This window comes from Myotis nattereri, assembly GCF_964212035.1.
Source record: "Myotis nattereri genome assembly, chromosome: 8".
In the NCBI taxonomy this organism is placed as follows: Eukaryota; Metazoa; Chordata; class Mammalia; order Chiroptera; family Vespertilionidae; genus Myotis; species Myotis nattereri.
In genome coordinates, this window is record NC_138083.1 from 18,790,869 (window position 1) to 18,862,241 (window position 71,373).

Below are 71,373 nucleotides of genomic sequence, written 5' to 3' on the forward strand. Positions count from 1 at the left end.
TGTGTCCCAATGACTGGGGAGATGATATACACATCTGAAATGGTTAAGTGACAGAAAAGGCAGAATACAAACAAGAATCAATGCAAGTGGTAAAAATAATGGCCCTTAGGAGTTCAGTGAAGGGTGCAGTCATCACGTGCTGTTTGGAGTCAGTTCCAAGGAGGAAGGAACAAGTATTTGCCCAGTGCCTGCTCCGACAACACTGGGGTCAGTGCTATCTCCAAATTACTGATGAGGAAGTAGGTAAAGTGATTCACCTAACGCCGCAGGGCTGGGATTTGAACCCTTGTCTGCCTGATTCTGAGGCTCCTACTTTCTGCACATACACCAGCTTCTTTCCTACAGAGTTAGGAAGACTTATGCTGGACCTCAGGTAGGACTGGGGTTCAGGTCCAAACACTAAGAAAATTAAGATTTGGCTGAACAAAGGGATGAAGGGAAATTATTTTAGGCAAAAGTATCATCACAAACAAGAGCTTAGAAATGGGCGTGAACCTGGGGCTCTGGGACAGTCGGGATCTGTCTGAATGGATATTTCTAATCACAGCTGACCTTTGCTTGTTGTTTGGATGCTGTTTCCTTTTCTTAACTTTTCATATCCCGTTAATTTAGTGATTGTACTTATTTAAAGACATCTAAGATAACAGTTCAGCAATTTTTAAAAAAACTTTTAAAAATATATTTTTTATTATTGATTTCAGAGAGGAAGGGAGAGGGAGAGATAGAAACATCAATGATGAGAGCAAATCATTGATTGGCTGCCTCCTGCACACTCCACTCTGGGGATTGAGTCCACAATCCGGGCATGTGCCCTGACTGGGAATCGAACCATGACCTCCTGGTTCATAGGTCGACGCTCAATCACTGAGCCACACCAGCCAGGCTCTGCAACTTTTTTTTTACACCCTTGCTTTCATGGAACATTTTTGTATAGATCTTTTAAAATGTATTTTATCTCTTTGATAATTAATAGCTAACATTTTCATGCACCCTGAAATCTTTTTAGATTATGGCTTTAGGAGTCTTTGCAGTAGACAGGACCAGCCCCTGATTTGGGAAGAAGTTAATGGAAACTCTCAGCTCGGCCCTCTGAGGCGGTTTGAGGGAGCAGCCCCGATGCCTGCATTTGGCCATCTCTCCATGAATCCTGCCCTGCTTAGAGCCACAGTCTCCTGCCAGTTTGTAAATAACCTTGTTTCTAATTTATCTCACTTCTCTTTTCGGAGCCAGTGACCCAGATTCATTCAGCTGTAGGAAGCCTCTCAGGGCTGTGCAGACAGGTCTCCATGTCGCCATACTAGGAAAAGTGAGAAGGAAATCATGAAGCTGCCTAAAAACGGAGAGAAAACCTCTCACACAGTTACTTTAAACCAAACCTGACCTGTGTTAGGAACTGAGATGCCCCAGTTCCTCCAGATAGGTCCACCCCTACTGCATTTGGCTTCTGCCCGCTAAGTGCAGTCTACTTCTCCCACCACTAGGTGGCAATCCCCCAAAATCATGCAGATTTCATTCAAGCGATAATGCCGTTCAAAACAAAAAGTAAAAACGAACTGTTTTCACTCCATCATGTTGGCAAACAAAAGTCTTAAACTTCTTGTTAATGAATGTGTGGGAAAGCAGGAAATTTCAGACATCACTGGTGGGAACATAAAGATGATTTGGGAGGGGAACCGGGCAGCAACGTTTAAGCTGTGCACATACTGGGGCCAGCATAGATGCGTCCAGGTGTGTTCATTTGATGATGATGGCGGTTAACATTTATTTTGTTCCCATGATGTGCCAGGCGCTTACATCACTGTACTGCTGTGTTATAATAGTAGGTACCGGTATTTCTCCCCAATTTACAAATGAGGAAATCAGGCACAGAACTGTCGGATAACTTGCCATAAGGTCACAGAGCTATTAACTGGCAGAGCCACAATCGACATCCTGCTTCCACCACATTGCACCTGCCTCCTGTGTGCCAGGAAACACGCACAGGAGGGTGCTGTTCACTGCACCACTGTTTATAGTAACAAAACGTTGTTAGTTAGCCTTCCAGCCCAGTGGTGAGACAATGAAGCATGAGGAAATATAGATCTGGAAGTGGTCACCTGGAGAGATCTCAAAAATAAGTGGAGACAAACCAAGTGAAACCAAAAACACAGAAAATACAACCATGTATTTTTCATGGAGACCAGCACAGGTCGTAAAACTGTAAAAGGATATACTGGAAAGATACCTTCCAAATTTATGATGGTGTTTATCTCAGAGGAGAGAAATGGGATTAGGGAAACAAAGGCAAGGACTTGTTTATCTGTGATGATCTATTAAAAACTCCCCTCCCCCACTCTTTTTGTTTTAATTTTTTAAATTGATTTCAGACAGGGAGGAGAAGGATAGAAACTTTTTTTTTTCTTTCATTTTTCCCACAGCAGTATATTTATTGTGCTGAAATCAGGTAGCAGGGAACGAATAGCTCTGGGGAACCAGTACAGAATGTTCACAAAGATTTACAAATCTCTAGTCATTACACACTGAGCAGCAAACACACAGGTGCTGAATCCTCTTAGACCAAACAACTATATTTGTTGCAAATTTTCTATAATTTTCATGACTGCATACCTTTTGGGGGAAAAGTATGTAATTTTAATGCACAATAAATATTTTATAGTTTACAAATATCCTGAAATAGTTGGTCTGCACAAACAGCATACATCTGCACATGCAGTTTTGACATCTTGAGATGCTTAGAAAGATTCATGCTTTCGTTTTTTTTTGTTTTTTTTGATTTGGGGGGGAGGTTACATTTTCTCTTCCCATAATGATTCCTGTGCAACACCCCTAACAATTTGACCTATGCAATAAGACACTGTACAACTTCTCTTTCTTAGTGGATTTCCAGTTGTTCATTTACATTACATGAAATACTTCATTTGTAAACAGCAAATTTAACTTTCTGGTTCTGACTACTCTCATTTTTATTCATTTTGTGTCTTAACAACACCTTGTAACAATCAAGCACTGAATTTAATGATTTTTTTAGCACCAAGGAGTCAGGAATATTGCACCAAAATGGGTTTACACTTCATATCTAGTTAATAAATAAGACCTTGCAACTCTGTCACAAGAAAAATATCACTCCAAAATTAAACACATTGAAAGAGAAGAATAGGCCGAAACCGGTTTGGCTCAGTGGATAGAGCTTCTGCCTGCGGACTGAAAGGTCCCAGGTTTGATTCCGGTCAAGGGCATGTACCTGGGTTGCGGGCACATCCCCAGTAGGAGATGTGCAGGAGGCAGCTGATCGATGTTTCTCTCTCATCGATGTTTCTAACTCTCTATCTCTCTCCCTTCCTCTCTGTAAAAACTCAATAAAATATATATTAAAAAAAAAAAAGAAAGAGAAGAATAGTTTCACAGAAAAATGATGAGAATCCTTGATCGGCTGCCTCCTGCATGCCTTCCACTGGGCATGGAACCAGCAACCCTGGCATGTGCCCTTGATCAGACTCGAACCTGGGACCCTTCCATCGGCAGGCACTGAGCCAAACCGGCTAGGGCCGAGCCCCACCTCCCAATCTTGATCATAAAGGAACCCCTAACCCAGAACATCATTTTATGATTGGATTCACACGTGTATTACTCAAACCTGACCACTGTTATTGTCAAGGCAATAATCAGGGAGATCTCCCTAAAGAGATTCTCTCAAGCTCCCTTATATAGTATAACTTTAAAGGTTCACAGGTTCCGCTTCCAGCAACAGCACATCTCTTTGCTTAACCTGCAGGCCTCAGAGGCTGGAAGGAAGGGAGGGAGGCAAGGAGAATCAGTTCTGCTCTGTACTTAGTAATTGATTGGTTTAAGACAGTGTTTCTCTTTAGGATACAAGCTCCAAATAATTGAAGTATTTATTTTAAAAAAATAGTTTCAACTATTTCCTTGCTTCACTTTTGTGTGTGTCTGGGAGACAAAAGGTAGGGTAGGTTATAATAAAATGTTTAATTTGTCAGGTGGAAAGACACAGCGATTAAAACAAATTACCCCTCTCCAACCCTTTTAAAGCTGGTAGGCAAATTGGTTACCTGGAAACACATTGAACTATGACTAAACCCTCTTCCTCAACAAATATAAAACCATAGGTCATATGTTCACTCATTTTCCTAGAACTATAATGGGTTTATAGAAAGAATATTCTCAGATTAACAGGTATTAATAGCTCTGAGCAAGAGGCCAGGTCTGAGGGGAAAATTAAAAAAAAAAAAAGTATTTTTATTGATTTCTGAGAGGTATAGAAATATCAATAAGATAGAATCATGGGTCGACTGCCTCCTCTACATCCCATATAGGAGATTGAGCCTGTAACCTGGGCATGTGCCCTGACTAGGAATTGAAATGTGACCTCCTGGTTCATAGTCAATGCTCAACCACTGAGCCACACTGGCTAGACTGGAAAAAAGTTTGTTTTTGAAAAAAATTGGCTCTTAGTACCAGCTTGGAACTTTGGCAGCTTCATTAAATGCAGTCTTATTAAATGCATTAAGCAAGTGTAGAATTGCAGAATGAAATGCAGCTTTAAATCTAATGGACTATCTCAAAGCTCAAATCTATAAGGTTACCTTTTGTACTTCTGTGAGGTAACCCCTTCAGAAAAGAATCTTTAAAAATTTTTTAATTACCTCAATTTGGAGACTCATTACAAATCTTGTTTCATTTCACAATTTCTTAGGGCCGTGGTCGGCAAACCGTGACTCGCGAGCCACATGTGGCTCTTTGGCCCCTTGAGTGAGGCTCTTCCACAAAATACCACATGTGGGCGCGCACGTGAGATTGAAACTTTGTGGCCCATGCACAGAAGTCGGTATTTCGTGGAAGAGCTGGTATTTTGTGGAAGAGCCACACTCAAGGGGCCAAAGAGCCGCATGTGGCTCGCGAGCCGCGGTTTGTTGACCACTGTTAAGACTTAGGGGAACAGGTAGCAACCAAAAACTAGTAATATACATGTTAATTTTTTTTAAATATATTTTATTGATTTTTTACAGAGAAGAGGGAGAGGGATAGAGAGTTAGAAACATCAATGAGAGAGATCGACCAGCTGCCTCCTGCACGCCCCCCAGTGGGGATGTGCCCGCAACCAAGGTACATGCCCTTTACCGGAATCGAACCTGGGACCCTTGAGTCCACAGGCTGACGCTCTATCAACTGAGCCAAACCGGTTCAGCTACATGTTAATTCTTAAAAAGTTATGACTCGTTTAGAAACTCAGATTTGGCTTTCTCCTCTTATACCTTAGTAGTGAAAATAACTTTTTTTCCTTATCAACATTTCCTTCTCAAAGGATTGAGATTTCTTTAATTGGTGAGATGTGAAATTTACCGGGATTGTAGTGAGAAATTGGGGTTCAGGGAAACCTACCTAGGGATTTACCTTCACTGTTCTACCAACCATGTCTTCTTGATTAGACTCTAAGGATTTTTATGGAACTTTTCATACCACCATTAGCTTGGGTCAAAGTGAATTTATGTTAACTCAACAGAACCGTATTAAAATGAAGGCTTGTTGGCTCTGGTTTCCTAAATCCCAGGGTGAAACTTATTAGAGCAGCGTGGAAAGATAATCTGCTGGTACAATTTTTAATTTTCTCACTTGATTCCTGATGTTGGATATTACAGGTTATAGAATACTAGAGGCCCGGTGCACAAAAATTTGTGCACTCAGGGGGTAGGGGGTCCCTCAGCCCAGCCTGTGCCCTCTTGTAGTCTGGGACCCCTCGGGAGATAACGACCTGCTGGCTTAGGCCTGTTCCCGGGTGGCAGAGGGCAGGCCCAATCCCTAGGTGCAGCCCCTGGTCGGGCTCAGAGCAGGGCTGATTGGGGAGTTGGGGCGCCGCTCCCTGTCATGCACAGAGCAGGGCGATCAGGAGGTTGTGATGCCACCCTCAGTCACGCTCAGGGTAGGGCCCATTGGGGGGTTGGGGCACCGCCCCGTCACACTCAAGGCAGGGTTGATGGGGAGGTTGCGGCACCACCCTGTCACACACAGAGCAGGGCCCATCAGGGGGTTGGGGCACTGCCCCGTCACTCACAGAGCAGGGCCGATCAGGGGGTTGGACGCCGCACCGTCACACACAGAGCCGCAGGGCGATCAGGGGGTTGGGGAGCTCCCCCCTATCAGGCACAGAGCAGGGCCGCTCAGGGGGTTGGGGTGCCTTCCCCTGTCACGAACAGAGCAGGGTGGATAGGGAGGTTGTGCCCCACTCTCCCCCCCCCCCCCCCCCCCCCGTCACACACAGAGCCGCAGGGCGATCAGGGGGTTTGGGCGCTGCCCCGTCACGCTGATCAGGATGCCAGGAGGCCTCGTGGCTCCGCTGATCCTGGTGCTGGGAGGCATATTACCCTTTTACTATATAGGGTAGGGGCCTGGTGCACAGGTGGGTGCCGGCTGGTTTGACCTGAAGAGTGTCCTGGATCAGGGTGGGGGTCCCCACTGGGATGCCTGACCAGCCTGGGTGAGGGGCTGATGGCTGTTTGCAGCTGGTCACACATCCTTCAGGGTGGGGGTCCCCACTGGGGTGCCTGGCCAGTCTGGGTGAGGGGATGATGGCTGTTTGCAGCTGGTCACACACCCTTCAGGGTGGGTGGGGGGTCCCCACTGGGGTGCCTGGCCAGTCTGGGTGAGGGGCTGAGGGTTGTTTTCAGGCTGGGGGTGACTGAAGCTCCCAACCGCTCTTTTTCTTTCTTTTTTTTTATTCTGGGCCAGCTTTAGCTTTGAGGCTTGGCTCCAGCTCTTAGGCCTCCACTGCTGAAAGTAGGTTTCTGGCCTTTGCTTACAATGTTGCGATCCTGCTGGCTGAAGCCCTGTGGACTTTGTTTAGATGGGGTTTTGTTTAGCTTCTATATTTGTTACATAGTTGCTTAGAGTTGCAGCTTAGAGGCCTGCAGCGGCAGGCGGGGAACGTTGGAGTCCTCCGTCACTGAAGCAAGCAAGTCTCATGTTAGTTTCAAGCTGCCTGGCTGCCAGCCGCCATCTTGGCTGGCAGTTAATTTGCATATTGCCCTGATTAGCCAATGGGAAGGGTAGTGGTCATACGCCAATTACCATGTTTCTCTTTTATTAGATAGGATATGCTATTTTAAAAAATGTAGATGTGTATAGAGTCAATAAATGGTCACCCACAAGCCTCCTCTCTCCCAGCTGAACCTTACTTTCCTTGACAGGTGACTGATTCAGGTCACCTCCTTGTATTCATTTACATAAAACACATACCAAAGCTACTGGGCCGGTGGTATAATTCTGAATATAAAAACAAAGTCTAAACATTTTCCAGGTTTGTGAAATTAATCTATAAACACAGAAATTAAAAAACCAAAAACCTCATTATTTTACTCACATCTTGTATTTTATTTTATAATTATGGCTACTGAAAGAAACAAATTAATTGTAGCACCCTATGATTTTAAAATAGTAACTGTAACTTAAATGCTAACCCATTCCATAAAATAGGGACCCATCCCCCAAGGCTATAGTGGGGATTTACTTATTTCCCAAACCCAGTGACAACTAATAGTTTTATTATTTATCAAACACCCCCCAAAAATGTATTGTTTCCCATAGCTGATAAATTCCACAAATGATACATTTTCTCTATGGACATGATTCAATTACTCAAAGCAGAATATAACTACTAAAATGCCTACAATTACTTCTCGGGGTTATTTGGTGGTATGCCAAGGGGCAATGCCAATGATATGGTGAATATGCTCTATCTTTCTCCAGAGCAATTATTTATTCGAGGCTAAGGAGTCACATATTTCTTTTTCAAAAATGTTAAATGGAAATTTTCATTCCCAAAGAAATCTATAGAGAACCCCAATATATAAAACAAGTTCTAGGAAACTGTGTTGGCAGTAGTAGTTGGCTGATGTGAGTTCCCCCTCCACACACCCTGGGACTACCATGCCCCTTCCCTTGTGGTGTAACCCTGGGGAAATGCTTGGCACACCAAGCCTCATTGCCCTCCAATTTTAGTTCAAAGACTGGGCAGGCTGCCCAGGACACAGAGAGGTTCCATGGGGTCCAAGAGCCACCAACACTGCCAATCCTGCTTGACCTTTTTTCAAGTAAATCATAGTCAGAGGTAGCATGGCTGATCTTTTGTATGCTTAAGTCCAGTTTTTTATATCTAAACTTTTCTGGCTTTTTAGTCTTTTTCTTTTTTATTGTAATAAATTTTAACAAATTAATATTTCTGCTTTGTGTTAAAGCAGCTCTCAGATCCAGTGGGACCTCCATCTTAGGTCACAGTAAACAGCAATATATTTTCCCAAACTGTGAGAAAGTGCTGAATGCTTCCAAATAACATCCTGCCCCTAATCTGGTTTCTGAATATTCTGGTTCTTTTCCTTTTTTGTATATTCTTCTAGTCGAAGAAGCCACTTTGCCCAGTACTGGGAACACAGCTCTGTGTCCATGAAATGTGGGTGGGCAGGGGATCCATCTTTGTAGGCCACCACAATTAAACCACACCGAACCTAGAAGAAACACAGTAGGCTGAGTGAGTTTAGGTTAATTTCCTTCTTACTCCAGGGCAAACTCAGAACAAAACAATCTACAGTCACATCTGCTAACTCAATTTCTAAGATGGGCTGATGAAAGACTGCTCCAGGATACACAAGAACACAAAGATGACAGATAATACTTTGAAGAATGGACTGTCATCATTAAAGAACTATTAGCAACAATAGCAAAAAGGCGCAGAAGGGGAAAAGTGCTTTTTAAAGTGGCAGATAGACAAGGAACAAAGTAAGCAGTGGGCTACACACAGAATAAGAACCATAATGAGTTAAATAGCTTTAAACAAGTGTTGAGCAAAGCTTTGAGCAGAGGCTCAGTGTCCTGACCTGAAAGCTATAGTTGGCATCATGGTTTATGGCACCCATGTATGCCACAACCTGCAGCGGATTGTCAAATGTATTTCGGATAAGAGGTTTTGGTTTTTCCGATGTTTTCCAATCAATCACACACAGGTTGCCTCTAAAGAGAAACCAAAGGAAAATTTTTGTAGGTAATAGTTAAAACCAAAAAGCTCTATTAGGTTAACCCTCTTACGTGTAATTTACTACTTGTCACTCAATGACTGTTGTTTCTATTCTCCACTTGCCAAAAAGACAGCTCCTCTGAGCTTTACCTCTTAGGATAGAAAGATCTGACCTTCTCTTTGCTTTGAGCCCTTTATTCAGTAAATGAGCCTGTCAAGAGTTTGATGAAAATGATTCCTAAATTGCACCGGTGAGATCCACAGGTGCAGACCCATGGTGGGAGTGCTGGGAAATAACATTTCCACAGTTCAAGTTTCTATACATTCTCGAAATGCCTCGGAACCTCCAAGGCCTCCTTTCCTTTAACAAGTGACAGGGGAATTGAAGCTACACCTATTATTACCTTAGTTGATTTTGCTTCAAATGTCTATCAGATCAGAATGAACCACCACAGACCAGCAGCAAAGTCCTCAACATAAAAGACTAAACATCCTGGAGCTTTAGAAATTCTCTTGCTCATAAACCAAGGCTGGGGTTCAAATCCATCAACACTTAAAAAAAAAAAAAAAAAATCCTGGCCCTAGCCTGTTTGGCTCACTGGATAGAGCGTTGGCCTGTGGACTAAAGGGTCTCAGGTTTGATTCTGGCCAAGGGCATGTGCCTGGGTTTCGGGCTCAAATACCCCCAGTAAGGGGCATGCAGGAGGCAGCCCATCAATGATCCTCTCATCAATGATGTTTCTCTCTCCCTTCCTCTCTGAGAAAAAATAAAAAATCCTGCCCTAGCCAGTTTGGCTCAGTGGATAGAGCGTCAGCCTGCGGATTGAAGGATCCTGGGTTCCATTCGTCAAGGGCACATGCCTGGGTTTCGAGCTCCATCCCTAGTAGGGGGCGTGCAGGAGGCAGTCGATGAATGATTCTCTCTCATCATTTATGTTTTTATCTCTTTTTCCCACTCCCTTCCTCTCTGAAATCAATAAGAATATATTTTAAAAAAATCCTGCCACTTTTTTTTTTTTTTTTGGCCCAGCAGGTGTGGCTAACAGATCAAGATGCTATTTTTAGGGAACAGGAAATAAAATCCAGGAATCAAATTTGATCTCATGGCTGGTACCTGGCTTGGGGGGAGGGGAGGAGAACATGCTGGAAAACAGGCCATCCTAGGGATATTGAAAAGTTATCTTCAAAAAAAATAAAGAGGGAAAAAAAGTTATCTTTTCTCCACCAAACATTTTGATTTTGGAAAACAGATTTACAAGGATTATGTCGCTCTTCCCTCTGTATCCATCCTTATCCAATTCTTTTACCTATCACACAGGTTTTGACTTAACAGAGGCTGTACCTTGAAGTAGGAGTTCAGAGGAAAAAGTAGGCACCATCGGTCCCACCCTGCATTAATGTATAATTTTTACATACTTTCATAAAAACAATCTAATACTTACTGATACTCAGCCACACAGTCCAGCAGACCTACATACTTTAAGGTCTCATGGTGAACAGCACTTTCAAGAGCTTGAACTCCACCGACATCTTTCAGAATATGCTGGATGCTTTCGATGTAGCCAGACTCAAGATTTTCATCTCCCTCTTTTAAGTTCCCCTGGGGTGAAAGTATGCTTTCCAAGGCTTCATGGAACTGTTTCCCTTGTAAAAATAAGTCTAAAAAAAAAAAAAATCAAGGGAAAAGGAAAAACAAAACAAAAAACAGATCAAACTAGTACTAAAAAACAAATACTCTAAAAAACTCTGAATAGCAGAAACTCGTTTGGCTCAGTGGATGGAGCGTCGGCCTGCGGACTGAAAGGTCCCAGGTTCGATTCCGGTCAAGGGCATGTACCTGGGTTTCGGGCACATCCCCAGTAGGAGATGTGCAGGAGGCAGCTGATCGATGTTTCTCTCTCATCGATGTTTCTAACTCTCTATCTCTCTCCCTTCCTCTCTGTAAAAAATCAATAAAATATATATAAAAAAAAAACTCTAAATAATTAAAAATTACACGATTTACTTTTCTTTAAAACACATGTAACTACTTGTTTAACATGTATGCACACATGCACTTTTTTTCTAAGATGCTTCAAAATAACTGCATTACTCTTAAAAAAGTGCTTGTGTACAACCACTTGGGGGAGATATACTGCTCTCTGGGAAGCATAGTTTAAGGCACAGGTCCGCAACCAGTGGTCTGCGGACCACTGGTGGTCAGTGAGGTCTGAAAGGTTGGCGACCACTGGTCTAAGGAATGATCAATGTAAAACTTAGCTTTAAGAAAAGACAACTACATAGTCCTGATGAGGATCAGTTAATTCACCTGTGCAATGGTCTTTCTTTTTATCTTGCTTTTGAATGGAATCTGTTTAAAGGAAGTTAGTCTCTTCACTTGTCTAGTAAGTTAGGAGTTGAAGGCTAAAGTTTATTTATTCTCAGTTCCTAATCAAGAGCATCTGATTATCTCAATTTACCAAGAACTAAATACAGATGATATGTTCAGGCTTATTGTTTTAATTCCGTTAGTCTGGCTTGTCAGTCTATGTTGATAAGTAGAACGAGGGTTATGTACATTCTGAACAGAATGCCTAGCAAACAACTATAATTCCATTATCAGGTGATTGACTCCTTTCCATAATCAAAGAAAACAGGCAATTCTAATACTTAAGTTTGTAGCTTATAAAATAAATAAATTTTACACATCATTTAGTCAAAATACTTGATCTCTATGCTTGTTTCATTTGTGAAATGGGGATAATAGTATCTATGCTTTATAAAGTTGTCATGAGGACTGAGTTAAACACTCAGTGCAATTTAAAGCTAATATTATCTGAAAGTAATTCCTCACTAGTTAAGGTTTAAAAAAAAACTTAAAAGAATGACACTAGTGCTGTACATTCTAGAAAACATAGTAACAACATAGAACCAGGATTAAGAAAATTACTTGAAGTATATTCTGCAAAGCCATCCTCTCCCAGTTCCAGAATCATCCGCTGCTTCCACCTCTCCAAATAGAAAATCTGTTCTGATGTCATGGTCTGCTGAAGGACCCGGGTCACACTTGGTATCTTATTCCTTTGCAAAGGGATTTTCAAAGGAACTGTCGCAGCACTTGTTGCATTTGGTTTGCAGCTTCTCTCTGGATTGAAGAGAGGAAACCAGTTTCCTGGAACTCTTGCTTCCTCATCTTGCTTTGGGGGTTTACACTTACTCACAGGTCCATAGAGTAAAGAATCTTCCTCGAACAACGATTCTGGAGTCTGAGCAGGGCCTCTGAATGACAAGACAGACTGTACTAAGTCAGAGTACTTTTCTTGGTTCACCTCTTCATAAGGGTTCACTTTTTTCTTCCGGCCACATGAATAAGAGGACGTGGAGAAACCCCGATGTGGGGATAGTTCTACAGAAAATCGCTTTGAACTTTTAAGCTGCCTGCAGATGGTCTGAAAAGCCTTCATCTTTAGACTTTTCACTTCCCTCTAGTCCCCTTGCAATGCGGAGGGTCTTTTTAGTTTTTGCATTCCTATTAAAGAGAAAAGTGGTGTTAGGTGCCAAATGTGTTACATTATTTTAACTATCAATGGGAAAGCTGCATCAGTATGATATTGCACATTTAAAAGCCTATTCAATAAGCTTTTGCAACATGCTCGGACACAGTTATTTCCAAAGAAAGGCCCTGGTCAATACCAGAAGGACCAGCACCTACTAAATTCGAAATAGCAGCTTGGGCAAGACATCCCCCAATATTCTCTCTGAAGAAATGTGATGCCTAGGAACAGAGGGAGGAGTGTGAGACTAGAGGAAAAAACAACTCTAGAAGCCATCCTGTAATAGCCAGGAGTCACAGTTAACAATTGCCCACGGATCCTCAAATACCAGGTTGTTTGCTAAGTATTCTGTGTGGAGATTTCTCATTCTACCCTCACTCCCTGTAAGGTGAGTACTACTTCCATCGTTTTACAGATGTGGACATCAAGCTTCTGAAGGACATGTCAGGTCCCAGCAGGTAAGCACAGCCCTCAGCAGGAAGCACCACTGTGACCCCGGAAGTCAGCCTCTTTAGTAGGCAGTTAAAACAGACATGAGCAGAGCAAGAAGGGCCAGGCACAGAAAGTCACCAGGGTGGGAAGCCCTGGGTACCTACAGTAAGGGATAGTCAATTGTAGGTACCTCGCCCCCAGGGTGACTTTCCTTCCCCTAGCAAAAAGCTGGTCCAGCGTTTTGACCCTCTGACCTTTCCTCCTGAGAGATAACATCTGTGCCTCAATTGTATTTCAGCTCCAGGTCCAGAAAAGCAGCAAAACCAGGCCAGCGACCTCCCCGCCCCCCTTGCCCTCAGGACCAGCTGCATTGCAGAATGACCCCTGCCCTGAGACTGGCCAATCGACCAGTGAAGACCACATCCCTGAAAGGCCACACCTAGAAAACTGATGAATATCTATTGAGATCTCCCCTTAAAATCTCCACCTTAAAACCATGAGCAGACTTGGCTCAGTGGATAGAGTGTTGGCCTGCGGACTCCAGGGTCCCAGGTTTGATTCTGGTCAAGGGCAGGTACCTTGGTTGCGGGCACATCCCCAGTAGGGAGTGTGCAGGAGGCAGCTGATCAGTGTTTCCAACTCTCTATCCCTCTCCCTTCCTCTCTGTAAAAACTCAATAAAATATTTTAGAAAAACAACAAAAAACCAGGAACAGGAGGACCCAGTGTGCTATCCCTCCCAGAAGCTCCCCTTCCCGCCAGGAACCTTGCCATTAGTTCCCTCACTCCCAAGCGCCAAGGGCCTTTCCTTTTTTATTTTTTTGTTTTGTTAATCCTCACCCGAGGATATTTTTCCACTGATTTTTTGGGAGAGTGGAAGAGGGAGGGAAAGCCCATGTGAGATTGGTTGCCTCCTGCCTGAGGCCCGGTCAGGGCTCCGTGGGGGAGGAGCCTGCAGTGGAGGAACTGCCCTTGACGGGAATCGAACCCGTCGACCGCAGGCCAATGCTCTATCCACTGAGCAAAACCCGCTAGGGCCAAAGGCCCTTCCTTTACCTCCACAACAAATTCCCTCAGACCATCTCTTCTACCAATTACTTTTCCGACCGCTGTGATTCACCAAGTAAAAATCCTCTTACAGTTTGGGTCTTGGCCCCGAATTCTTTCTAGCCAGAATCCAAGTACCCAGGTTGCTGAAGGAGGGTCGGCCTGGGTCAGACTCCGGGTGCCGTAACAGCCGCCAACAACAGAACCATGTTGGGGTCAGAATGCAGGGGCCCTTACGGTGAGAGTCAGGACTGGGAAGGAGACGGCTTAAGGAGCAGGGGTAGGTACCTCAGCGGCCACCACCCCGCGCTTAGCTCCCGCGTAGCTAACAACCTCTTCGGGCGCGTAAGCTCAGCGTTCCCGCGCTTTGGTCTCGAATTAGGCTTCCGCCGAGGCAAGGCGGCCCCAGCATGCACTGCGCCCTGCGGCGCGCACGCCCCGCCCCTAGGCCTTGGTTCACCTCCATAGACACTCACGCAATCCTCGGAGAGTCCCGCCCCGCCAGCAGAAGCGCGGGCGCCTGCAAATCGCGCCCTTCCGCTCTCACGAGATCTCGTGACGTCACAGCTCGTGGCCATCTTGGACCCTGGCTAGGTAATAAATTTCGCCGCGCGACCGCACGCTCTTCCTTGAGACGCGCCTAGCGGGGATTGTTTCTGCCTTCGCGTCCCTCTCGCTGCCTTGTGGTCTGCGGCTCCCTCGTGGCCCGGAGCGAGGGTAGGCCCCGCGTAGCTTCTTTGCCCGGCTCCAAGATGGACGGGGGAGGCAGCTCTGGGGGAGCACGTGGCGTGCCGCTCGCCTTTCCTGGGGCTTCTGGGATGGTGGCGGAGTCCCGTGGCCTCCTGCCGCCGTGGGGCAGGGAGGCTAGCGGAGGCGGGGCCGCGGCCGCCCCTCTAGGCGCCCCGGCGGCGGCGGCCCAGCCTCTTCTTTCCTCGCACAGCCCGGCAGCCCGCGCTCGAGACCCGCGTCGCCATGGCCGCGGTTCCCGAGGTGCTGCAGCAGCAGGACGAGGACCGAAGCAAGGTGAGGCCTTACACTTGCAGGCGCCCGGCGGGAGGCCCGCCGGCCTCTCGGGGCCCCACACTTCTTCCCTCGTCGCAAGGGGGCTGTGGGGCCGCTCGCGTGCCCACGCGGGACGCACCTGCCGGGCCCCGAGCGCCCTTTGTTCTTCCTGAGGCTGAGAACAGACGCGGCACCGTGCCCAGCGGCCCGGTGTCCGGGGCCGAGCGGGCGCGGCGAGCCTCTGGAGCCCCGACAATGGGTTTTTACGTAAAGTTTTTTAAAACTGATCTTGGCTTCACGAAGACTGCACGGGGGACGTGAAATCCACTTACTATGCAACGAAATGCTTCCAAACTGCTCCCCCCCTCCACCTTGGTAAAACTCTTTTTTTGGCCTAAAATTTAGGCCTTAAATACGGAGGAAATTTCATCAAGTCAGAAATCTGAAACCTGTATCTTACAACTTTTATAAACGCTGAAGGCGTCGCTGCGGGAGTTGTGTGATTTTTTTAGTAGGTGCTCTAATAGTTGTTGAACTCGGTTTTTATTTTTAAAATTTGGGTGTTTATGTAAATTACCCCCATGCCACTTAAAGCTTGTGGTCTGGTAGGTAACGTGCAGTAAAATTAGTTTGCCGTAGCCAATTAAAGATTTAGAAACAAGCCCTGCTCTTTTTATTGACCCTTTACATTTGAATTAGCGTCGCACAATTCGCATCAGTTGGTATGAACCACAACGTTATGTGCAGAATCGTTAACACAGTTTTTCTGACAGAAGGGGGGGGGGGGACTTTAAAGCTACAAAGCACTGTTGGATTTAACCTGGAAGACGTCTTAAAAGGCCCGGCTGTGTTGGCCATCTTTGGGGAGAGACTCATCCAGTCTAAGTCCCAAGGAGGGCCTCCTGCTGTGTTAGTTACTCAAGTGCAACTTGGTGATGGGGGTAGTCAAGTCTTCCTGGGAGTATTTTTACTTGAAAGTTGAAAGAAGGAACTTGTTCTTTTTACTAAAACTGAAAGTGGGAACTTGAGACTACGATTCTTACCAGAACATTCCAAAGGTAGATTTCTTCCTACAAGTTTAGATGCTGAATAGGAATTTTGATAGCAATTTGATACACACACACACACACACACACACACACACTTCTTCCTTGACCCACAGTGTTTGAGTCTAAAACATCAGCTGTTTGAAAGTGCTCCACTGCTTCAGCGGGCCTTCCTGCTTGTTAGTATGGTTTATGGTAGCTGGAATTTAAAGTGCCCATCATTCTAACCCTCCAGCAAAATTGGAGGATTATGAAGGCTATTTCCTGCCCTCCTCCACGCCCCCAAACCTTGTAGTGGCTACAGGAAAAGGATTTATGTAGAATCATTTTCCTTCTATTTTTTTTTTAATGAAGAAATAAGGAAATAATAAACTTACTATAATATTGCCCTAACACGTGGCTTCATTTTGCTTTCTGATCTAATTTTTGTCCTGTGCTGTGTATCTTTAGATGGTTTTTACTGTTAACTTACAGGACGTTTTTTATAGAGAGGAAGGGAGAGAAACTTGATCAGCTGCCTCCTGCATGCCCCCTATGGTGAATGGAACCAGCGACCTTTTGGTCCATGGGAGACTGCTCAACCCACAGCCAGGGCCCGGGCAAGCCTCATAGATATGCCCTGACTGGGAATCGAATTAGAACCTGGTTCAACTCGTTCTCTACTGATGGAAAAGATTGTATTTTGATCTTTAAATTTGGAAAAATGGGATTTTTACCATGTGTCATCCCTGAAAAAGCGAAGGCATTAACAACAGTGGCTCCATCGTTATAGTTACCTAGTATTGTGCCACCGTCCGTGGGACATTCTCAGGTGTCTGGAGTTTTTAATGGGTAGTGGGGGAATGAGATCATGCAGAACCTCGTTCCCATAAAATAAGTTACCCTGGTCTCTAGTCATTTTGCACCTTCCAGGTTCTCAAGGCCTTCTGTTTGCCAAAAAGCCACTTAAATAGCTGGCATCATGGTTAGGTTCCCACTCCCAGATTCAGTGTATCCATCTGTTGTGATGAATCTCTTCAGTATTCCAGCAAACCCACCGCAAGTAGAGTATGGGTCCTGCTTGCCTACCAAGACTTTTTTTTTTTTAATGATTCTTAAATTGCTAATATACTGGAGTAAGTTTAGCATGTAGGAAAAGTTTTGCAAGGAGATGGTAGCCCTTCCCAGCCTGGTGGATGATGTCTCCTTGGAGCCTCATTAATGTTTATGCTGCTGCTCTGGTTTGCAGTTTTTTGTTAACTGGTGTGGAAATTGTCTCTAGGGACACTTGACTCCCAGTTTGAGTGGGAAGATGTCCTAAAGTTTGTTAGTGTAGGAACAGTACTAAACTTTGACAACTACTATGACAATTTCAAAATTATTAATTTTTGTGGACTTTCTTAATTTAATGGCTTGATATCGTTTTTCTTTTCTAAACTCTGAAAGTATAGGACTTATCAAAACTGCCCAAGTCTTAGTTCTGGATCAGTAACTTGTACACAGTGTCTTAAGATGCCCACGATCTCGCATTTTTTGGGCTGTAGGAAGAAATGGCCAAGGGAGACTTACAGAATTTTCTAGGTCCTGAGATCTAAATTCTCATTTGGTGTGAGACCTGGTAAATAACCAACATCTGATGTAGAGCTTGAGTTTAAACCAGGGTTTTACAGCCTGAGCATTACTGACATTTTGGGCTTGATAATCTGTCGTGGGGAATTGTCTTGTGCATTGTAGGGGTTTAGCAGTATACCAGGCTTCTGGGTGACAGTAGCTCTCTTTCCTCCAGTAGTGATAGTCAAAAATATATGCAGCCATTGTTAAATGTTCCTTGGGTGGGAATCACTGGTTTAAACTTTCCTTTTAAAAATGATGTGTATGAGTGGGTGAAGGTTGTGTTACAGAGGCTGATTTCAGTGTGCCAGTTTTTACATTTTTTGCAAATCTATGATTGATAAATTATAAGAAAATACATGCTGGCTCTAACCAGTTTGGCTCAATGGATAGAGCGTCGGCCTGCGGACTGAAGGGTCCCAGGTTTGATTCTGGTCAAGGGATGTGCCTTGGTTGCGGGCACATCCCGGGTAGGGAGTGTGCAGGGGGCAGCTTGTTGATGTTTCTCTCTCATCGATGTTTCTAGCTCTCTATCCCTCTCCCTTCCGCTCTGTAAAAAAATCAGTAAGATATATTAAAGAAAAAAGAAAATACATGCTGTACTGTTGACTTTGGGGGAATTAGCTCCCCCACCCCAATATTGAGGAACCTTATCAAAAGATGGTAAAAGTGTTTCTTCAGTGGGTCTGGGGGCAATTTAGGATTGCAGAGAGGCAGCTGTGTGTTAACTGTTGAAATGTAGTGCCTGCTTTGTATTGTGGAAACCTGAAGCTCTGATGTTACAGCACTCAAAACGTTGTGGACTAGAATTGAAGTTCACTAACAAACGTGCTGCAGAGTAGAACTTAGTTTAAAATCTTAAAAACATTTTGCTCTATTTATTGTCAGGGCCTGGTTGTTCGAGGAGATAAGGCAAAAATATTTCTGTAGCTTAGTACCCTTGAGATAGCGATAGCCATTGATGAAAGGGCATGAGTGAAGTGAGGTGGTAGGGAAACAACCCTTTAATGAACCCAATTTGAGGACAGTTGTAAGTTCTGCCTTTTAGAAGCAGTGAAGGAAGATGGCTGTGGAGGACATCTTGTCTCATGCATGTGGCAAACTTTACAAGTATAAATGGAAAGTTTCTCTGCCTGATCTCGCTTTCTAAAAAGCCTCACCTCCAACATCTGTTTATTTTCTGATTGGCCACTGAGTTAACTCTTAGGAGATAGCCCTTCTAAAAGAGGGACATGAAATTCATCAACTGTTTCATAACCCAAAGGCAAAAGCCAAGAGGGAGGAGAGTGTAAGTGCAGTTAGAGGCACAGAGGAAGGACTGCACTTCCTCAGTTCAGATACGGGATTGTTGGCTTAACTCTCCCCTCCTTCCTTCCCTTTTACAAATTTGGTGTAACTTTTTCAGGCACTGCTATGTGGTCTGTAGAGAAAAGTGTAATGTTCTCAGAATAGCTGCTTGTGGTATGCATTTTCTGCTTGAAGAGTATAGTTTGCTTGTTTTTGAGGGGCAGGCCTTTAACCATTCTAGTCACTGTTAATCGTGAGTACAAATGCAGAAGCCAACTTCTTGGGCTTTCACTTTCTTTTCTTTTTTTTAATATATTTTTATTGATTTTTTTTTTTTACAGAGAGGAAGGGAGAGGGATAGTTAGAAACATCGATGAGAGAGAAACATTGATCACCTGCCTCCTGCACACCTCCCCACTGGGGATGTGCCTGCAACCAAGGTACATGCCCTTGACCGGAACCGAACCTGGGACCCTTGAGTCCACAGGCCAACGCCCTATCCGCTGAGCCAAACCGGTTAGGGCTCACTTTATATTTCTTGAAGAGCAGTACAAAGCTACTGGTGAGTGATGAAATGAGGTAATGGAATATTTACATCTAAATGACTTGGGAAATGTGTGGTACCTTTGACTCAAAGCAGAGGGAATCTCATCAGGAAGCAGGCAGCCTTCTCTTTTCTCCATGCTTCCATTTGTGTCTCAAACTTATATAAGCTTAAGCTCAGATAGCTCTCTGGTGTTGCTGAATAATCTGGTGGTGGTGAAGGTAAATTTGTGTATTAAACCTATTTCCATTCATCTTGGTTTGATCATAAAGGTCAGGCAATGAATGTTCTTAAATATCCTCATCGACATGTGTACTAGTAGTGTGTAACATGTCAGGCTTGTAGCAGAGGGCTGTGGACTTGATATATCAAGGAACTTTGGGGAGGGAGCCTTCATAGAATTGGGTGGTAGTAGATAAAGGGCTTTGGCTTTGAATGGAAGAAAATTAATTTTTTATTTGTTCAACTCCTTCCTCCATAGCACCGCTGTGTTGATTCCAGTATAATTTCTGTGCTAGGAGTTCCTTAGATCATACAGTGTAACCCTTTCATTTTGTGAGCTCATTTGAAAATAATCCAGGTATCTAGTAATTAGTTAGATTTCTTGTAATGAATGTTAGTTAAGCCAATAATTCAACTTAATCTTTCTGGTTCCATGTTGGGATTTGACTAGTTCATGGGCTTTTGCAGCCTTGTGAAATGATGATTGAGTTTATCCATTCGCTGAGTACGCTGCACTGACCTTCTTCCAAGCCTTGGTTCCTGTTCTAGGAACTCAGGGTTCAGTAGCCTCCAAATGCCCTGCAGTCTGTGGTGTTCTACCATGGACAGCTTGTGTGTTGGTGGACTACCCGTAAGAATGGTTGGTGTCAGCAGGGATGGGTCCCTCTCGGGCCCATCTCACCAAGATGAGTGGTGGAAATCTGATCACTTGCTGTGGCCCTTTATCTAGTTTTGTTTTTTTTAAAGCTTCTGGCTAACTTCCGTAACTTTTATCTATATTAGTATACTGAGATCTAGAAGACTGGTTCTGTTATGATTGATACTGGTAGACCAAAGTTATATGAAGAAGGGAAGAATCTATTGTAGGTTGGGGAGAGGGGCAGGAAATGAGAAACAACTAGGTTTAAAAGCAGAGCTCATTGCTTATAGTCAGTTCAGTTATTTTCATGCACAGTGCTATAAGGAAAAGCTGGGATAGAACAGATAAGCAGGTTTTGGAAGAAAATGGTAACAAAAAATTTGAGTACCAGTACTTGGAACCATAAAGGAGGGATTTGGAGAAGGATAAAGGCATTAGAATTTCTTATAGAGCACTTCTTTCCTGTGAGTTGAAACAGTAACAAAGTAATATATATATCTGCTGAATGTACCTTCTCTGTTCTCCCTTGTAGGTTCTGAATTTCAGAATCTAGCTTTCCATGTTGTCCAATCACATATCTGCCCTTTGCCATCTGTGAACCATTAAATCTTTTAAAGAGTGAGCTTTGTAGATGGTGGTAAGCCTTGCACCAAAGTGAGTCAAAGTGAGATTTGGATCACAAGTGGTCTTTAGCTCAAAAGTCTGCAGAGTTGTCCTGCAGCCAGTATCATGTTCCCCAGCTGGGTTGGCTGATGAATGGGTGAGGAAGTGCATAGGGATTCTGTATCAGGTTTTCTCCTTTTCAGGCTCTTACCAAGTATTTAGAGTTTTTAAAACAGTTAAAATTTTGCTTTCTAAATAAAGCAGTGCTGTTTATCTTCCCCTCCCTTTCCGCCCCTCCCCCCCCCCTTTTTTTTCTTGTCACAAGATCATTGTAATCCTTACTATAAGGATTAATCGGGAAGGAAAGTATGTTGGGGGCTGAAACTCCATCTAAAACTTTTGGGTATATCATGCAATGGTTTCTATAGAAATATACAAAAGAAAGTCAGTTTTAAAACTTACATTTTATTGTTTGAGGATAGATGTTTTAAATTTGATTCTCAAATGACCTAAGGGAACTGGGAAATTGAAAAAGTGACATGACTTGGTTCTGAAGCCTGCTTTTCTCCACTGATTTAAACAGCCATTCTTGGCATTTTGACATCAGTAGCCCAACTTGGTATTGGCCACCAGGGCTAAGTAGTACTCTGGATGCTTATTTAGGGTAGGGGATAGAGCTGGGTGAATGGGGTACAACCCAGTTCTTATACTCTACATCCTGCTGATTTATTTAGCAAGTACTGTGGCGGAAGGCTGTGGGGTTTGGGTTTTGTTGACTAAGCATCATACTTGATGCTTCCGGAGTAAGGATTCTGTGCTGACTTAGAAGTTTTAAGCATTTCACAACTTTCTATTGATTTATTTGCTTCATTTTCTGGAGGGTTATATGCTAACTGTAGGTTATGTGTGTCTTCATTGCACTCATACCAAAAACAAACCAAAAACCATATTCCTATGGTAACAAGAAAGGAAGATAAGTAATATAGTAAATAATCTAGGCTATTAATTATATGGTTAGAGTTATGGGCAAAGAGATGAAGCCAGAAGATAATTGTTTGGTGGGATAAAAGCAGCTGGTAAAGTTCATTTTAGCTTTGATGCTTAAATAAACTATTTCTCTATTACATTCACCTTGGTCCTTCAATACCTAATTCTAAAGCTAGCCCATGTGGAGATCACAGGCTCATTAAGTTTGTCTGTCTTATAGTGAGCTAAAATAGAATTGTCAGCCTGTTTAGAAATTGAGAGATGGCTAGAAACCAGGATTTGAGACTTCTTTAGGAAATGGAATCTCAGGAAGCATCACAGTTGTTGCTGAGCTCAGGGAAATGTACCTTAAACCTGCCCCGTCTTTCTACCAAGGTCTGTTGGCCCTTTTACACCTGCCCGCTTTGTTCCTGTTCTGATTGACAGATACAAATATAAAATAGTATTCTCTGCAGTCAAATTTTAGTGTATATTTTGAGGTCTTTTGAATTTTGTATTTGCCCAGTGGTAAGTTATCGGAAGGAAGGAAGCTTTTATCAGAAATACGTCAGGAGAGTCACAGTTATGACAATATGAAGTACCCCTGACCTTGAGTCTTATCTTTGTTTGTAGAGATCTCATAAATGGACATAGGAAAATTAAGTCAAAATAAGCAAGTATTTCATAGGAGTCATCAGGAATTAATTTGGGAGAAGTATTTAGGTTGAAATGTCAGGGACTTAAATATATTGTGATCTTACTAATATACCTGATGTTAAAATCAAGTTCTGGCAGAACTTGAAGCTTGTTTCTGATTCGAAAGCCATTGTTACAGGACTAACTCTGATTTTTGCAATTTAAATTTTTTCTTAGTGCTTAAGGGAAAACGGGAGGTAACTGACAGTTTCTAAGATGTAGAAATAGAAGTTATGCATTTTTTTAGTGGATATATTTAATCTTTTTGATTAAACCTGATTGAACCCATTTTTCTAGTTTCAAAAGTTAAGTGTATCAGTCTTAGGTTGAACTTTTTATTTTGAAGAAAAGAATTCAAAATGAAATTTGGGAAATATCTCAGTATTCCTTGTTCCCTCATTCTCTTAACTCCAGTCTTCACTTGGCATTCTTCCTGTGTGCAATAATCGAGTGTTACGACATCTTTACTTTAGCTCTGGGGGGTGGAGGTGGTAAGACATGAGACGCTTATTTCATGCAGTTTAATGCCTTGTCTGTGTCATACCTTCACATTGACCATTACTCAGCGTGTCTGCTTTAAGAATTAGGGAATTTATCATACTTTAAATTCAGGACAAACACCATTTTAACCACTTTTTTTCCTTAACAGTCCATTTCTCCCCAAAATTCTTTTTAAACGGACAAACATGGAGTTGGGTGTTATTTTCCTCTGAATTCCTCTCACAAAATCTGTTGCTCTTGCTTCCAGGGCAGTGCTCACACTTGTCCCCTATGTGTAGCTAACGATGAGATTCTGCTAAGTAGGGCCTTTGTTAGTTTTTCAGTTCATTTCTCGGTGTCTAGATGAAACAATCCCTGGTAAATAGCTCTACTCTTGAGCCAGGTTTTTCTTATCTTTTTGACCTAGGATCCCATACCACATAACTGTTCTGTTTTACTAGTCTCGTCTTTCATATGAATGATCTGGTTAATGCCACTTGAGTATTCCTTGTAGTTTAGGCATTTATGTGAGAAGTTCACGATTTCATCCTGTCTAGTTCAAGCCTTCTTAATAATGGTTCTCTAGGTGTTTGATTAAAGAAATTTTTCATGCTGATATAAAATGAGTAATGCACATGATATTAAAATTAGAGTTGCTTTTTCAGATCACAGGAATACTTTGTACCCATCCATATATTTAAGATTTCCCTACAGTGTCAGATAAACTTAGATTTATCTCAGCTGACTTTGTTCTAAATGATCTCGTACAGGCTGCTTTTTAATTACTAGCTCCCATTTTTTGGAAGGATACTTTTTAGGACTAAGATGAATTTGAAACTAATGACCAAAAAATGTATTTCAGCTGAGATCTGTATCTGTGGACTTGAATGTTGATCCCTCGCTTCAGATTGACATACCTGATGCACTCAGTGAAAGAGATAAGGTCAAGTTTACAGTACACACCAAGGTAAGTGGTGGAATGGCTTCAATAATACAAACTGCTAGTTTGCAGCCTTGTTTTTTACAGTGGCTGTGAGAAGAGACTTCCTGAACTGAAATGGTTGCCATTTGTTTGCAATGTAGCACCACTGCTAAGTGAGCACCTCCCTCATCTTGTAGTGAGCCCCTAAATAAGTGTAATTGCTGCCGTGTTTTCCACTATGGTGGAACCCTAGGGCATTGCTGATGTTAAATGTGGCTTGTACACTGCTCTCTGAGGAAGGTACATCAAGCAAAGTGAAGCAGGCTGAACCATCTTCCTACACAGCTGAAGTCTTCCACCTTTGTTTTTTGTTTTTTTTAATTTGATTTTTTTATTGATTTCAGAGAGGAAGGAAGAGGGAGAGAGATAGAAACATCAAACAATGAGTGAGAATCATTGATTGGCTGCCTCCTGCACACCCCCTGCTGGGGATTGAGCCAGCAACCCGGGCATGTGCCCTTGATTGGAATCGAACCCGGGACCCTTCAGTCCGCAGGCCGACGCTCTATCCACTGAGCCAAACCGGCTTCGGCACCACCTTTGTTTTTAATTTGCATGTGTGGGAAGTGCTTTCTCATGTTTACCAAGTTCTTGGCCTTTGCCCCACTTATTTCTTGTGATTCAAAAGAGCTTTTTTATATTTTTGCTGCCAAATTTTTGTTTTTATAAATTTTAATTTTTTAAATTGATCTTAGAGAAAGGGAAAGAGAAACATCAATTTGTTCCACTTATTTATGCATTCTTTGTTCCACTTATTTATTCCTGACCAGGGATCAAACAGCCTTTGGCATATAGGATAACCAGCTGACTACCAGGCCAGGCCTGTCTCCACTTGAGGATTTGCTTTATTTGTTTTAGAGAGAGAGGAGGGGAGAGGGAGGGAGAAATATCAATTAGTGGCCTCCCATACATGCCCCAACCAGGGATTGAACCCCAAACCTAGGTATATACCCTGACCAGCAATCAAAACCACCACCTTTTTGGTGAAAGGGAAAAGACTCCCAACTAAGTCATCCGGCCAGGCTTGTTTCCATATTTTTAATTTGACAAAAAGCAGTATTAGTTCTTTCAGGAACACTTCCAGCCTCCTTTTCTCCTTACCTAGTAGTTAAAATGTTTTGAATACTTTTTCTATCCCAGGCGCTGTTGTAAAAGGTTTACATGGATTTGTTTTTTTATAACAACCTTATGTTTTATTATCCCCACTTTACAGGGCAGGAAACAGGAACTGATTTAAATAAAGCAAATAAATATCTATAAGGTCTTTTCCTATGTCTTTTTTTCTCTTAATACCTTGGTAGCTTGATTGGCATACCTCAATTAATCAAAAGGCAGTGTGAAGACTGCGTAATTATATCTGAGTTGACGTACAAGGTGGAAATTTGTGAAAAGAATTCCTTAAAGAACATGTTTAATCTTGGCTATGGCTTTTCATAGTGGTGGAGAGATTGTGTGTTGCTGCATTTTATTCTTTAGTGGATCTCATTGTGATGTTTTATTTAGGATTTTCCCTTAGTGCAGCTCAGGAAATTCAAGCCACTTTATCTAAAATAAATGGTAGTTACCAGTTAACTTCTCTTTTATTTACAGACCACACTGCCCACATTTCAGAGCCCAGAGTTTTCTGTTATAAGGCAACATGAAGACTTTGTATGGCTACATGACACTCTTTCTGAAACTGCAGACTATGCTGGGCTTATTGTAAGTGCATTTTGGAAAATAAAATAATTACTGAAGGATGTTTCTTCTACCTTGCTGTTCATTCTGTTTAGAGACTTTTACCCATTTTTCATCATGGATTGTGAAAGTCTGATTTCACCTGCCAACTAGAGTAGGTGCTAATCATTACTGTTAAAATCTAGAATATGAGATTAGTGTTGTAGCTATGAATGAATGGAAACATACAGTCTTACATTCTCAAATGTTGTAGTCTGCTTAAGGGATAAAGAAGGCAGTTCTTGTGTTCACCTCTTTAGAGTTAATGTATGGCTGCAGGAAGAGACCTTCTGATTTTATAGGAGTGTGGTTTGTACTGTCAGGCAGACTGAAGAATCTGGCAAAATAATTAAAATTAGTACTGAAACTTATGTTTAAGAACATTCCGTTCACTCAGTATTAGAATGTATTTTATTGTCCTCTGGAATTAAATTCTTTTTAAAGTCTGTAGACTATTATCTTGATGTTTCCTCATCAGCTCTATTTTAGTACTGATTGTTAATGTTTAAATTTTAAACATAAACACTATTGTACCCTACCAATTGTTCATAATAGATAAACTGAACAAGTGAGTGCCCAGTTTTGGGGAGGACACTTTTAAACGGCCAAAACCAATAAGGTTAAAAGAAAGACAGGTTGACCACAGGACTGGTGGCCTGTGTAGAAGCCCTAACTAGAGAATGTCACTGCTGGGACAAGAATGTTCATGAGTTACCTGCTCTGCTGCAGATTCCACCTGCTCCTACAAAGCCTGACTTTGATGGCCCTCGAGAGAAGATGCAGAAACTGGGGGAGGGCGAAGGGTCTATGACCAAAGAAGAATTTGCCAAGATGAAGCAAGAGTTGGAAGCGTAAGTGGATCTTAATGGGATGAGTATAGTAGTTACTAGTGCTGTCCTTTAAAATTGCATTTTGCAGAGTGTTGGGCATAGTTTTGAGCTTTAGACCTTGACTTCCTTGGGCCACAAGCACTGGTGAGAGTAGTTTTCCCCTATGTAGACCATACTTGTTATGGAATGCTGGTCTGGCATGGTGAAGTAAACCTTTCTGTTTTCATATGTAATTTTTTCAAGCTGCTGATAGTGTGCAGTTCTCTGAAGTTTGATTACTGGAAACATAGTTGAAACTAGATTGCAGTGAGTGCTGTTACAGAGAAGCATTCTGAATGATAACCACATTGCAGGATCAGAAGAAGTCCACAGGAAGTTTATTTTTCTTTGATTGTAATTTAATTCAAACAAAAATGGTTTTTTAATTCTGTATCATAGTTGGAGATTTGCACTAAAGTTTCTTGTGAAACCATCCTTGGTTTATATTGACTTCCTCTCCTCTTCTACCATCAGTGTATTGAACTTAGGTGCTCATTTCAGCACTTCCCATTCATGCTCTGCCCCAGACAGGTTCAAGGGGTTAGCCTTGGACAAGCTGCTACTGCTAGTTGCTCCCCTGGTTGCAAGTCGCATGGACACCTTTATCTTAGTTTATTTTTTAGAGAGTGGAAAGAGAGGGACAGGGAAAGAGACATCAATTGGTTGCCTCCCACAGGGAGGGGATCAAACCTGTAACCCTTTGATGTGTGGGCTTATGCTCTAACCACTGAGCACACAAGCTAGGGCTCTCTGGGACCTTTAGATAGGAGATGTATGCCTTAGTGGGAAAGAGGGGTGGGGGTGTGTTGAGATGGGGGAGAGTGCTGGGTCCTTTTATCTTGAGGGCTTTTAAAGGCTGGGAGTTTAGGGGAGGATCTCAATAGTATATTCATCAGTTGTATTATACTGATGCACCAAAATGAGATTTGTTCCCTTAACTTCATCTGTCCTTAGGTGTCGTATAATTTCTTATGATTCTGAGCCTTTTTAGTATCCGTGCTGTCTATACAGCTGCCAAATTAAAGGGTGTTTTTTTTGTGTGTGTGTGATTTTAAAGAAATCAATGTTCTGTTGGCTGCTAAATACCAGCAGTGTTTGCATGTAGATTCCAGGCTTTGTAGACTTGCTCCATCAACCCCAGTTACAATACCACTTTCCCTCTTTTGTTTATTCCATAGATTTCAAAATAGCAACTATCTTATTACTGAATTAGATATAAAGTTATACCAAAATGTTTAGGCCTTATTCAGATATTTTACTTAGTGGCATGAGCAGTAATTGGGTGGGGTAGTGCTTGCCAGTTGAGTGGTGCCAACTAAATGTCTTGTATGCTTCTCTTTTAGTGAATATCTTGCTGTCTTTAAGAAGACTGTATCCTCCCATGAAGTCTTTCTTCAGCGGCTTTCTTCTCACCCTGTTCTCAGTAAAGATCGCAACTTTCATGTTTTCCTGGAATACGATCAGGATGTAAGGCTTTTTTTTTTTTTTTTTAAGATTTCATTTTCATGATCCAGGAAAATGTACAAGACTATTCTTTAAAAATATATCTGATGCCCAGCTGGTGTGGCTCTATGGTTGAGTGTCTACCCATGAACCAAGAGGTCACCAGTTGGATTCCCAGTTGACACATGCCCAGATTGCAGGCTCCATCCCCAGTAGGGAGTGTGCAGGAGGTACCTGATCGATATTTCTCTCTCATTGATGTTTCTCTCTCTCTGCTCCTCTCCCTCTTTCTAAAATCAATAAAGATATATTTAAAACAAATAAGCTATAGACTTGATAAAAATAAAAATACTTGATACATATTGTTCAAAATTGACTTTTAGTGTTCTGAATTTCTTACCAACACAGTGGAAACCTTTAGTATGTGCCAATTCCTCTCCCTGGCAGATCAATTATGTAAGACATTTTTATAAAAGGCTAAAGATTATGACCTTTTTCCCCTTCCAAAGAATAGTTTTCTCTCTCAGTTAAGTTTGAAATTATTAGAAGAAACTTAAATCGATCCAAATTTGTTTTTTCTAGGCTACCTTTTTGTTGACAAAAGACTTGTATATTTGTTTTTTTAGTGTTTCTGTTAATATGTATGAAGCAAATCCCAACTTAGAAATTTCCTCAGTGTCTTCTAACCAGTGAAGTTTAATAAACATAGAACAGAACAAATTTTACCAAAAATTTAAAAGCCACTGGGATTTGGTGCCTAGCTGACGTGGCTCAATTGGTTGGAGTGTCATCCTGTACACAAAAGCAGCGATCGCCCACCAGTGTTTCATGAGGTCCAAAAGGTTGGCGACCACTGCACTAAAGGATCACAGTTCAACTCCCAGTGAGGACACATATCCAGTTGAGGGTTCTATCCCAGGTCAGGGTGCATGTGGGAGGCCACCGATTGATGTTTCTGTCTCTCCCTCTAAAATCAATAAAAAAGGTAAAGGGGGGGGGGAGGGACCCATCTTGTTGCCCAGATAGTTTTCAAAATATCTATTACATCATACTTTTAGAATTGTGACCTGGATTTAGGTTTAGCTATATATTCAATAGTGGTTAAGATGGAATTTGTCTTAATGTCTTTATCTTATGCGTGTGCCTATACTAGTAAACAGTCTTATTTGTAAAGTATTTAGGACTTACCCAGAAAAATATATTTACCATAAACTTCCTTTGACATTCTCTTTCTTCAGCTAAGTGTTAGGCGGAAAAATACCAAAGAGATGTTTGGTGGCTTTTTTAAAAGTGTGGTGAAAAGTGCTGATGAAGTCCTTTTTTCTGGAGTTAAGGTAAGTGGCTTTTAGCTGTTTAAGAAAATTCCTGACTTTGCATAGATAGGTGACCTTTTATTTCTTTAGAAAAGATATTTGTGAAATGAGTTTTTACAAAATATCCTGTTCTCTCCCTGGAGAAGGGATGAGAACCTTCTCACACTTAGCCTTTATTTTCTCCTTTTTTTTTGTAAGGAGAGAAGTGAAATTATTAAAAAAAGAAAATTGGCCACAAGGGCAGTCGTTCATCACGGTCTCCAGAACTGCACAGCCCATTTTGGTAGCCCCACACACGTGACATTTTTAGTTTTATTTATATGCTGGATTCCAAGGACTTGATGTGAAGAAAAGAATGTATTATATCTCACTGATAGTTTTGTTGTAGATAATACTGAGTTAAGTAAAATATTTAAAGTTAATTTCACCTGTGGCTACTAGAAAAATCTTAATGGCACATATGGCTTACACATTTATACTATTAAGTACTATTCTAGAAAATCAAATTAATATACAAGTCTCTCATTAACCTCATACGTGTGATTTATTCCTTTATTCCTCATCCCCCCTTTTAACTGTGTTACCTTAATAGCTACTATTTGGTATCTAACTTTGTCACTTGCGGGCTTGAGTAAGTAGCCTAGAATATAGGTGCTGAGTATCAGGGGCCTTGTTAGAAATTTGGAAGCTCTTTGGTGATCTCAGTGGCACAGTTTAAAGTGTGTGGGACTTAATCTGTACCCACATATTGCAGGGTGTTTATTGTCCCTGGCTGGTGCCCACCAGATTCCAGTATTGCCTCTCAGTCTGAAAGCAACCAAATTCATCCCTCCTCTACACACAGAGTATCTGAAGCTAGGTGGCAGCAAATCACTAAGCAGAACTATTGCTCTCACAGAATTGCTAGATCTTAGGATACCAGAGTGTTACTGGGCTTTGTTAAATGGTTCTTCAAAATGGTTCTCTGTTGACATTTCCTGCCATCACTTGACTTTTGCTGGTCTTAAGTGTGAAATGGTATTTTATCAATTTGTATTTACCTGGTCTGTATTGCTTAAGCTTATGCATGAGTTTATTTCCTTAATGTTTCTTCTAATTCAAAACACGTATTCATATTTTTAAGTTTTGCTTCTTAAATTTTTCCCCCCCTCTCCTTTTAGGAGGTAGATGACTTCTTTGAGCAAGAGAAGAATTTCCTCATTAACTATTATAATAGGATCAAGGATTCATGTGCAAAAGCTGACAAAATGACCAGATCTCATAAAAGTAAATATCATTCACCCACTAGCCACCTACCTTTGCTAATGTGCCAGTTCTGTTCATATAAACAAGGCTATTCTTGTTTCTACAGATGTTGCAGATGACTATATCCACACTGCAGCCTGCCTGCATAGCCTGGCTTTAGAGGAACCCACAGTCATCAAAAAGTAAGTTTTTGTTGGAAAAGCTATTCCCTAAATTCTCTAATCCAAAACTAGTAGGTGGTATGATTGAAAGTATAGTGAGTAGTGACTACATAATTTCAGTTCTCTTCAGTACAAGCTTATCAAAGGTAGATAAGATAGTTTCTAGTAGCTAAAATCTTATACACTCTCTGAACACACAGACACTTTGTAGCGGACTCAGAGGGCACTTCTGTACCAGACGTGATTATTGAGTCTGTATTACATGTCTCTACTACTTTTTGTTTTCTTTTTTTGAAGTTTGCCTTATATGTTCTGTTCCACATAGTTCTTGGCACTTTACTTGGCAATATCTTGGAAAGAGATTTGATGGAAGTGGTCATAAGGATAATGTAATGATCCCAGTCTGATCTTGAGCTTTTTAAAAATTTATATTTTTCAGTTTCTTTAGCCCAGCCATTTTTGGTATGATACAGTATTCTATTTAATACCTAGGCTTAGTATAACAGGCAGCGGTATTTCTGATTTGAAAGTGGAAGTCAGCTAATGGCAGAACCAAGATGAAATAGTTTATACTGGGGCACACCTGATGGTTCATTAGAACCTGACCTTGGTTAACACAGATTTAGCATTAGATAAAAATTGGGCCGAAACCGGTTTGGCTTGGTGGATAGAGCGTCGGCCCGCGGACTGAAAGGTCCCGGGTTCGATTCCGGTCAAGGGCATGTACCTGGGTTGTGGGCACTTCCCCAGTGGGGGATGTGCAGGAGGCAGCTGATCGATGTTTCTCTCTCTTCGATGTTTCTAACTCTGTATCTCTCTCTCTTCCTCTCTGTAAAAAAATCAATAAAATATATTTAAAAAAAAAAAATTGGGGACACACCCTGGCCAGTGTGACTCAGATGTTTGGGGTGTCATGTACACCAAAAGGTGGCGGCTTCAATTCCTGGTCACAGCTAGATTGTGGGTTTGATCCCTGATTGGGGCTCCTGGGAGACAACCAATTTGATGTTTCTCAGTCAATCTCTCTCTCTCTCTCTGTCGCACGCACACGTATAATATCAATAAAAAATACTGATAATTAAAATTGGAGCGCAGGTTCTTCATGGCAATATGGCTGAAGGGCGGTAGTGTACCAACAGGTTGATACCCATGATTACGACACTATAAGTGTGTTCAACTTTATAGTCATCTTCTCTACTAGAATGGGCCAAATCTAGTGGTGAAAATAATATTTTGATATGTAAATTCTAAAGCACCAAAGGCTAAGACTCCTGAATTTACCCATTCCTATATATATTTTAGGTACCTGTTGAAGGTTGCTGAGCTGTTTGAAAAACTTAGGGTAAGGATTTTTATTTTGGTTTTCATTATATATTTTATCTGTTGATATCTACTTTGATGATGATCTTTATTTTTTCTAAAAGAAAGTAGAGAGTCGAGTCTCCTCAGATGAAGATTTAAAGCTGACAGAGCTCCTTCGATACTATATGCTCAACATAGAGGCTGCTAAGGTAAGTTCTTTACGTCTGCCTTGCCATGACTTTTAAGAGGTGTGATGTTAGAGATTTTTGTTAAAAATGAAGGAGGATAGGAATTTGTCAGGATTGTTTATGTAAGTGATGAGGATCTAAACAGAGATGTAAATTGAGGCAAGCTTGAGTTACCAGAAATTGAGTTTATTGAGGAATGGCAATTTGGAAAAGGCATGCAACAATAGTAAGCTACATGTGAGTCTGGTGAGGGTGTGGAGCGGATTTATGGGCAAGGAGGGTACAAAGAGTGGGAAGTCTGTCCACGAAATAAATTCAAGCAGTAAGTTCATGGGTGGATGTTCATTGGTCAGGAGATTCTTCTGTAAATCAGGCATTTACAGGAAAGTAGCCTGTTAGTTCTTAAGTTCTGTTCTGTGGGCACATGCATGAGGTTCTTCATTTCATGTCTTTCAGTCTCATTTTAGATTGAAAATTTCCTACAGTTATGTATCTTTTTGTGGCATTGTATCCTTACCTTGTATTACTTGAGATCAATAGCGGTTGTACTTGAGAAGACAGATACATAAATAGTTTGGGGGTTATGAGTTATTTGTTGCAGTACATAACTGAAGACTTTCTGAAGGGGCTATTTCTGAGGCAGAAAAGGTTTTGGGATTTCTGAGTTTTACTGAATTGCAGTTGTCATTAAGCATTATTTATTAAAAAAGCAAGACTAATTGGGAGCAGAATGACTTTTTAGAATGAAACATGCATTCTCCACTGTCTACACAACCCTGAACAAAAATGTTTAAGTCATTTTTGTGTGAAATAATAAATCAGACATAAGATTAGATTGGGAAAATATGTAACAGAAAAATGCTGTCAGAATGTAGAAATTCATTATTTTACCCTTAGTTTAGTTTTGTTTTAGTTAATTTGTCATTTGGCATGTTTCTTTAGTCTTATATTTGGATTTTTTTTTTTTTTTACACATTCTTGACTATTCTTGACTATCTTTATATGAATTTAAGTGCTGATGATAAACAAATTTTTTTGCATATATACAAAGAGGGACATAATTGAATCTTAGATGTCTCTCATACATGCATACCTTTCCATTTTATTATAATTATTTTTTAATATATTTTTATTTCAGAGAGGAAGGGAGAAGGAGAGAGAAAGATCAATGATGAGAGAGAATCATTGATTGGCTGCCCTCCTGTATGCCCTCCAATGGGAATTGAGCCCGCAACCTAGGCATGTGCCCTTGACTGGAATCGAACCTGGGACCCTTTAGTCTGCAGGCTAATCCACTGAGCCAAACTGGCTAGGGCATAACTTCCCATTTTAGATATTAAGGTAACTTTTACTTTGCTGCAACATTGCTAAGAATATTTCAGAGTAGTTCCTCAGGGTAGACTTCCAGAGGCAGGGTTCTCTGGATAAGGTTATAAGAATGTTCTAACTACCTCATTGCCCACTTTGCATTCTATCTGCATCATTTGACTCACCTTGCAGTCATTGCACATGTTCAATACACAGTGGTTAATTTTCTGAAATTACTTTCTTAGAAAAAGAAATCCTTCAGTTTTCACTGTTGTTTTTTTTTCTTTTGACTCACATGAACAATTCGGAAAAAATTCTCAGTAATGCCATAAGAGTTCCTCCAAGACTGATCTTGGAATTAAAAAAATAATGGGGTTGGGGGGGGGGGTCATGAAGTAGACTAGATGTTGACATTTCAGGTAGTGCATTGGCACTAGAGTACTTGGGATATTTTACCATGTTTTTATCTGTTAATTTTCTTCTCAGGATCTCTTATACAGGCGTACCAAAGCCCTCATTGACTATGAGAACTCAAACAAAGCATTGGATAAGGCCCGGTTAAAAAGCAAAGATGTCAAGTTGGCTGAGGCACACCAGCAAGAATGCTGCCAGAAATTTGAACAGCTTTCTGAATCTGCAAAAGAAGGTAGAGCAGGCCACTCTTTACCTTTACCTTTTACATTTTACTTGTAAACTAGAGGCCTAATGCATGATATTCATGCAAGAGTAGGCCTTCCCCCAGCTGCTGGCACCAGCTTCCCTCTGGCACCCAGGACCCGGGCTTCCCTTGCACCCCAGCTTCCAGAAGGATGTCTGGTGTAATTAGCATATTAGGCTTTTGTTATTATAGATTATTGCAACCTCACTGAGAGAAGTTGCACAAATAGTGCAAAGAGCACATACGTACATCCTTTAGTTGTGGTCACCTACCTGTCCACAGTTGTTCTTTCTGTTTTCTAACTTGGCACACTTGCTCCCATGTGAGTGTTTTTATAACTGCATTAGAGTCCCAGAGCACGAAATCACGCAAGTCCCAGACCCAGCGCTCCACGGGACCCATCAGTGCACCTCCTGGTGACCGGTCTTTGGATGTTATGGCGTTTTGGCCACAGGCCTTTTATAATATACACTAGAGGCCCGGTGCACAAAAATTTGTGCACTCGGGTGGGGGGGGAGTCCCTCAGCCCGGCCTGTGCCCTCTCGCAGTGTGGGACCCCTCGGGAGATAACGACCTATTGGCTTAGGCCTGCTCCCGGGTGGCAGAGGGGTGCAGCCCCTGGTCGGTCTCAGAGCAGGGCTGATTGGGGAGTTGGGGCGCCACCCCCTGTCATGCACAGAGCAGGGTGGATCGGGAGGTTGAGATGCTACCCTCAGTCACGCTCAGGGTAGGGCCCATTGGGGGGGTTGGGGCACTGCCCCCTGTCACACTCAATGCAGGGTCGAAGGGAGGTTGCGGTGCCACCCCGTCATGCACAGAGCAGGGCCCATCAGGGGGTTGGGGCGCCTCCACTGTCACACTCAGGGCAGAGCCGATGGGGAGGTTATGGCTCTACCCCGTTAAACACAGAGCAGGGCCCGTGGGGGGGGGGGCGTTGGGGCGCCGCACCCCATCACACACGGAGCTGCAGGGTGATCAGGGGGTTGGGGAGCTCCCCCCTATCAGGCACAGAGCAGGGCTGATCAGGGGGTTGGGCGCCTTCCCCTGTCACGATCAGAGCAGGGCGGATAGGGAGGTTGTGGCCCCGCCCCCTGTCACACATAGAGCAGCAGGGTAATCAGGGGGTTTGGGCGCTGCCCCCTGTCACGCTGATCCCGGTGCCGGGAGGCCTCACGGCTCCGCTGATCCCAGTGCTGAGAGGCATATTACCCTTTTACTATATAGGATAGAGGCCTGGTGCACGGGTGGGGGCTGGCTGGTTTGCCCTAAGGGTGTCCTGGATCAGGGTGGGGGTCCCCACTGGGGTGTCTGGCCAGCCTGGATGAGGGACTGATGGCTGTTTGCAGCTGGTCACACACCCTTCAGGGTGGGGGTCCCCATAGGGTGCCTGGCCAGTCTGGCTGAGGGGCTGAGGGCTGTTTTCAGGCTGGCAGGTGACTGAAGCTCCCAACCGCTCCTTTTTTCCTTTTATTCTGGGCCAGCTCTAGCTCTTAGGCCTCGGCTGCTGAAAGCAGGTATCTGGTTTGTTTGGGTTCTATAATCGAAACGCTGTTTCAACTCCAGCTCTGAGATCCCAGCTGGCTGAAAGCAGGTTTCTGGGGTTTTGTTTAGCTTCTATATTTGTAACAATGTTTCAAACTGCAAGCTCAGAGGCCGGCAGCAGCAGGTGGGGAACGTTGGTTTCCTCCATCACTGAAGCAAGCAAGCCTCATGTTTGCTTCAAGCTGCCTGGCTGCCGGCCGCCATCTTGGTTGGCAGTTAATTTGCATATCGCCCTGATTAGCCAATGGGAAGGGTAGCGGAGTGACACCAATTTGCATGTTTCTCTTTTATTAGTGTAGATTGGTGCTTTTTTTTTCAACCGTTTGAGTTTGCAGTTAAGTTTTATGTATTATAGTCTTTCTTTCCTAAATGTTTGTGCATTTTTTATTTTATTTTTGAGTTTTTTATTTTATTTTTAAAAAAATATATTTTGATTTTTTTACAGAGAGGAAGGGGGAGGGATAGAGAGTTAGAAACATCGATGAGAGAGAAACATGGATCAGCTGCCTCCTGCACACTCCCTACTGGGGATGTGCCCGCAACCAAGGTACATGCCCTTGACTGGACTCGAACCTGGGACCTTTGAGTCCGCAGGCTGATGCTCTATTCACTGAGCCAAACTGGTTGGGGCTGTTTATTTTTTTAAAATATAATTTGCCTTTTTGAAGACCATTGTCTCTTATTAAAAATAGAATGCTACTTTTTGGTTGGTTTATTTGCTCGTTAGATTCCAGTTATCCATTTCCAACAGAAAACTATATAAATAATGTGCTTCTTTAGGGTATGGTATCTGAAAGTATTAATTTTTATTACCTAGACATGTGTTGTTATATTTCTCCACTGTATAGTTGATATTTTTTTTTCTATGCCACTAATTACTAATTCACGGGGAGACAATTTAAGACCATGCATATATCTTATTCATCAAACTTTTCCCCTAAATGTAGCTTATGTTGGTTCTTGCCTGAACCAACCTCTACCCTTGTGGTTGTATGAGATTTGGGAGGTGATTGGGTGCTAAATATGCTCATTGATTCTGGAGAATCTCTGCTTCGGGGCCCTTGTGCTGACAGCGAGGAAATAATAGGGATGTGTGCACACATGTGCACGTGCATTTGGCTTCTCTCTCCCCTCAAAATTCATAAATCCATGTTGATGATGTAGTTCCAGTCCATGTCCACAGGGCTTTTCTTGCCTTCCCCCATTTTTGCTTTGAGGTGAGATGGTGCACCATGTAGTCTTTTCTTAAGGGCTCTCACTGCCCTATAGTTCTTAGGGTCCATGGAACATGCCAAACCAAAAAGTAAAGAATGTGTCTTTTAGAACAAACTTAATTATAGTGAGTCTATACTTGACACAACTTAAAAACATGTTCCTACCCCCCTCAAAACTCAGGTTCCTTTGAGAAATCCAAATCATTTTAAGACTTTGTTTTCTCAACTTTTTTCCTTTCCTGTGGTTTAAAAAATCTAATCATATTTGGAAGTGTCCTGATAGTAGCTGTCCATGAACAGTAGTACAATTCTCCTTTGTCTTGGCTCATACGTATTCAAGACTGTAGTGCCTTAACTATAAGGAGCAGAATTTCTCTGTACAAAAACTGCAGATGGCATGCAGGCACACAGGTGGCTGTCTTTTAAATTCTTTCAAAAGGAACCTCCTTTAAAAAAAGGTTTCATTGATTTTAGAGAAACAGCACTGATGGGAGAGGATCATCAAACCTTCTTATTGCCCTATTCTTCTTGCCCATTTTAGCAGCTAATTTAAATTTATAAGGAACACACTTTAAAATGACTTGAGTTAAAATCTTAGATTATTTTATAGGCCAATGATGGCGAACCTATGACACGCATGTCAGAGGTGACATGCGAACTCATTTTTTTTGGTTGATTTTTCTTTGTTAAATGGCATTTAAATATATAAAATAAATATCAAAAATATAAATCTTTGTTTTACTATGGTTGCAAATATCAAAAAATTTCTGTATGTGACATGGCACCAGAGTTTTTTCAAAATGCTGACACGCTGAGCTCAAAAGGTTCGCCGTCACTGATACAGGCCAAAGTTTAGTGGCTCTCAGAGTTTTAGAGAAGGGGATTAAAGAAAAAAAGTTTTTAAATGGTGCCAATTTAGGCCTGTCCTTATTGCTTAAGGTTGTTCCTGTGTTACAGATTTTATCCTCTTTATTCAAATTACTAGTGGCTCGGTGCATGAAATTCGTGCATGGGGGGTGGGGGGTTGTTCCCTCAGCTCAGCCTGCACCCTCTCCAATCACACCCTATGGGATTGGGCCTAAACCGGTGGTCATACATCCCTCTTGTAATCTGGGACTGCTGGCTTCTAACCACTCACCTGCCTGATTGCCCCTAACTGCCTCTGCCTGCTTGCCTGATCACCCCTAACTGTCCTCCCTTGCCGGCCTGGTTGCCCCCAATGGCCCTCCCCTGCTGGCCTGATAGCCCCTAATGGCCTCTGCCTTGTCCCCCACCACCATGGCTTTGTCTGGAAGGAAGTCGGATGTCTGGAAGATGGCAGGTAGACCCGGTCTAATTAACATATTACCCTGTTAGTATTATAGGTAGATTATAAGGATAGGATTGCTTAAAAAGGGTGAAAGCCTTTAAAACCCTCAGCCCCCACTGCCTTCGCAGTTCACCCAGATTTGGTTCTGATTGGTTGGTTTCTATGCCAGTCAGCAACTCCAGGCATATCAACGGGCCTGATCAGAGAGGCGGGGCTGATTAGCAGCCCCAGCAGAGGCCTAAGAAAGAGGCTGCGTGGCTGCTGGCCAGGCCTCGAGAGAAAGAGAGGCAAGGGCTGATCAACAGCTGCCACAGCGGCCTCTCTTTAGGCCCCTCTGGGCCTGATCCGCAGCCCCCTCGGCAGTCAGTGCTGGGTCACAGCAACCGAAGCAGCACAGTCAGTGCTGGGTCACCACGGCAACCTAGCACTGACTGCAGGACTGACTTCCAGTTGGTCGAGCCTTCAGTCGTTTTGGATGTTACGGACCCTGGATTTTTATATATTAGGATAAGCCTGGGTGTATGATATTTAAAAGTACCATATTACAGACCATTCAGAGATTAACGGGTCTTAACTTTAGTCCCAGTTCTTTGTAAGATATGTGGCTGACGGATTTGAGTTATTTGAATGAGCATAGAGAAACAATGGTGTGGGGAGACAGAAGGGTTAGTGTGTAGAGTCTTGATCCTGGGGAGCTTATCTTGACATCTGGGAAGACCCATTTAGCCAAGATGTGGCTATTAACACATCAGTATAAAAATTTTGTGTATGAGTTTTTAGTTTTTAATGTGGCTGCTTGCATTATACTTCCATTGGACAGTGCTGTATAGACATGGTACGAGTGGATAAATTTGCTCCTAAGTACCCTACCGCACCAATTAGAGCAGGGAAGGGTTTTCAGAATTTAAAAAAAATGTCCTTATGCCCAAACCGGTTTGGCTCAGTGGATAGAGCATTGGCCTGGGGACTCAAGGGTCCCAGGTTCGATTCTGGTCAAGGGCATGTACCGTGGTTGCGGGCACATCCGCAGTGGGGAGTGTGCAGGAGGCAGCTGATCGATGTTTCTCTCTCATCAATGTTTCTAACTCTCTATCCCTCTCCCTTCCTACTCTGTAAAAAATTAGTAAAATACATTTTTTAAAATGTCCTTAAAAAAAAGCCGTTGGTTCAAGTATCTGTGGCTCACCACCTCCCAACCCTCTGTCTACAAACTTTGGTTAAGGACAAAGCTGCTCATCCTAGAGATTCTCCAATAGTCCTCTGAATTTTGATTCTTCAGTGATTGAGTGGTGTTGCTTATTTAAAGGTAATGGCAAGCATAATACAGTGTCCATAGAATGGGATGTGTACTAATTGCAGAAATAATAGAAATGTGAGAAAATATGGCAGTGCTTCAAAGCTTTGGAGATCATTTATTTGTAAGAATGATATTTGGAAGTTAAAGATGAAAATTGTTAACTTTTTTTGAAACTTTCTCTTTTGTAGAACTAAGCAATTTCAAACGAAAGAGAGTGGCAGCATTTAGAAAGAATTTAATTGAAATGTCTGAACTGGAAATAAAGCATGCTAGGGTAAGTATTCAGATTAAGCCAACAACTTTTTCGGGTTTTTTGTTGTTGGTTGTTTGTTTGTTTTTAGTTATTTTCCAGTTATCCCAATATCTTTAAGCAGGTGGGGTTTGCTTTGTGGCTTTAATCCCCTGTAGTGTAGGTGGGAGCCAGTTGTTACAGTATGTTTATCTACTGCAAAACAAATTCATAATGTCTTGGTGAAACACTGCTTTTGAAAAGAGCATTCTTGATGGTGGCTACCCTGCCTCCTTCTCAAAGTTCTGTAGACCACACTTTGAAGAATCTGTTCTAATAATTTGTGAACACACCTATCATACCATTTTACAGCTCTTAATTATCTGGAGTTTTCATGGAAAACAATTTTTAAAATAAATTGTCATTAGTTTTGCTAAATGTCTTCTGATACTCCTTTTTGGTTTAGAAAGGAAGAAAAATATATATTGATGTCTAGCTTAATTTGCACAGAAAAGTTGGAGAACAAAGGTTTTCAATGGTGGGTGCACATTAGACTTTACTAGGGAATTTTTAAGACTTTTTGCTGCCCAGGCCCATTCACTCAGAACTTCTGGGTATGGTTTTCTTGGGAGGTTCTGGGGTACAGCTGAGATTGGCCCCCCAAAAGTGCTGTCTGGTCCAGGGCCCCTGGGTCAGCCCTTGGGGCAGTAGGGAATTGGAGGAGGGAACTGTCACCAGCCATCAGCATTGGTTAAAGCAAGAAGACTTAGAATTAGAGCATTTGTGTGTTTTGAATTCCTTTATTGTCACTACAACATAGATGTGTTTATTCACTTGTCTGTTAAGTTCAGGTCCTTTTAAATTGGAGTTTTAAAGTATCATACATAAATTATACCCATAATGTTCTGGGTATTTTAAGTTTTCTGAATTCTTTAAAGTGAGAACTATGAGACAATTTGTGCGAAGTCCTATATAAATATTTATCATTTGTTATCTCATTTAAAATTCCACCCATAACTAATGTTTAGCAAGTTTAAAAAGTATATATATTTTTTTATTTATTTAAAAATATTTTTTAAAAATATTTTTATTGATTTTAGAGAACGAGAGGGAGAGATAGAAGCATCAATGATGAGAGAGAATCATTGATCGGCTGCCCCCTGCATGCCCCCTAGTAGGGATCGAGCCCGCAACCCAGGCATGTGCCTTTGGCCAGAATCAAATCTGGGACCCTTTAGTCCACAGGCCTATGCTCTATCCACTGAGCCAAACTGGCTAGGGCTGCATCTTTTTATCTAGTCTCCTCAAGGCCTTTATCTTCAAAGAACAACTTACTTATGTAGTAGTTAGGTTAATTCACTTAAGCAGAATTAGCATGACTGTGTTTGGTGCAAACCTGGGGCTGGGATGGTGGAGGTGCTGGAACTGCATCCACTAGCTCTTTAGCTGTGAGCAATCCCAGACCTCTAAGGGAGAGGATCTTACCAACATGAAATTGGGTGAGAAGGATTGTAGACTAATTCATTTGTGATTTTAAATTTTTTAAAAAAATTGATTTTAGAGAGAGGAAGGGACAGAAAAATTGATGTGAGAAAAATATTGATCAGTTACCTCCCACATGCACCCCAACTGGGAATTGAGCCCAGCACCTTTTGGTGTATAGGACGATGCTCCAACCGACTGAGCCACACCAGCCAGGGCTGATTAAGTTGTGATTTAATGAAGTAAAACACCAACCAAGTTTGACTGGCTTTAAATCTTGAGAAAAGCTAGGTCGATGGGTTTGAGTTTAATTCTTACAGACATGTAGGAAGTCTTGGATTCGATTGGCTCATTGTTCTGCCTTGACTTGTTTTTCTTCCAGAACAATGTCTCCCTCTTGCAGAGCTGCATTGACTTGTTCAAGAACAACTGATCTGCCTTTTCTCTGAATGAAGGATATGAATGTGAAAGCCAGCATCACTTGCACTTAAATCATTACCACAGAAGATTTATTACCTTTGACTTTCTTTAAAATTATGTTAATAAACATTTTGATTTCTAAAAGTCTTAACACTTAACCATGTTGGTTTAAAAATATTTCTGTTACATGCTCCTTCAACATAACTGATCTTTTCTTTACGCAGTTAACTCAAAATGGGCAGAATCTAAAAGTGGGTTCTCTAATTTGTCTTTACTTATGAAGAAAGGGTGCAGGAAATATGTGCCTTCTGGAAACAAGTATAAGCAATTGCCTGGCACATGTAGTCTCACTATTTCATGTGCCCTTGTCCCTACAAACCAGTTATTTTAGGGTAGGTGCCAGTTACAACAACTAATTCAGCTATACTTGTCCTAGGTAACAAACATTCCATTCCTTAATTAGGTAACTTTCCCTCTTACTCAGTTCTTTAGTAGTCATGTTTGTGCTATAACCAGCAAGAATGCCTCATTTGTCTTTCTGTACCCTTTGCAGCACCATTTTTGTAGTTGGAATATAAATATTTGAGAGAAATATCTTAAGGGTATAAAAATCAATTTGGTTTGCTTCAGAAAATGGCCAGATCATCTTGTTACGAAAGATGTGGGCGGTGGATGTTTGTGTTTGGACATTTTATAAAGTGTATAATAAAATAACAAACTATGATATATGGAGTGTTTTTGTGGAAAATAAAGCCCAAGATTGCAGTTGCAGCTCAGTCTTGGCAGTGGTGAAGGGCTTCCGTGTCTGTCTAGTCCTCATGGCCTCCGTTCTAATCTTAACATCAACAGTTTTGAAGACTTAATGTGTCAGAAGGTCCCCAGATCTGGGTTTGCCTGCTTTTGGTTTGCAGTTTTGACAGGCTGTATATGATGCTGTGTCCTCAGAAAGGATATGCCCATCTTATTGGTTGTGAATGAGCCCTAAACGTGGTGCTTTCCAGGTTTTCTCTGAAGTTTATTTTTTTGTTAATCCTCACCCTAGGGCATTTTCCAATTGATTTTTAAAGAGAGTGGGCAGGAGAGGGAGAGAAACATTGATGTGAGAAAGACACCAATTGGTTGCCTCCCACATGTGCCCTGACCAAAGCTGGGGATAGAGCCTGCAACTGAGGTTATGTGCCCTTGACTGGAATCTATCCACTGAGCCAAATGGGCTAAGGCTCCTGAAGTTTTACCTCTTGTCTATCACTATTGGAAAGATGCTTTGAGACAGTGTAAAAAATACCCACCACTTTTAGCCTCTATTCTTGATTTTAATCAGTTGTAACTGGTTTGTAGGGTTCCAAAACATTGCTATGTGAATACGTACCACAGGTAGCATTTTTTCTTTTCCCTAATGATAAACTGCTTTGAAATCTTACCTCCCCAGCCAGTTACAGGTAGCTGAAATTTACTGAATGAGCTAGACAGTAGCTCCTACTTTATTTACATATTTTTAGAAGCATGGTGCTGGAAATGAGTGGATTTAAATGGTGGTCTGAGTTCCTAACATTTCCGTCTTGCTTACTTGTCACCCCCCATACTGTCTATAGTTGCACGAACATTATGTATGGTTGGGCTGGGTAACTAGGTGGGTTGCAACTGGTCCAAGGAGCTCTGACTGTTGGACCACCTTGCCTCAAGGCCTGACAGGCTTTGTTGCACCTTGTTCTAGATGTGCTGTGTTCTGAGTCCTGGCTCTTTTTACTGCATGGTCTAAACAGGCATCCCCTCTGAATCAATTGCATCTGTAAGCTGCCACAATATTTCAGGTGTCCTTCAAATTATTTTAAGTAACTAGGTCTGAAGGTCATTCATGAAATTTCATGTGGCTCTTGGTGAGGGAGGGATGTTTGTAGTCCTTTTCCTACTCATGCCAGTTAACAGCGATGTGTATAGCCCTGTACTCTGTTCCTGAAACCATCAGAGGGAAGGCAGTGGGGGACTAGAAGCTGTGTTCTACATGCCACCGAGCCTGTGGGGATTGTGGGGGGAAGATAAAAGGAAGGCATCTTCCCTGTGGGCTTCAGCAGGAGGAAAGCCAAGCTGCTGGGCAACTTTGCAAGAGTGCAGGTGGGCTTGGGTAGAGCATTTTGAAATGTTTTTTCTAAAGGCAGTTGGTGAATATGGGCCATCTCAGAATGATATGGGAGGCTTTTGTAGGGGTGTCCGTTTCAAACCTTTGAGTGCTGTTAAGTGGATTGCTTTGGGAGACTTGACAGCTCTCAGGAAAGGTGCATTGTAGCACAGAACCACAGTTCTTAGGCATTTTACCGAAAGGAAGATAAGGGATGCTGATCAGCAAGGGAAGGCCACCTCTGATCTGTAAAGCTTTGGTGGAATGTGAAGGTTAGTGCTGGCAGCCATGCCGTGGGCCAGCATTTGCCTTGCCTACCTTTGAGGTTGTGAGGTTTGAGATAATACCTAGACACAGCTCTCTTGAGTTGTGATTTCCATTTGGGAGCTATTTCCAGCAGACAATGCCTTGCACCATCAGCCTTCCACCTATAGGTGGCAGAGGCACCAAGGGCAGCTACAGGCACTCAGCTTGTGGAGCCTCTTCAGGAACAATGGAGAGGTTAAGCCTGGCATTCTTGCAGGGTTGCTCAAACGATCATCTCGTAACAGAAATGTCCTGGGATCTCAGATTCCAAGTTTTTTTTTCTGGATGGTGTCTTCCCATTCCAGCAGTGCTCTCCAGGATTCATGAGGGCCTCTGATGCTTGGTGACCCAAGATAACCTGTGTTGCTGAGGCTGCGCCTTCTGTTCTGGGAACTTAACCTTTTCTGGCACTTAAATAGCTAGCTGCAAGGTCCTGGGGGTTCAGACCAGGGCCATGCAGCATGCCTGGAAGGAATGTGGGGAGGACCCTCCCTCCCTGCCTGGGTGGGCAGAGCAAAGATTCCTCATTGTCATTTGGTTTGTTGTCATTCAAGGACATTTTAAAAAATCTCTATTTCGGACTCTAAAAGCAGTTCATTTAAGGAATTGAAACAATGCCGATTTATAAACTAGAAAGTAAAAGTCCTACCACATTCCATAAAAATCAGTTATTAGAAAACTTTTAAAGGGAAAAGTTATTAAGTGTTTCTTTTTCCTATCCTTGTGTGTAGTGTATTTTACAGAAAACTTCAGGATGCCAGAGTTGGAGGTGGTATCAATTTCTGGAGGTTCTTAGTTCTTGAGTGTCTCTCCTTCTGGAATGGTCTCCATGATCCAGGGGCTCGAACACTTATGCACCTCGTTCTTCCACTGCCCATCCCACTGGAAAGGGCAGAAGACTGGAGGAGGCGGGAGGCCGTCCCAGCCTTGTCTTCCCTTCAGCAAATCTGGCCACCTGTTTCACTAGTTTGAATGACTTACATAGTTCTTTTAGGAGGATTTTATTTACAATATACAAATTAAGTCTATTACCAGATTGTAGATACAAAATAGCCATTGACATGCAATAAACATTTCAAGAAAAAAAGATTTTAAACATATTACCAAAACACTACTAACAGTATACCACAAAAGTTGTAGGAAATAATAAATATCTGCAGATAACCGGATTACTTCTAAAATATTCTTCCCCTCTGGCTCTTTTTGTTCATCAGTTTATGTTCTTTACATTCCACAAATGAGTGAGGTCATGTGACACTTATCTTTCTCTGACTGACTCATTTAACATAATGCTCTCCAACTCCATCCATGCTGTTGTGAATGGTAAGAGTTTCTTCTTTTTTACAGCCGTATAGTATTCCATTGTGTAGATGTACCACAGCATTTTTATTTCTGATGGTTGCCTTTCAGCTCTAGCCCACAAACATTAATTCATCTGGTACAATTCAGCTAACGGGGAATTTGGGGTTCAGGGTGTAGGATTTCCACTGAACCTTGCTGCAAAGGTTACACAGTGGAAGTCTCGCCAGCTGCTTATGTTTCAAGAACTGTTTATTACTGGCCTTATTTTTTAACTGCCACATTGTAGATCCTTTCCTGTCATTTTGGTGTAGTTTGGAGATGGAATGGAGATCATATGTCTGTTCTTTGCCGTGTTGCCTGCAAACTGCAAAGCACAGGAGAGGACTATTCATGCCTCAAAGATCAACCTAAGATAAGGCAAGATTCGGAACAGAAAGTAAAAACTGCTGCTGGGGTATGAAGCTAATACTAATTACTCTGGATTTTGGCCTGATACTCATGGTAATTTTGGGCCTAGTTGATGGAAGTCCCAACTCCCCGTTGCCCTGTCCTGCCAGAGTAAGGTTTCTGCAAAGCTGTTGAGCTGTTGAAACTTCAAGCTAGAATCAGCCTTTGAGATTCTAGTTGGCTCCAGCTGCGGCTCCCAGGCCTCTGCTCCTGTTTTTATTTTATTTTTTAATGTTTTGGTTTTTAAAAAAATGTTTTTGTTGATTTTTAGAAAGGAGGGAGAGGGAGAGTTAAAAACATTGATAAAAGAGAAAACGATTGGCTGCTCCTGCATGCCATACTCCTTATTCGGTGGACCGATCCCACAACCCAGGCATGTTCCCTGACTCGGAATCAAACCAATGACCTTGGTGCATGCGATGATGCTCAACCAACAGCCACACCAGCCAGGTTCCTTGGAATTGATTGCATCATGAGCCCACAGTTGTGCTAGGAGGTCGTGTGGGGAGGCAGGCAGCCTGCCCCGGCATGTATTTGGGGGCAGAAAAAGTGGCAGAATGAAGGATACAGAAAAAGGACCCTTGGGATGAGAACAGGAGGAGCCAGTGAGCAAATAGGTGATGCAGGAAGCCCCACTCCCTTCTGTGAAGCTGACCTGGGCCTGATCAGCAAACGCCCTGTCCCAGAAGAAGTCCCAACTGGATGTTCAAGAGGGAAACTGTCTGGCCTGGGGCTGAGCCCCCTGGGCTTTGGGAGGGGCCCTCCCAGGAGACACCATCCGTCCAGTCCGCAGGGCCTCTTACCATAGCTCATCAGGCTAATGAGAGCTCTGGCCTCGCCCACTCCACCTCTGTAATTTGCTCACTGCCTTTCCCCTCTAATTTTATTGCCACCTCAACAGTTTCCCAAGACCTGGGGGCTCATTTTCAGTGGAAGTCCCCGCCCTGGGTTAATGAAAGGGGCTGCTTTCCTGCAGCTAGCCAGCTCTCCTGGGCGTGGGGTGGGAGAACAGGTTCTTTGCAGAGCCCTACAAGGGGTGGGACAATCTGTTGGCAAATGTTTTAGAGTAGGAGGCAAACCCTTCTTTTCACCAAGTGCCACTCTAGGTACTTTTTCAGACACTTTTAGAAACTTCACAGTAAAGGGGCAGGGGACAGAGCACAAGAGGAGGAGCGGGCAGGACACCTGGGTGCCCAATGTCCAGCTCGAGGTGGTGGTCTCTCTGGTGTCACTGCCTTGTGTGGAGTTAATGTCTCCGTTCAAGTTCCTCTGGCCTTGTTTCCCCACGGACTGTGGCTGCTGTAGGAAAGGCTACGTTTTGGAATCATCCAGGCCTTGCAGTTGCTGGTTCCTATCTCAGTCCATGGACAGATTCCTGAAGGTCACGCATCCCCACATTTGTAGAGTTGGTGGCAGGGGGTATCCTGAACACAAAAGGGGGGTGTAGTTGGTGATGCTTTTTCCCCCCTGCACCTAAGGCATTTGGAATAGCAGTCCCACCTAAGATGAGAACAGTTCAGACTGCTTCTAGGGCAGCCGTGGGCAAACTACGGCCCGCGGGCCGGATCCGGCCTATTTGAAATGAATAAAACTAAAAAAATAAAAGACCGTTCCCTTTTATGTAATGATGTTTACTTTGAATTTATATTAGTTCACACAAACACTCCATCCATGCTTTTGTTCCGGCCCTCCGGTCCAGTTTAAGAACCCATTGTGGCCCTCGAGTCAAAAAGTTTGCCCACCCCTGTTCTAGGGGCTGTGAGGACCAAGGGAAGCAGTCCATGCAAAGCCTTCATGCTCACCACAGAGTAAGTCCTCAATAAAGTGTCACATCATTGGTCCCTGCCTCTCTGGGCTGTGCACACTGTAGACTTAATGTTTGTTCCATTGGGTTGGAGCCATTTACCTAAGGGCTAATTCTAGGAGTTCCATCTCTGCCAAAGAGTTCATATCTCAGGTGGCTACAGTGTGACCGGAGGTGATAGGTTGTGGCTTAATATGGCAGACAGGCTGCTGATCCTGCAGCAGCCTGGACCTTGCTCCCCTTGAACCTGGAGCTGTACTCCAAAAGACCGCATTTGCACAGATACCTTTGCCGCAGCCCTTAGCCAGGTGGGCTGGGAAATTCAGTGCCCAGCCTAAAAGTGAGCCAACAACACAAGTCCTCTCACTCAGAGCCACTCTTTGATCTCTGTCCCCTGTAGATTCCTTGGTTTACACAATGTTTTATCAGTTGTCCCTAGGGCACTGGCCACTAAGGCCACCTGCCGCTCCTTCCCAAACACACACACACTGACCCTACCCCTGGACGTGCCTCTGGCCCAGGGCATGTCTGCCTGTAGGGGCCACTGCCAGCCCAGGAATACTTTCAGGTAGTGCCCAGCAAGGGACAGGAGCTGGAGGGATGAATAGAGGTGGGTTACATCAGCCTGTTTAATGACCCCATCTCACTTCCACACCCCCTGCTCCCGCTTCTTGGGGCCACCTCCCAAATAACACCCTTATGCCCAAATCCTCAAATTGGTTTGCTCTTAGAGGAGCTTTAACTAAGGCAAACATTATTGAGCAGTCAGCAGTGGACTCCAGAGACTTGCACTCTGTGTTTTTTCTCCCAAATTATCAAAAATCTCCCCAGCGTCCCTGGAAGGGAGGGAGGGCAGCAGGGAGGTGGAGGTGCAGATGGGAGGACCTTTTTGCCCACACCCTGAGTCTCCCGATTCCCTATGCAAGTCACAGCCTCTGACTTCTCATCTGAAAAATAGGGGTGGGAGTATCCCCACTGGTGGATCCAGGGAAAGGAGGATTCAGTAGATAAGTGTGAAAGTCCCTTTTACACTTTAAAGGGATTATTCAAATGTAAGGACCACCAAGATTCAGGGGAGTGAGGGCCCAGAGCAAGGCAGGCAGATGGTGGGATGCCTGGAATGAATCTCCCAAGTGGTGGTCCATGACCAGCTGGCCAGGGATCACTAGGGTGTGAGATGAACTCATTTATTCATTCCACAAACGGCTGAACCCCTCTAGGTGCCAGGCACCGGGGAAAGCAGTAGACAGAATGGGCAATCCTTGCTCTCCTGGAGCTTATTCTGTGGGACAAGAGAGACAATAAACAAATTAGTAGATACATAAAGAGGTAAGGTGAGGAATGCTTTGGGGAGACGTATATCACAAGAGCAAATGGGAGTGGAGGTGTTATTTTCATATAGACCATCCAGGGATGGCCTGACTGGACAGAGACCTGGGAGCAGGGAGGGAGAAAGGCATATGGATATTTGGGGGAAGAGGGCTCCAAGCTGAGGAAAGAGTGGGGACAAAGGTCGTGAGGTAGGAACATTTTAGTGTGTGTATTAGTTACATAACAAATTACGCCAACACTTAGTAGGTTAAATATCAGTTATTTATTTAAAAATATTTTTATTGATTTCAGAGAGAAAGGGAGAGTGAGAGTGAAATAGAAACATCAATGATGATTGGCTGCCTCCTGCATGCCCCACACTGGGGATTGAGCCCGGAACCTGAGCGTATGCCCTGACCAGAAATTGAACCATGACCTCTTCCTGGTTCATAGGTCAACGTTCAACCACTGAGCCATGCCAAATAGGCATCAGCTATTTATTTATTTATTTTTATTTTGTTTTTTAAAAATATGTCTTTTTATTGATTTCAAAGAGGAAGGGAGAGGGAGAGGGAGAGAGAGATAGAAACATAAATGATGAGAGAGAATCTTTGATTGGCTGCCTTCTGCACGCCCCACACTGGGGATAGAGCCCAAAACGCAGACATGTGCCCTGATGGGGGATTGAACTGTGACCTCCAGGTTCATCGGTTGATGCTCAACCACTAAGCCACGCCAGCCAGGCCGGCTGTTTATTTCTAATGCCTGGGCCCAGCTGAGCAGTTCTGGTAGCTGGGCTCACTCAGTTGTCTGAGGTCAGCTGCCAGGTTGTCTGGGGCTGGTGGCTTAGAATGGCCTCAACTGGGATTGTTGTTCCATGTGATCACTCATCCCCCAGCAGGCTAGACCAGGATGATGCTTATGGTGGCTGGGCAGGCATCCAAGGGAGCAAGGGAATCTGCAGGCACACCATCACATCTGCCACATTCTATTAGCCAAAACACCTTACAAGGCCGGCCTAGGTTCCATCTTTTTTTTTTTTTTTTTAAAGCTAATAAACCCTATTTTTATTTTATATTTTATTTTTAAATCCTCACCTGAGGATATTTTTTCATTGATTTTTAGAGAGAGTGGAAGAGTGAGGGAAAGACAGCGAGAAATATCGATGTGAGAGAAACACATCGGTTGATTGCCTCCTGCACGATCCCTGACCAGGGCCTGGGCCAGGGAGGAACCTGCAACCGAGGTACATTCCCTGGATCGGATCGGAATCGAACCCAGGACACTTCAGTCCGTAGGCCGACACTCTATCCACTGAGCCAATCAGCTAGGGCCCGACTCCATCTTTTGATGGGAGGAGCTGCAAAGACTGCAGCCACTTTTGCAGCTTTCTATAATCTTCCGTGTTGCAGGTGAGAAACCAGAGCTCAGAGAGATAAAGGCCATACAACCCCTGAGATTCAAACTCATGCCTGTTTAACTTCAGGGTTGGTGCCTTTTCTAATATAAACTGTCTCTTGTCCATCGGGTTTCTTAAATTGATTGATTAGTTTTTCCTAATGACATGGTAAGGTAGAAAATACAAAAACGACAGGACCGCCCTAACCGGTTTGGCTCAGTGGATAGAACATCGGCCTGCGGACTGAAGGGTCCCAGGTTCGATTACAGTCAAGGACATGTACCTTGGTTGCAGGCACATCCCCAGTGGAAGATGTGCAGGAGGCGGCTCATCGATGTTTCTCTCTCATCCATGTTTCTAACTCTCTATGCCTCTCCCTTCCTCTCTGTAAAAAAATCAATAAAATATATTAAACAAACAAACAAACAAACAAAAAACGACAGGACCTGCCCAGCTTGTGTGCCTCAGTTGTTGAGTGTCGACCTATGAACCAGGAGGTTACGGTTTGATTCCCGGTCAGGGCATATGCCTGATTGCGGGCTCACTCCCCAGGTTGGGGGCATGCAGGAGGCAGCTGATAGATGAATCTCTCTCATCATTGATGCTTCTATCCCTCTCTCCCTTTCCCTTCCTCTCTAAAATCAATAAAAATATATTTCAAACCAAACCAAAAGACAGGATCCAGAGGTGATAATGCTGAAATTTCCTTCTAGCCTTTTTTCCTGCACATTAACTGTGAACCTCTCTACCTCCCACCCCAAATCTCTCTCTATTTGTCAAATACTTTTTTTCAGGTGGTTTCTTCTTTTTTTTAAGACATTTTTTTAAGAGTAGTTTTAGGTTCACAGCAAATGTAAGGGGAAGGTACGGTTGATGGTATCTTCTTTATCCCCCAGGGGAATAATGTAGAAGAACGAATTTTTCATAAGTGGGTCAACTTTATTGTTTAAAGTATTACATTTTCCCCCATTGACCTCCTCCACCCTGCACCCACCCCTCCCCAGGCCTTCATCGCACTGTTGTCTGTGTCCATGGGTTATGCATATATGCATACAAGTTCTTTGGTTAATCTCTTCCGGGGGTCAGATTTAGATGGACCTAAACACCAGCGTGAGGATTCTTTTTTAAAATTCTGTTTTTATTGATTTCAGAGAGGAAGGGAGAAGGAGAGAGATAGAAACATGAATGATGAGAGAGAATCATTGATTGGCTGCCTCCTCCACACCCCACACTGGGGACCGAGCCTGCAACCTGGGCATGTGCCTTGACTGGGAACTGAACCGTGACCTTCTGCTTCATAGGCCGATGCTCAACCACTGAGCTATGCTGTCTGGGTCAGAGTGAGGATTCTGAGGTAGGTCATGGGGAACTATTGAGGGTTTGAACAGAGGAGTGGTCCACGTGTGATAAATAACAGGTATCCATGCTGGGCAGGTAGCTGGCAAGGGAGAAGTTGGGGAAATTACCTGAGCTGTACCAGAACCAACGTCCAGGAGACCGGAAGAAGAGTGTGACAACTCCAGGATTAGAATTTATTCTGTTCAAAGGGGAACTTTTGGACAGAAGCTGAGTCTTGGGCTGCAGCAAGACAGTGAATCCCTGAACAAAACGTGATATACTGGTATACAGCCTCCAGGAACACGGGCGGCTTGCAGCCATGCGGTACGTGCTTGTTAAGAACTATATGCCCCAAGTGGTAAACAATGTAATGGGCCTACTTCTCTGCAAGAACATTCCTTTCAGGTGATATGGACCCACCCCTCCCAGGTGAATTGGTGGACACTGAGAGCAGCCTGCTTCTTTAAAAAAAAAAAAATTTATTGATTTCAGAAAGGAAGGGATAGGGATAGTAAGATAGAAACATTAATGATGAGAGAGAATCATTTATCAGCTGCCTCCTGATTGCACCCTACTGGGGATTGAGCCTGTAACCTGGGCATGTGCCCTTGACTGGAATCAAACCTGGGACCCTTCAATCCACAGGCTGACGCTCTACCCACTGAGCAAAACCATCTAGGGCAGGGGTGGGCAAACTTTTTGACTTGAGGGCCACAATGGGTTCTTAAACTGGACCGGAGGGCCGGAACAAAAGCATGGATGGAGTGTTTGTGTGAACTAATATAAATTCAAAGTAAACGTCATTACATAAAAGGGTACGGTCTTTTTTTTCAATAGTTTTATTCATTTCAAACGGGCCGGATCCGGCCCGCAGGCTGTAGTTTACCCACGGCTGATCCTAGGGCAAGAAGCCTGCTTCTTAAGATGGTGTTGGTCCCGCCAAGCACTAGAAACCATTTTGGCTAACAGGGATCTGAAATTCTGGGCAAAGGGAGTGGGAGTCCTGGGCCAGGGATGTGCCGACTGTGGGAAGTGGAGCTTGAGTGGTTCGTGGGGGATGTGAATGCTGTCTGCAAACCCTTTAAGGGCCCTCAGGTGAACAAAGGGCAGGTTGTGATGGGTAGGAGAGACAGGGGGACAGGATTGGCAGCCCTCGGGAGGGGTGAGCCCCTTGTGAGGTGGAGTGGGCTGGTTGGACATGTGCTAGGTTTTGCTGACTTAGCTACTCTCCCTCCTTTGGGCAGAACCCCTGATATTTCTGTGGGCACCTCTCTCCCAGCCCTGCCCTTCTGGGGTTGCTGACCCCACCCTCTGCTTTCAGGTGTGGGTGGCCAGGACTCTGAGGTCTGGCCCAGGAAAGCCTTCTCCCGCTCAGGAACATGGCTCCATCAGGGACTCCTGCTGGGGCCATTGGTTTGGGAACACACTCCCAGGATGTTAGAGCTGCCAGGGGGTGATGTGGTGCTGCCGAGAACCCAGATGGCATTGCTCCAGCACCTGTGTCCACATGCCAGCCACCATGGTGCTGTGGGGCACTTGACGGTCGGTGGGTAGTCACAATCCAGTGTGGCCAGTGCCAGGAGAGAGAGAGGCCCAGGGGCCGGACTGGAGGTGGGGGCCAGGGGAGCCTTCCTGTAGGAAGGAATTGAGATTCCAAGTGTGGCCCAGGGGGGTGATCCGGAGGGAAGAGTGTTCCCAGCCACAGGCACAGAGGCAGGTCTGCCGGCAGCGTTCTGTGAGGCTGGAGAGGCGGAAGCCAGGACACTGGAGTCTCCTCACTCCCTGTGTGGCCAAAGAAAGGCGCACGCCCTCGCTGGGCCTCAACTTATTCTCGTTTGTCTGGGCCTCACACCTGGACAGAATCACCGGAAGGTGCTAAAAATGCACCTTTTGGGGCTTCCTTCCTGATTGTCTCGAGTGGGATATGTGATGTGTGTGGCCCAGAAATGTACATATTTACCCAGCACGTCAGGGGCCTCTGATGACAGCCTTGTACCCACACTTTGAGAAGCTCTCCCCGAGAATGCCAGCAGGCGTCTGGACCAGGAGATCCACCAGGTACCTGCTGAAGCAGGAGTTACCCCAGGACCTCCCAGCCTGGCACTGGTCAGATTGAGAGTGCTGCCTTTGGGCCACACCTTTGCCAAACACAAGGTGCTGAGCCCTTGGCGTTGCTCACCATCCTGGTGGCTTGACTCCAAGTACCCCAGGGTCCGTGAGAGAGGCCTCTCCAAGGCCCTTGAAGAGGGGATTCCCTGGAACCGGTTCTAGGCCATGCTCCCTCTTTGGCCTCCGCCACCTGGCCTTGTGCTACTCCTCACCTTTGTCAATATTTATTTCTCGCCTGGCCTCAGTCTGGTATTTGCTTGAAAAAGCAGGAACAGACGTGGCAGCCTTGCCTCCTTGTTTTGCACTCTGCTTCCTGGCATTTCTGCGCAGGCTGCCTTGTTTCCTGCAAGTGGGCTCACCCTACAGCCCTGCCTCTGTCTGGCTCCAGCACAGAGCCCAAGGCCTGAGAGCTTTCTCGTGTCACTCATTTTTTTTTATTTTAAATATATTCCTTTATTGATTTCAGAGAGGAAGGGAGAAGGAGAGAGAGTTGGAAACATCAATGATGATAGAGAACCATTGATCAGCTGCCTCCTGGGGATCGAGCTCGCAACCCAGGCATGTGCCCTTGGCCGGAATCGAACCCAGAACCTTTCAGTTCGCAGGCTGATGCTCTATCCACTGAGCCAAGGCGGCTAGGGCTCTCGTGTCACTCTTGACTCCACCTTGAACCTGTCCTCTGGCTCCACACACAGCTTATCTGGCCTCCAGGCCTAGAATTGAGGTCCTGAGTTAGAATCAGAACATTCTAAATGTTCCAAAGATACTCCTGGCTACTCAGCAGCTCTGGCTCCTGATCCAATTTTGAATAAGCCACCAAGAGGTTGTGGTGAAAGGTCATGCTGTTTGAAACAGATGTGCACATCATTTTCTTTCTTTTTAAAAAAAATTATTTTACTTTTTCTATCACCATTTATCCCTTCTATGGCCTCTGACTATCATTCTTTATGAAGTCAGACCCTGGTGTTGGCTGATGCAACAGAATGGGCCTGGGAGACCCGACTCAGGCAGGGAGCTACTAATGCTGTTGGTAAATGTGATCAGCCTCAGACAGGTCACTGGGCATTTTTTCTGCCAAATCTATTCAGATGGGACCTTGTGATTTTTGCTTCCTTCGAACCTCAGCAGCACGTTTCAGAGAGAGAGAATGCCTCGGCCCTGACCTCCCCATTCCCACATTTCAAAGTATTTTGAGATCAGTTGTCTGAGTTTTGAGCATTCCTCAGGTCAGTGCAAGTGTGGTGAGTGTTCCTGTTCTAATAAAGACACTGCTAACAAAGTTGGGCGTTTGCTGCTGTTTCTTTTCTTTTCTTTAAAAAAATATGTTTTATTGATTTTTTACAGAGAGGAAGGGAGAGGGATAGAGAGTTAGAAACATCAATGAGAGAGAAACATCATCAATTAGCTGCCTCCTGCACACTCCCTGCCAGGGATGTGTCCGCAACCAAGGTACATGCCCTTGACCAGAATCGAACCCGGGACCTCTCAGTCCGCAGGCCAACGCTCTATCCACTGAGCCAAACCGGTTAGGGCTGCTGCTGTTTCTTTAGCTTTTTATTTTGAACTACAGTTAGAAAAGTAGTGGCAAAAAGAATTAGTAAGCGTGGTAGGAAAGCTGGAAGAATAGTACAGAGTTTCCCTATATCCCTCCCCGACCTCCCCAACCTCACAAAACCACAGCACCATGAGGAAAGCCAGGGCATTAGCCTCAATACAACACCCATAATCCAACTAAAGACCCTGTGAGAACCTCACGTGCTTTCCCAGGAATGTCCTTCTCCTGCTCCAGGAAGGCATTCAGGATCCCCCATTCGCATTCGCTTGTTTTTCTCTCTCTGGTGTCCAGCTGTCTGCAATAGTTCCTGGGTCATTCCTAGCCTTTCAGGACCTGGATACACACGAAGAGTGTTGATCAGTGACTTTGCTGAACATTCCCCAGTTCAGGCCTGTCTGGGTCTCCTCATGACCGGGTGGAGGTTGTGCATCCAGGCAAGGACATCACAGATGTGGATATCTACCCTCCAGGCTAACATCTTCAGAGGATAACTTAAGGGTAAGCCACTCCCTTTTCTCCTCAAACCTTCCATAGAGTCTAGCATCTGTCAGCAGATCTTGTCTGCAACAGTCACCTCTGTACTGTTTGCCTAGGGCTGATTTTTCCCTTCCCTCCTTCCTTCCACATTTATTGACTGGATTCCCATTGCAAGAAAGAGCTGTCACTTCGGCTCCATTAATTTATTTAATCAAGTAGTTATATCAGTATGGACTCATGTATATTTTATTATATGGGCTATAATCTAATACTATTATTAATTTATTTTACTGTTCAAATTATTTTAACCCTGGTCATTAGGAGGTTTTGTGTTCGTTGTTTCTTTTTTGTTTGTTTGTTAATCCTCACCTGAGGATATTTTTTCCATTAATTTTTTTTTTTTTTTTTTTTTTTAGATAAAGTGGGAAGGGGAGAGAAACATCGGTGTGAGAGAGACACATCTATTGGTTGCCTCCTGTATGCACCTCAACTGGGACGCGGGATTGAACCTGCAACTCAGGTATGTGCCCCTGACCAGGAATAGAACTGGTGACCCTTCAGTGCATGGGCCAATGTTCTAACCGCTGAGCCACACCAGTGGGCTCCTCTGTTCTTTCAATAAGCCCCCATCTTTTTCTGCTTTCACACAAGTTCCAGAATTTGCCGCTGGCCTCACTCAGCTAATTGTTAGATATCCTTTTTGAGTTCTGCATAGATTATGAGTTCCTGAGGCCACAGACCACCTCTTCTGTATGCCGGATTATGCCCCAAACATATTCCTTAGTTGATTGGTGTGCTGGCAGAGCTGGTTCTTTGGGAGAAATACCCACTATTTGGAGGTTAGAAATTGTGATTGTTGTGCTGGGAGCTGGTAAAACCAGGTAGGACCCACGTAGGCACCAACGCTACTGTCTTTTACAGCTTATGTTCCTTCTACTTGAAAGTCTCCACAGTGAACACCTGGAGTTCAAAAGCTCCAGAATACCCAACTCCTATTGACCTGTAGCTCCCTTTGCCTGGCACATGGAAGGGTGCCAAGATTTCATGATGATAACCTTGACCTTTGACCAAGCTTTACCTGATTTTACCAACAACTGAGAAAGTTGGGACATTTCTTAGTTTGGGTTCCCCCAGAAACTGACCTTATTATAGGTCAGTGATGGCGAACCTTTTGAGCTCAGCGTGTCAGCATTTTGCAAAACCCTAACTTAACTCTGGTGCCGTGTCACATATAGAAATTTTTTGATATTTGCAACCATAGTAAAACAAAGACTTATATTTTTGATATTTATTTTATATATTTAAATGCCATTTAACAAAGAAAAATCAACCAAAAAAATGAGTTCACGTGTCACCTCTGACATGCGTGTCATAGGTTCGCCATGACTGGTATAGGTCTACTAGAGGCCCGATGCATGAAGGTTCATGCAAGAATGGGCCTTCCTTCCCCTGGCTGCTGGCACTGCCTTCACTCTGGCCCATAGCTGCCTTTCTGCCTTCGTTCTGGCCCGGAGTTGCCTTTCCACCTTCCCATGCTGTCCAGAGGCCCGGAGCAGCTGGGGTGGTGCGGAACGCCTGCATCATCACCATGGTGACGACGCAAGTGTCTTGCCCTGCCTGGGCCACTGGGCGCCTGCGCATGCAAATTAACCCGCCATCTTTGTTGGGTTAATTTGCATACACACTCCTGATTGGCTGGTGGGCATAGCCAAGGTATGGTCAATTTGCATCTTTGTCTTTTATTAGTGTAGACTAGAGGCCCGGTGCACAAAAATTTATGCACTCGGTGGAAGGGGGGTCCCTCAGCCCGGCCTGTGCCCTCTCGCAGTCTGGGACCCCTCAGGGGATGACCACTCCCTGGGGGATTGGGCCTAAGATAGCAATCAGACATCCCTCTGGCAGCCCGGCACCCCTCGGGGGGTGTCCACTTGCCAGCAGGGAGCAGGCCTAAACTGCAGTCGGACATCCTTAGTGCTGCTGAGGAGGCAGGAGAGGCTCCCACCACCACCGCTGTACTGGCAGCCATCAGCCTGGCTTGTGGCTGAGCAGAGCTCCTCCCATGTGAGAGTGCTCTGACCACCAGAGAGCAGCTTCTGCATTGAGCATCTGTCCCCTGGTGGTCAGTGTGTGTCAGAGTGACCAGTCATTCCCAGTCCTTCTGCTGTTAGGGTCAGTTTGCATATTACCCTTTTACTATATAGGATAGAGGCCTGGTGCACGGGTGGGGGCCGGCTGGTTTGCCCTGAATGGTGTCCCGGATCAGGGTGGGGGTCCCGCTTGGGTGCCTGGCCAGCCTGGGTGAGGGGATGATGGCTGTTTGCAGCTGGTCACACCCCCTTCAGGGTGGGGGTCCCCACTGGGGTGCCTGGCCAGTCTGGGTGAGGGGCTGAGGGCCGTTTTCATGCTGGTGGGCGACTGAAGCTCCCAACCTCTCCTTTTTTCCTGTTTTTTTTTTTATTTTTATTTTTTTTATTCTGGGATTTATTTACCTTCTATAGCTGTCACTGGAGCTGAGAGCTGGCTCCAGCTCTGAGGCCCGGCTCCAGCTGTGAAGCTGCGGCTGGCTGAAAGCAAGTATCTGAGTTTGTTTAGCTTCTATAATTGAAACATTGTTGCCATCACTGCCGCTCTAAGCTCTGAGGCTGAAGCTGGCTGAAAGCAGGTTTCTGGAGCTTGTTTAGCTCCTATAATTGCAACATTGTTTCTTAGAGTGCAGCTCAGAGCTGGGCGGTGACAGGCGGGGAATATTGGCTTCCTCCATCACTGGACCAAGCAAGCCTCCTGTTCGCTTCAGCTGCCTGGCTGCCGGCTGCCATCTTGGTTGGCAGTTAATTTGCATATCACCCTGATTAGCCAATGGGAAGGGTAGCGAAGTTACAGTTAATTACCATGTTTGTCTATTATTAGATAGGACAAGTGCAAGTACCTTCTATGGGAAGTGATCTCAGTGGTGAGTGGAGAAGTGAGACAGAAGATGGAGGGCAGCCATGATTGTGTTATTATACTATCAAGCACATCATACCTATGTACAGTTGGAGCCTGGTCCTTCTGGAGAACCCTGGGCGAGAGTGTGGAACATGTGCCTAAGAGTTCTGCCCCTCAGGAGCTGGGGTGTTTATCTACCAACTCCCATTAGTTTGTGGTTGAGGGCTGCTCCTGGGCATGTTAATTCTCTAGCTCTTCTAAGCACATAGGCAGGGTGGGCTCTTGCTGCTAGAGCAGGGGTGGGCAAACTTTTGACTCGAGGGCCACAATGGGTTCTTAAACTGGACCGGAGGGCCAGAACAAAAGCATGGATGGATTGTTTGTGTGAACTAATATAAATTCAAAGTAAACATCATTACATAAAAGGGTATGGTCTTTTTTTTTTTTTTTTTAGTTTTATTCATTTCAAACGGGCCGAATCTGGCCCGCGAGCTGTAGTCTGCCCACGGCTGCGCTAGAGCAAGAGGCTCATAAATAGGAAGGGTCTACAGGATATAGGGAAAGGCATATCTGCATTTTACAGATGAAGAAACTGAGGTACAGAGAAGCTAAGTGACTCTCCTGAGATCTAGAAATGGTACTGAGGGCTGGTACTTGAGGCGATGAATTTGAGGAAGGACTGTGTTAGATGGTCCTCTGAAATCTTCCCCCTTTGCCTCTGCATCTTATGGCAGGTTCTTCCTCTGTTGCCTGCTCGCTGGCCTGAAAATGACCTCCAGGCTTGGCAGGGAGTGTATTTGCACAAGGCACACCCCAGCAAAATGAGTGATGGTTTGGCCTAATGTCTTGTAGTTGCAAGTTCATTGTTTGAGTTGGATGGGTCCAAGCCCCTGTATTATTTCAGGAGGCTGGAGTTATGTCAACCCCACCAATAAGCGGTGTTGAAAGATTAGGCAAATAGGTGGAAGAAACTCCTGGCTCTTGTTTGCTTACACTGTTGGGCTGACAGAAAATTTGTTTATCTCCGACACCAGGTTCCTCTGGGCTGCACGTGGTGTACCCCAGTATCTCACTGAGCCCTGTCCTCTCCTGAACTTCCAGACCTAGTTGTTGGTTCTTTTTCTGACTACCCCCTCCCCATAGGCTCTCACACATTCCCAGCCTGCTCCCCTGGTTAGCCTTTGGACCTGGGCTATCCTTAGGAGTCTGGAGAGGAAATCTTGTGCCAGGAGACCTGGGCTCTGCCAACAAGTAAATGGGTGTGTGGGACAGATGTACTTGCCCAGCCTCAGTTTCTCACAGAAGGAATGGAATATGTAAAGAGGAAATTCCTTTTGCCTGGTCATCTCCCCAGACAGCCTGGAATGCCAAAGCAGATGAAATTACCAAAGGATTGTCACATCCCAGGGCCTGACTGACTTCCTGGGCTCCAAGAAACATTAAAACAGTTTGTAAGCATGTAAAAAAGAAGTTCCACCTCACTGATGTTCAGGAACATGTGAATTCAAACAAGGTACTAGTGGGGGTGGGGATGGGGGAGTATCTAGCCCCCGTGGGGGCAAATTGACACTATCTGTCACAACAAAAAAGCCCATGTCCTATACCCCAGAGAATCACTTCTTTTTCTTCTTTTTTTAATATATATTTTCATTGATTTCAGAGAGGAAGGGAGAGGGAAAGAGATAGAAACATCAATGATGAGAGAGGCTGCCTCCTGCACACCCCCTCCTGGGTATTGAGCCCTGACCAGGAGTCGGACGGGTGAGAATGACTGCTTTAAATCTGCAGCAGAGAGTGCCTGGCACAGATGCACAAGCACGCAGGTCTGCGTGAGGCTGTTCACCAGAGCAGTGCTTTTCCACACCATGGCAGGCTCAGTCTTGATTTCCAATCTGTTGCAAACCTGTACATTCTTACTGACATTTATTACTAGAGAAATGAAAAATTTAAAACCGAAGACTTTCAAAACACAAGCCCCCGATTTTTATTGTGAAATCTGACAAAACATTGCTCGGGCCAGTTGCTGTGAAGGGTCCTCAGTGCTCACCCGAGTGTCTGTTCTCCTCTCATCATGGGCCGCTGACAGCTCACGGGCCACACTAGGCGTGCAACCACTACTGTGTTGTGTTGCTTGCAAAAAAACAAAACACTGGGAAGAACCTAAATATTTACCAATTGGAGAATGTGCACATAAACATATCATGTCCATACTATAAAATCCATGTACTAGTGAAGAATCAAATGGGAGGTTTGTAAATCCTGACCTAGAAGGGTGGCTGAGAGACACTGAGTGGGAGAAAAAAACAAAAACATACAAGCTGCTAAAGGATACAGTTTTCTCGTGTGTTAAAGGTGAAAAAAAAAATCCTCAAAACATTATATATTTCCTATCCTATCTAATAATAGACAAACATGGTAATTAACCGTAACTTCGCTACCCTTCCCATTGGCTAATCAGGGCGATATGCAAATTAACTGCCAGCCAAGATGGCAGCCGGCAGCCACGCAGCTGAAGCGAACATGAGGCTTGCTTGCTTCAGTGACGGAGGAAGCCAAGGTTCCCTGCCTGCCGCAGTCCAGCTCTGAGCTCCGGATGCAACAATGTTGCAATTATAGGAGCTAAACAAACCCAGAAACCTGCTTTCAGCTGCCAGCGGGCTCAGAGCTTAGAGTGCCAGTGATGGCAACAGAGCTTCAATTATAGAAACTAAACAAATCCAGATACCTGCTTTCAGCTAGCCACAGCCTCAGAGCTGGAGCCGGCTCTCAGCTCCAGTGACAGCTATAGAAGGTAAATAAATCCCAGAATAAAAAAAATAAAAATAGAAAAACAGAAAAAAAAGGAGAGGTTGGGAGCTTCAGTCACCCACCAGCATGAAAACGGCCCTCAGCCCCTCACCCAGACTGGCCAGGCACCCAAGTGGGACCCCCACCCTGATCCGGGACACGATTCAGGGCAAACCAGCCGGCCCCCACCTGTGCACCAGGCCTCTATCCTATATAGTAAAAGGGTAATATGCAAACTGACCCTAACAGCAGAAGGACTGGGAATGACTGGTCACTCTGACACACACTGACCACCAGGGGACAGATGCTCAATGCAGGAGCTGCTCTCTGGTGGTCAGAGCACTCTCACATGGGAGGAGCTCTGCTCAGCCACAAGCCAGGCTGATGGCTGCCAGTACAGCGGTGGTGGTGGGAGCCTCTCCTGCCTCCTCAGCAGCACTAAGGATGTCCGACTGCAGTTTAGGCTTGCTCCCCGCTGGCAAGTGGACATCCTCCGAGGGCTGCTGGGCTGCCAGAGGGATGTCTGATTGCCATCTTAGGCCCAATCCCCCAGGGAGCAGGCCTAAGCCAGCAAATGGTCACCCCCGAGGGGTCACAGACTGTGAGAGGGCACAGGTCGGGCCGAGGGGCCCGCTACCCCCGAGTGCACAAATTTTTGTGCACCGGGCCTCTAGTCTATATATAAAAGCCTAAGCGACCAAACAACTGAATGACCAGAATGACTGGAATGACTGGTCAACCAGTCACTATGACGTGCACTGACTACCAGGGGGCAGATGCTCAACGCAGGAGCTGCCCCCTGGTGGTCAGTGTGCTCCCACAGCCGGAGTGCTGCTCAATTGACTGACCCATCCTGGTGGCCCACCAGCCCAGCGGTAGCCACTCACTCCATCGGTAGTCCTGCAGGTCCAATCTCTGGAGAATGGGCCAGGCACTGATGGACCAGCACTGCGGGCATGATCTGACAGCGCCCCCAGCCTCCTGGAAATCGGCCTCAGGCACCTCAGCTGCTTCCCCTCCCTAGACACTCTGCAAGGAAGAAAGGATATAAAAGTGGCCTCCAGGTGGCTCCCGACAACTGGCGTGAATGTCAGCGGGACAGATCTGGATCCTGAGCCAGCAAGAGCATTGCACAGCTCACTGGGAAGGCTGATCACATTCTGGCCCCCCCACCCTCAGGACCCCACCCATGCACGAATTCATGCGCCAGGCCTCTAGTCTGTGTATAAATATGTATAAACATATATAGAAAAGATACTGGAAATGCTATTGAGAATGGCAATAGTTTCATTTTTTATGGAAAGATGGCATTCAAATAATACTTGTATAATAAAAAAAAAAACCCACACTAACATCTAAGCAAGGTTGATCTAAGGCAGGTAAAGCCTCTCCCTAGTTCTCAGGTTTCATTGGAAACCAAATTTTTGCTGCCTCCCAACCAAGGGACACACCACACACTGCCACGTAGGTGAAATATTAGACGAACAATCCGTATCAAGGACAAACTCACGGGAAAAAGAAGACACCCTGGCCCCAGTTGCGGCCTGAGAGGCTGAGAGGGGACCTGGCTGGTTGGTTGATAGCATATGAGCCCCCCATGAGGTGGCCAGAGGCAGAATAATGAATTTGGATTTTAGATTGAACTGCAGAGTAAAATTCTAGGACCTGAGTTCTGAGGTGAAGGTAGATTGAACACAAGTATTTAGTCTTGGCTCCTTCCTGAATCCTGGCTCAAGTGATGGTCAAGGGAGACAGAACCCTACAAAGATGAAGAGAACGAGGCTGGAAGACAGGTGAAGGAATGTTAACGAACTTAGCAGAAGAAACACTGGCATCCTCAGTGGGTAGTGAGAAGGGGAAGCTGCAGGACTTTCACGACAGAACCCCCAAAGCCCTTTTGTTCTCTCCTCTCTGGGTTCTTTGACTCTACAGTTCTGACATTCATGCTGATTCACCTTGATATGAATCTTGTAATATGGAAAGTTACTTCCTTTGATTCTGTTAGGTTTATTGTATAGTTTCCTTGATCTTTTCCTCTGTTCTTTTTCTGGAACTCTTTCTAGCTGGATGTCAGACCACCTGAATTCATACTGTATTTTTCTTCCCTAGTTTCCATGTTATCATTTTTTGTTGCGGATCTACTTTTGAACAATGTCATTGTCTTTATCTTCTGAATGCTCCTATTGGATTTTTAAAAATTAAACTTTTAATTTTGTAGATGCACATATAAGAAACAATACAGAGAGATCCTATTTACCCTTTACCCTCCTCCTAGTTGTAACATCTTGCAAAGCTATAGGACAATATTATAGTCAGGATATTGACATGGATGCAGTTAAGATACAGACACTTTGGTCACCACAGGGATCTTTCACGGTGTCCTATCACAGCCACATTTGCTTGCCTCCTGAGCGGTTCCCTCTCACTTATTTCTATAACTTTGTCATTTCAACAATGGACTCAGAAATGGAATCACACAGTATGTGATTAGCTTTTTTTTACTCAGCATAATTCTTTGAGATTCATACAGGGTTTTTTTTGTTTTGTTTTTTAAAATATATTTTATTGATTTTTTACAGAGAGGAAGGGAGCGGGATAGAGAGTTAGAAACATCGATGAGAGAGAAACATCAATCAGCTGCCTCCTGCACACTCCCCACTGGGGATGTGCCCGCAACCAAGGTACATGTCCTTGACCAAAATCGAACCCGGGACCCTTGAGTCCGCAGGCCGATGCTCTATCCACTGAGCCAAACCGGTTAGGGCTCATACAGGTTTTTGCTTGTATTGATAGTTCATTCCTGTTTATTGCTGAGAAGTATATTCCATGTTACTGATGTACTACCATTTCTTTAACTATTTGCCACTTAGAGAAATTTAGTTTGTTTCCAGTTTTTTGGCTATCTATATATATAAAGGCCTAATATGCAAAGTGTCCCCCTCAGGAGTTCAACCAACTGGGAGATCGATTGACCAGGAGATTGATATGCACTGACCACTGGGAGTGGTGTGGAATGAAGGGAGGCTCTGGCTGGCAGCCAGGGAAGGGAGGCCCCAGCTGGCAGCCAGCAGCCGCTAGGGACTCTACCTGTGCACAAATTTTGTGCACTGGGCCTCTAGTTACAAATAAAACTGCTATAAACGTTCATGTACAAGTTTGAATGTAAGTTCTCATATACTGAGATAATTGCCCAGGAGTGCAATTGCTAGGTCCTATGGGAGTTGCATGTTTAGTTTTTTTTTTAAAGTATATTTTATTGATTTTTTAGAGAGAGGAAGGGAGAGGGATAGAGAGTCAGAAACATCAATGAGAGAGAAACATCGATCAGCTGCCTCCTGCACACCCCCTACTGGTACATGCCATTGACCGGAATCGAACCTGGGACCCTTCAGTCCTCAGGCCGATGCTCTATCCACCAAGCCACACCGGTTAGGGCATGTTTAGTTTTTTTAAGACCCTGCCAAACCAATGTATGAGGGATTCATTGTCTCCAGACCCTTGCCAGCATTTGGTATTACCAGTTATGTATTTTAGAAATTCTGATAATCATCTCATAGTGGTTTCAATTTGTATTCTCCTGATGACCAATAATGTTGAGCATCTTTTCATATTATTATGTACTATTGGTATATCCTCTTCAGAAATGTCTCGTCGTGTCTTTTGCCATTTTCTAATTGGATTGTTTGTTTTTCTACTGTTGAATATATATATATATATATATATATATATATATATATATATATTGATTTCGGACAGGAAGGGAGAGGGACATAAAAACATCAATGATGAGAGAGAATAATTGATTGGCTGCCTCCTGCATGCCCCCCACTGGGGGTCGAGTCCGCAACCCGGGCTTGTGCCCTTGACCAGAATCAAGCCTGGGACCCTTCAGTCCACAGGCTGACGCTCTATCTACTGAGCCAAACCAGCTAGGTCTCTACTGTTGAGTTTTGAGGGTTCATTATATAGTCTAGATACTAGTTCTTTGTTGGATAAATGGTTTGCAAATATTTTCTCCCAGACTATAGCTCATCTTTTCATCCGCTTAAGAGGGCCTTCCACAGAGCAAAGTTTTTAATTTTAATGAATACAGTTTACTAGTACTGATACTCCTTTTATGGATAATGCTTTTGGTATCAAGTATAAACCTTAGACCCCAGAGATTTTCTTCTCTGCTTATGTGGGGGCTAAAAAAATTAATACTTTTCCTTCTGTCTTCTAAATTTTTCTAGCTGGTTTAATAATTAAATTTACAGAGACAGATTAACAGGAGAAAATTAAAGTTTTAGTTCATACGCATGGGGAGTTCACAGAAGCATGAAATTCCAAAGACAGTGAAGCAACATTGGGTATATTTGTTATTTGTGGACAAAGGAGAAGCGGTGAATGGGGCATTAGATTTCAGAAGTGAGAATGGGCAATTTACAGGTAGTTGAGGAAGAACAGAACATACATGGCAGGAAAATTCTTGCTAGGCAACTCAGAAACAATGAGACATAGGGGGTATCCAGCTAACAGACCTCTGACTGAAGCCCTCTTATTTACATACTTAATTCAAATTAGGTGAAGAATATCCAAAAATTTCCTTCCTGAAGCAGGTTTGTCTGTCTGAGTCCCTTGGGCAGGAAAGGGAGGAGGGTCGACGGTTCTTCTGAGTCTTGTTTCTTTTTTAAAAATATTTTTTTATTAATTTCAGAGAGGATGGAAGAGGGAGCGAGAGATAGAAACATCAATGATGAGAGAAAATCATTGATCGGCTGCCTCCTGCACGCTCCCCACTGGGGACCGAGCCAGCAACCAGGGCATGTGCCCTTGACTGGAATCGAACCTGGGACCCTTTGGTTCGCAGGTCGACGCTCTACCCACTGAGCCAAACCAGCTAGGGCCTGAGTCTTGTTTCTTTTTTTTTTTTTAAATATATTTTATTGATTTTTTACAGAGAGGAAGGGAGAGAGATAGTTAGAAACATCAATGAGAGAGAAACATCGATTAGCTGCCTCCTGCACATTTCCTCCTGGGGATGTGCCCGCAACCCCGGTACATGCCCTTGACTGGAATAGAACCTGGGACCTTTCAATCCACAGGCCGACGCTCTATCCACTGAGCCAAACCGGTTTCGGCTTGTTTCTTAGTAAACAACTTAAAACCAATATCCCAAAGAGGCAGCTTCGGGGTGGCAAAACTTCAGTTCCCTTCACTTATTTTTTAACATTTTGTAGTTTTACATTTAAGTTCATGATCTATTTAGAGTTAAATTTTATATTAAGTCTGAGGTTTAGGTTGATGTTCATTTTTTTTTTTTTTTTTTTGTCTCTGGATGTCCAATTTCTCCAGTACCACTTGTTTGAAAAAGGCTCTCTTTCCTTCCTTAGATCATCTTGGCACCATTGTAAAAAATCAGTCTGGCCCAGCTGGTGTGGCTCAGTTGGTTGAGCATTACCCCATGTACCAAGAGGTTGCCGGTTAGATTCCCAGTCAGGGCACATGCCTGGGGTGTAGGCTAGATCCCCAGTAGTGGGCATGCAGGAGGCAGCCAATTGATGTTTCTATCTCTCCCTTCCTCTTTCTCTAAAATCAATAAAAACGTATTTTTATAAATTAGTCCGATCAGTCTTTGTGCACCTATTTTTGAGTTCTCTATTCTGTTCCATTGACCAATAATCCATCTCTCCACCAATACCACCCAGCCTTGGTTATTCTAGTGTTATAGTAAGTTTTGAAATCTGATAAGCTAATTTCTCCCTCTTTCTCTTTCTCAAAATTATTTTAGATATTCTATATCAATTTGTGGAGAATTGACATCTTTACTATGGGGTCTTCTAATCCATGAACATATTATATCTCTACATTTGTTTAGATCAGCTTTGATTTCTTTTATCAGCATTTTGTAGTTTCAGCATACAGATCTTGTACAGCTATGCATATGCCTGCTTTATTTTATTTTTTATATTTTATTGGTTTTTTTAGAGAGAGGAAGGGAGAGGGATAGAGAGTTAGAAACATCGATGAGAAAGAAACATCGATCAGCTGCCTCCTGCACACCCGCTACTGGGGATGTGCCTGCAACCCAGGTACATGCCCTTGACTGGAATCGAACCCGGGACCCTTCAGTCCACAGGCCAACGCTCTAAACACTGAGCCAAACTGGTCAGGGCTATTTTTTTGTGTCCAATTGTAACTATTGATATTTAATTTTGGTATCCACTGTTCATTACTAATTATAGAAATACAATGGATTTTTATATGTTTAACTGGTATCCTGAGACCTTGTTGAACTCACTTATTCGTTCTTGGATTTTTCAGATCCCTTGGGATTTCCTACATAGACAATTATGTCATCTGCAAATAGCGACAGTTGAATTTCTTCCTTTCTAGTCATATGCTTTTATTCCTTTCCTTTTTGATTGTTTGTTTTTGCCTTAATGCGCTGGTTAGAACTTATTGAATTAAGAGCCATGAGAGCCTTGACTTGTCTTTTTCCTGATTGTGTTATTGTTGTAATTAGCTAGTTATTAATAATAGAAAAGGAGCAAAGAAAAGGCCGGACATTATAAACATGGCCATTTGAGCAGCTTCACCAGGAAGCTACAACTTTACATTCCCAGGCAAACCACCGGCTCAACAAAGGGGAGATGGACACATGTGCAGTGAATCTGGGGTAAAGTAAAAAAGGTGCCTGTCGCCTGAAATAAAGATAATTGGCTAAAGAAGGCAGAACCATTGCAAACTCACAAAAATTTACAAATACATAATCCCCTAGAGTCTAGGGGCCCAGACAAAGGAGTTTGCTCTTGGTGCTTTTGGCTCTCTGTTCCTCTGGTTTTGTTTCTGCTTTCTTATATTTGCCTGTGTTCCCTCCATAGCTATGTGTTTGTAGAAGCTGCATGGCTCATGGCCATGTGGACCCCATACGCAATGGACTGATGGACTACAGCTTGGAACACAAACTAAGCTAGCCTGATGCTGGACTGAAGGGTGCAAATGTGGAGCAGAAACTCTGGGAAATGGCTTTAATCCTAGCTCGGCTGAAAGCAATGGGCCTTTTCCTTGGCAGAATGTAGAAAAATGGGACCTTGGAAACTAAGGGATTTGATTTCACAGAAATAAAGCTCTCTACAATATTTCATCCTCCCGTGCAGATCTAAAAAATGTCTTTTCTTGTGACATCGCAAAAATCCCCATTCCACTAGCAAAGTTGGGGACACTAAGAACTCTCCATCGATAACAATTTTATGGGGAAAACATTCAGTGTTTGCCATTAAGTTTAACATAACTGATAGATTTTGTGGTAGATACAACTTATCTAGTTAAGTAAGTTTTCCTCTATTATTTTTCTGAGAGTTTATTTTTAAAATCATGAATGGATATTGAATTTTGTCAAATGCTTTTTCTGCCTTGATTGATATGATCATGTGATTTTCTTTTAAATAGTGTTACTATTGATAGATTTTTAAAAACTACCGAATTAGCTGTGCATTAACATATTTTTATTTAAATAAACCCTATTTGGTCATTGCTGATATTTTGATAAGTGTTGCATCTGAATATTAAATATATTTTTATTGATTTTAGAGAGGAAGGGAGAGGGATAGAGAGATAGAAACATCAATGATGAGAGAGAATCATTGGTTGGCTGCCTCCTGCATGCCCCCTACTGGGGATCAAGCCCACAACCCACTCATGTGCCCTTGGCTGGAATCAAACCTGGGACCCTTCAGTCTGCAGGCCGATGCTCTATCCACTGAGCAAAACCGGCTAGGGCTTGGTCTATAGTCTTTTGTTTTGTTTATTATTTGTTTGTTATTTTCATTCAATTCAATAAATATGTTAAAATTCCCTTGGGACTTTCTCTTTGATTAGTGCATTATATGGAAGTGTGTTATTTATTTTCCAAGTATTTGGAGATTTTCCTGTTACTTTTCTGTTCTTGATTTCCATTTTCATTTCATTGTAGTCAGAGAACACACTTGGTGATTTTAATTCCTTTAATTTGTTTGGTTTGTTTGATGGCTTAGTATATGGTCTATCTTAGCATATATTCTGTTTCCACTTGAAAAGAATGTGTATTCTGCTATTAGCAAGTAGAATGTTTTATACATGTCAATTAGATTCTGTTGTTTGATGGTGGTGTTGCGTTATTTTATATCCTTGTGATTTTCTGTTTAGTTGTTTTTTCAACTGTTTTGAGAAGGATGTTGAATGTGCCAACTCTAATTGTGGATTTATCCTTTAAGTTCTGTCAGTTTTACTTTATATTATTTTTTAGCTCTGCTGTTCAGTGCATGCACATTTAAGATTGCTGGCGAATTGACTCTTTTATCATTATATAATGTCCTTTTCTGTCTTTGGTAATATTCTTCGCCCTGGAATCTACTTTATCTAATATTAATATAGCCACTCCTGCTTTACTTTGATTGGGGTATGCATGATATATCTGTTTCCACTCTTTTACAATCTGCCTATATCATAGTTGAAGTGAGTTTCTTGTATACAGCATATAGTAGGGTCATATTTCTTAATTCACTCTACCAATCTCTGTTTTTTAAGTTGGTATATTTAGACCATTTACATTTAATATTATTATTGATTTATTTATAGTATTTTTGAGTGTATCTCTTTGAATAGATTGTTTTGGTAGTTGCCTATCCTTCCTTAGGAACTTTCATTAAAGGAACATTTGTTTCTTCATGCTAGAAACACAATGACAACAACAATAATTATGGTTTCCTTTCTACCTTCTGCCATGTGCCTGGCTCTCTATAACTGATCTCCAAGCATTATTGTTTCAATTTTTCGATGTGAAAATTAAGGAGACTCAGAGTACTAGAGTGATTTGTTCAGGGCTACACAGTAAGAATCTATTTGCCACCAGGCTCCAAGTTGTTCTAACACAGTTAAAAGCATCTGTAGCCGCCGGAACCGGTTTGGCTCAGTGGATAGAGTGTCGGCCTGCGGACTGAAAGGTCCCAGGTTCGATTCCGGTCAAGGGCATATACCTGGGTTGTGGGCATATCCCCAGTGGGAGATGTGCAGGAGGCAGCTCATCGATGTTTCTCTCTCACTGATGTTTCTAACTCTATCTCTCTCCCTTCCTCTCTGTAAAAAATCAATAAAATATATTTTAAAAAAAAGCATCTGTAGCCTGTGGGATTGTTTTGAGATAGCCTTTTTAGTTAATACGTAGGCTATTCTCCATTTATAATGAAGGCTCTTGTCTACCTTGGGGGAGATGTACTCTTCCTTCTCTCACTTTTCTTTTTCTCAGTTATGTTTCTGGAGACTGCCTGCATCATGGGTTCTGGAAAATAAGGAAGTTTTCAGCAGCAAAGAATCTGTAGTTAGTAGGTGGCAGTATAGCATCCAATGATTCTAAAAACACCATGAGATGATCTGTCCTAACTTTGGACACATCATTGCTCTCACGGGAAAGTTAGTGCTGCTATTTTCTCCCTACCAATTAAAACAGACTCATTCCTGATGGGTAGATCTTGTGGTCAATCATTTATTTCAATTTAAACTCCACCCTAAAGAGATAAATCTTTTCAACCCTGTCAGAATTTCCTTTGTCTATCTCAGCTGCCCACTATTATAATCACACCTTGGACTTTGTCATCACTAGAAATCACATCAGAGCTGAAATCTTGTTTTCAAACATTTTACCTCTCTGACAACTATTTATCCTCCTGGCTCACTTGTTGGAAATTTTCCCATTT

The 71,373-nt window shown here is 43.5% G+C and overlaps 2 protein-coding genes across 2 annotated transcripts; one reads left to right on the plus strand and one right to left on the minus strand.

The window, feature by feature from the left end:
• Positions 1-7,366: 7,366 nt before the first annotated feature.
• MGME1 (mitochondrial genome maintenance exonuclease 1) lies at positions 7,367-14,454 on the minus strand. Its single transcript, XM_081097227.1, has 5 exons — positions 14,319-14,454; positions 11,949-12,527; positions 10,462-10,678; positions 8,883-9,015; positions 7,367-8,513 (listed from the first exon to the last, which is right to left on the minus strand). The coding sequence occupies exons 2-5, from the start codon at positions 12,460-12,462 to the stop codon at positions 8,352-8,354; spliced, it is 1,026 nt and encodes a 341-aa protein (XP_080953353.1). The 5' UTR covers positions 12,463-12,527; positions 14,319-14,454; the 3' UTR covers positions 7,367-8,351.
• Positions 14,455-14,593: 139 nt separating this feature from the next.
• SNX5 (sorting nexin 5) lies at positions 14,594-42,577 on the plus strand. The gene is made up of 14 exons (XM_081097228.1): positions 14,594-14,747; positions 14,971-15,053; positions 23,969-24,073; positions 25,679-25,789; positions 26,534-26,655; positions 28,017-28,140; positions 29,355-29,450; positions 30,590-30,695; positions 30,781-30,856; positions 32,138-32,177; positions 32,260-32,346; positions 34,120-34,279; positions 39,842-39,927; positions 41,747-42,577. The coding sequence occupies exons 2-14, from the start codon at positions 15,003-15,005 to the stop codon at positions 41,795-41,797; spliced, it is 1,215 nt and encodes a 404-aa protein (XP_080953354.1). The 5' UTR covers positions 14,594-14,747; positions 14,971-15,002; the 3' UTR covers positions 41,798-42,577.
• Positions 42,578-71,373: the final 28,796 nt, after the last annotated feature.

What these genes read in the sequence shown, in the direction of transcription:
- MGME1 (XM_081097227.1), bottom strand. Translation starts at nt 12,462, where the DNA reads ATGAAGGCTTTTCAGACCATCTGCAGGCAGCTTAAAAGTTCAAAGCGA. An exon ending in CTTTGCAGAATATACTTCAA is followed by an intron (nt 10,679 to 11,948) that starts GTAATTTTCTTA and finishes TTTTTTTTTTAG; the next exon opens with ACTTATTTTTACAAGGGAAA. An exon ending in ATGCCAACTATAGCTTTCAG is followed by an intron (nt 8,514 to 8,882) that starts GTCAGGACACTG and finishes TGTTTCTTCTAG; the next exon opens with GTTCGGTGTGGTTTAATTGT.
- SNX5 (XM_081097228.1), top strand. Translation starts at nt 15,003, where the DNA reads ATGGCCGCGGTTCCCGAGGTGCTGCAGCAGCAGGACGAGGACCGAAGC. An exon ending in ATGAAGCAAGAGTTGGAAGC is followed by an intron (nt 26,656 to 28,016) that starts GTAAGTGGATCT and finishes CTTCTCTTTTAG; the next exon opens with TGAATATCTTGCTGTCTTTA. An exon ending in TCAACATAGAGGCTGCTAAG is followed by an intron (nt 32,347 to 34,119) that starts GTAAGTTCTTTA and finishes TTTTCTTCTCAG; the next exon opens with GATCTCTTATACAGGCGTAC.